This window comes from Fistularia commersonii, chromosome 3, assembly GCF_037954325.1.
Source record: "Fistularia commersonii isolate RoL2024-O1a breed Wild chromosome 3, RoL_Fcom_v1.0, whole genome shotgun sequence".
In the NCBI taxonomy this organism is placed as follows: Eukaryota; Metazoa; Chordata; class Actinopteri; order Syngnathiformes; family Fistulariidae; genus Fistularia; species Fistularia commersonii.
In genome coordinates this window covers 22,189,521-22,260,909 of record NC_141286.1, presented here as the reverse complement: position 1 = coordinate 22,260,909, position 71,389 = coordinate 22,189,521, and the positions used below count along the sequence as shown (strand labels likewise).

At 50.1% G+C, this 71,389-nt stretch overlaps 1 protein-coding gene across 4 annotated transcripts; it reads left to right on the top strand.

Moving 5' to 3' along the window:
* Positions 1–14,060: 14,060 nt before the first annotated feature.
* Positions 14,061–40,019, top strand: tle3b (TLE family member 3, transcriptional corepressor b). 4 transcript variants are annotated; one of them, XM_086144177.1, is made up of 21 exons: positions 14,061–14,384; positions 14,895–15,206; positions 15,548–15,648; positions 15,724–15,787; positions 17,261–17,305; positions 23,738–23,800; positions 24,947–25,021; positions 29,681–29,885; positions 30,518–30,534; positions 32,748–32,870; positions 33,118–33,168; positions 33,418–33,579; positions 34,721–34,856; positions 35,364–35,539; positions 36,055–36,131; positions 36,228–36,477; positions 36,919–37,166; positions 37,284–37,431; positions 37,516–37,666; positions 38,862–38,938; positions 39,133–40,019. In XM_086144177.1, the coding sequence occupies exons 2-21, from the start codon at positions 15,183–15,185 to the stop codon at positions 39,238–39,240; spliced, it is 2,301 nt and encodes a 766-aa protein (XP_086000303.1). In that variant the 5' UTR covers positions 14,061–14,384; positions 14,895–15,182; the 3' UTR covers positions 39,241–40,019. The 4 variants fall into 4 exon arrangements, with proteins under 4 accessions (XP_086000303.1, XP_086000302.1, XP_086000301.1 ...); XM_086144176.1 differs by having other exon boundaries at positions 36,046–36,131; XM_086144175.1 differs by having other exon boundaries at positions 24,947–25,051.
* Positions 40,020–71,389: the final 31,370 nt, after the last annotated feature.

Sequence of the window (71,389 nt, the reverse complement as noted above, 5' to 3'; positions counted from 1 at the left end):
TCTCCGCAAGGTAAGGGCTTCGTACGCGTTACGTAAATCGGGACGGGCGATAGATTCATGCGAACGCCGACATCCGGGCGCGGAATGGATTCCGCTCGTCCTTTTTTTTTTTCCGTCACGCGAGGCCGAACGTACGGCTGTCGGTCGCGTTCGTTCGGCTCGTGTGTTTTCAGGGTCGAAGCCGAGGAGCGTTTGGCAGGCGGACAAATGATACCCGCGGTCACCGGTGGAAGAAATACGGGGGGTCGCATCCTGCGCAAACAACCGCTTTGTCTCGGAGGGATCGGAATCACACGCCGACACCTCGGGGTTTGGCAATTTCACGCTGAGAGGTTCATACGGAACAAAAAGGCAAAATGGTTAGCGCTAGCGCCTCCTGGTTGGAAGGGACTGGTTGCGTGTCTCCATATGATGGGTGAATAGTTGTACGTCTCAGTGTGACCTGTGAATGGCTGCATGTCTATGTGACACACTAATGAATGAGTGAATGGTTGTACATCTATACGATGAATGAGTGAATGGTCACATGTATGTATATGACATGAATGAATGACTTTTATGGATATATGATGTATGAATGGGTGAATTTTGTGTCTATATATTGATGTATTAATGAGTGAATGGTTGAACATCTGTACAATGAATGAGTGAATGGTCACATGTATGTATATGACATGAATGAATGACTTATGGATATATGATGTATGAATGAGTGACTTGTGTGTCTATATATTGATGTATTAATGAGTGAATGGTTGTATGTGCATATATGATGTATGAATGAGTGAATGGATGTATGTCCATATTCGATGTGTGCATGAGTGAGTGAATGGTAGTTTGTGACAGCACTCACGGCCCTGAGTGCAGGACAAACCGTACAGAAAATGAATGAATGAATGAAAGAGTTTCAAACAGTGAAACGTCACCATTGATTCAAGATTCAAAGCGCTTACTGTCACTACACGTGTTTAAAAACGTGTTTCCCTGTACAGTGAAATTCCTACTTTGCTGCCCGCAGTGAATTTGGATATGGGGTGATATGGAATAATGATAGTTAACATTATTATAAATATGAACAGTGTTGGCCGTGCAATAAGACATTTGCGTGCAGCTCGGTGTGAAACTCACAAAGTGCACGTGTAAGGATGAGTGCAGTTTAAATGGGCAGTGGTTACATGTGCAGATGTTTGCAGCACTGGCAAAACAGAAGAATAAGTGTCCGGAGTGTCACAGGATTGCATATTTCTGCTGACCCCCCCCCCCCCCCCCCCATGCTGACCGTCAGGTCAAATTTAGCCTCCAGCCCTGGGGCCGATTAGGTTTCAGCCGGGAGTGAAATACACTTCCCGTCTGTCGTCGTAAATCCGATGTAAAGCATCGTAAATACCAGGTGAGGGAGGGGAGAGGGAAGTTCTAAGGTCCCGACAGTTGCGTAGAGATGCAGATCCTCCCCGATCTGATTCATTATCCTTCTAGCGCCTTCCGGCTGCGCTTCTGCTCCGCAAAGGCATCCAGGTTGCCGGTTGGGAAATGGGCGGAGGAGAAGCCCCGGGCTACAAGACCGTCTGTTCCATCATTCTCATATTTCTTTCTTTTACCCCCCTCCCCACACACACACACACCTCCTTCTTCATTATATTCAAATCAGAGCTTTCCAATCGGGGTTTTCTGTCACGGCGCCGCCCGTGTGGCTCGCCGCCTCTGAAATTCATCACCCACTCGAAGCGGGAGGACAAGGCGCCGGGCGGCTCCGTCACCTCAGAGCAGAAGAAGGGAGGAGATTGAAAAGCCGCCTCTCCAACCTCCTTTTTACCCCCCCCTACCCCCAGTATTCCCCGCCATAAAATGACCCATGTGTTGGAAAGCTAATTCTCCTGTTAGCGCCTCAGAGCCGGGCGCCACCGCCGCCGACGTTTTCTTCCAGGAGGAGGTCACATGTGGAAGGCTCTCCATCTTTAATTCAAAAAAAAAAAAAGAAGAGGCCCTTCAGCTGGAAATGAGTTGCCGCCGTCTGAACCAGTGGGAAGTCGTCGTGGCGATGGGAGGGAAGGGTGAGGGAGGAGGCATCACAACCGCATCGCAGCTGGAGCTTTGGAACACAATCTGTGAACCCCGGTACTAATAACAATAATAATAATAATAATGATAATGTCGGGTTTTGGTAGAATGGTGTTAACCGCAAGGATTGTGTTTGAAATGCAGACATTCAGGAATGATCTGAATCGACGGTATGGACCGGCCGTGGGGTGGAGAGGTTGGAGATGTTGGTGACTGGGTGAGGGATGGCGGTTGGAGAGGTTGCAGGACTGGAGTTGGTGAGCTGGAGGACCGGGATGGAGAGGTCGGAGACGTTAGCGAAGATGCGAGGGACTGGGGTTGGAGAATGTGAAGGAGAAGTACGAGATGGGGATAAAGAGTTGGGAGACTGGCGGCCATTTTGTGTCCTGTCGGAGCCGCACGGAGGACAGTTTCACCGATGAGACGTGATGTATCCATCCACTGTGTAATGCGCGTTGCGATTGGACAATCTTCCAAAACACCGGAAGCTGTTTTCTTCCCTCACAGCGTGGCGGCCGGCGCTCTGGCTGTTCAGGAAAGAAGCGTTTTGTGTATTTTCTTAGGTACTTGGACAAAGTGTCCCACACCTATTAGCATAATATTGTGGAGGAGGCTGCGGAAGAACACGTCTCTGCATGAATAATGGAGGGAGGGAGCCGTCGCCTTCCACGTTACTGCCCCACAAATCGAGACGCTCTTCCTCCCCGAAGAAGACGTCGCTCCTAAAAGCCTTCGGGGGGGGGAGGCGGCGGGGTGTTCGACGTGGACGGCGGAGCAGAACAAAAGGTTATTTTGTCGCGAGAGAGGCAGAGCGCTGGCAAATTATGAACAAGTCATTACACCGAGGTGGCGCTCCGAGGAAGGATCGTTTGACGGCGCTAAAAACCCTCCGCCGACGACAAAACAAATAACGTTAGATTTCCCCCGAGACGGAGAACTCATTAATCCTTCAGCGCCGTTTTCTTTTCGGAGGTCCTGCGATTACTTCTGCTCCGTCGGATGCAGCCGCAGCACGACTCGGGGAAAAACAAAACATGGAAGGAGTGTTGAGAGTGAGCGTCTCTGCATGTGATTGACAGGCGACGGGCCGATGCTAAGCCCCGCCTCTCGCGCCGACGACACCTCCTTGTTTGGTACGCGGGAATACATCTGCAAAATACTCATCAATGTAGGTTCAGGGCACTGAAAAGATGTCGCCGTCAGCTGTCAATCATCAGAAAACATCGCCTCTTAGCTGTCAATCATTGCTAGAGTGCCGAAATACCGTCATTTATGGACTATTGCGCACACCTGAATATAAGAATAAATAAATAAGTTTATTTGTACATATATAGGCTGTGTAAATACATGATATTTACACAGAATTTTTTTTTTTAACTTTTAGTTAAAGACATCCACAAATACGTGCTGGAAATGCTCTTTTTTCCGAACAGTGCCTGTAACACGGCCGATGAAAAAGATTCATTATAAATAACACAAGGAAAAGTCAGTCCGTCCATCCATTTTCCATCCCCGCTTCGTCCCACTCCGGCTGATCGCTTATCATCTTCTTCCTTCCGCGCACTAAAACCATGAAAGTCGTCTTCTTCGCTGTCGGAATTGAAAGGCCTCGGCATTTCACTGTAATTTCATCGGTCCGATGTGACGTTGCTAATGTTTTGGCGGCGTGAAGCTCGTTAGCCCCTCCAAAAAATCCATAAATTATCCGCATCATTGTTTAAGCCGCAGTGTTCAAAGCGTGTGAAAAAAGTAGTCCGAAAATGATGGTAGTTGTGCACTATCATGAGTGTGTATGAGTGTGTGTGTGTATGTGTGTGTGGGGGGTGGGGGGGTCAAGTCATGCCACCTTGATCTCATCCGTGACGTGAGGCACCCGAATGGAACTCATTTTGTGACGTCCGATGTGAACCGATGTGTCCGATGTGGGGGCAAAGGTCAAAGGTCATAGGTCAACGGTACCGTCGTCCCGACGAAATGCAGACAGATCCCGGATTATGAGCGTGATCCGCGGGCGGGGGGTTTGAGCGTTTAACCGTGAGGTTACGGTCGTGCTATAACCTTCACACACACACACACACACACACACACACACACACACACCAATAGAGTTATCAGCTGTGTGGAGGCGATGGTGTTAAGGAGGTCCGCTCCGTCAGCCAGCACATGCTCCTCCGCTGGCGTCAGCAAATCCTGGCGGCTGGACGCCCCACTTTACTGAATATCCCTTGTCAACAAGTGCTTCGGGTTCCACCGGTGTTCTAATCACTCACTGTTGTGGGCCAAGCACGCACGCACACACACACACACACACACACGGGAGGGGGGGGGGGGCAGCTGCCGGGCATTTGGGGCTGTGTTTGGATCCCGGCCCGCATTGCGGCGGGCTGCCAGCGCAGGGCCAGGACACACTCCGACACGCAGACCTGCACGTTTTAGCGGCGGGAGACGTGGACAGCGCGGCGCTCCTCCGCCTTCCTCCGCCCGTCATCCCGGAGGAACGGATTACTTCTGTCTTTTTAGAGAAAGCAACCGCGCTCGCTTTCGGCCCGGCGATAATTCTGGGGTTCTCAGGCACATTAGGGTTTCCGCCACATGAGTGACGGAGCATCTCGGGCGGGGGCCGCCGCCGGAGATCGGAGTTGGGCGGCGGGCGGCGTGCCAGTCGCCGGTGATAAGTGGACTGCTGTAGGGCTGTGGGTGTGGAGAAACCTGATAGCGGCACTCAGAGAGTGTGTGTGTGTGTGTGTGTGTGTGGGGAGAGAGAGGTTAACACTGACAACAGCATTACTTGAAAGTGGACGGCTTGAAGATATTAACACAAGATGCTGCCTTCTTGTGTGTGTGTGTGTGTTCACAACACTTAGAGCGCAAGCGGTCGGCACAATCGGCGCTCCAAATAGCCCAGCGGAGTGTGTCAGGAAAACCCCCGTTTGTTCGTTACCAGTTTATAAACCATTAATTACAGTCTTCCAATCGACAGGTCGCTCCACCCTTATGGCTATTTGAAGATGCGGTCGGGGCGGCGGGGCAGGGAGAGACTGCTTGTTGTTTACAGCTTTTTAATGAATATTCTGGCTGAGGAAGATGATGTTGATTCTGATGGTGGGTGACTTTTTCTGATCGATCGATAAGAAATTGCTCGGCCCGTCGTTCTCTTTTTCCTCTTATTGATTAGGCCGAGTCTCCGCAGCAACGCGGTTCACATTGTACCATGGGGATGCTACACCGAGGAGGGGAATTCTGCGATTTATCGAGTACTGAACACACGCACACACACACAGGCAGAGCTGGTAAAAGCGTGATCGGTTCTGAATTGATGGCGAGGGGAGGAGCGGGCTAATTAAAGTTATTGATCGGTCTAACTGAGCGCCCCCGACCGTCGCTGCGAGGCCCGCGTTCCGTTTCGCCCGGCGGGCCTCGGGGATCGATGACCCGTCCGCGGATCGATGGCCCAGGTGATCCGTCTTCCTGGTTCCGCGGTCGCCGGGTCGACCCACTCAGCAGCTGTCAGACGCGGAAAAAAGGCCCCGCCGTTGCGTAACCCTCCGGAAGAATCCGACAAATGCTTCGAACCACCTCCCCCCCCCTTTGCTCTCCGCCGCCGCCGCCGGGAGCGCACACAAGTGTGAACGCCCGGCCCCGCCGACGGTCTGAAGGGCCCTGTTCCCTTGGAAACCGTATTTTTCTTCCTCCGCCTGGAAATGAGCTCCGTTGTGCGCTCGCCTGCTGGGCGACTGATGAAAAAAGATCATTACGCCGGGGGAACATTTGAAATGTCACCGAGATGTCAGGCTGCTCCCGAGCACTTCGGAGGATTTCTTCTTCGTCTTTCCTCCTCCTCGTTTCGCTCGGAGGATCTGCACGGACCATTTCCGCTCGGAACGAGGAAGGAGCGCGGCGGCGTTGGCGGCGGCGATGACCCTCTGGACGCAAACACGGCTCCTCCCTTTCAACCCCGCATTGTGCGCGTGTAATTTTCATCTTCATTTTTTTCCAAGATCAGATTACCTCGGCAGTGATTTTAACCATCTGGTTAAAATTTTTAAATGAATTATTTAATTTTATTTATTATTTTTCATTTAATTACATTTTTTTTTTTTTTTTTCAATTTTCTTTTTTTTTTTCTTATCTGGTTGACCTTTAGCATCAGGCAAACACTGACATTCCTCTCGTTCCAATAACTAGAGATAATAACGGGTTATTAGACAAATTCCACTTATCATTTTTGCGCCGTTTCCCCTTTAAAACATTTCATTTTCACACTTAGGTGAAGCAACATAACAGAGGATCCAAAGGAATTTGGGAGTTGGCAAGATGATAATTAACGTTAGCACGGTCGGGACGTGTAATAACGTGTAACTAACACGTTATTAATGAAACCTAAGACGTACATTTTTTGTTTTGTCACTAAACGACACAAACATCAGCGAGAATGTGCAAAAAGCACGGGCAATTTAACATGTGTGTCGCAAACAAGTCTTGTATTGATTTCATATTTAAAACAAACGGGTGAGTTTTAAGAAAAACATCAAAACTAAATTCTACAGTGGGTTAGAAAACATTTACAGCCGCTTGAAACTTGCGGTTGATAGAATTAATAATAGAACTAAAAGAATTAAAGTAATGTTCTATTCTATTGTACGTTCTCAAAAACTTGACTTTGTTATTAACACTTTGAAAAAAACGCCATAATATGTAATAAGCATCTCTGTGTGCTTTATTACAGCTTTATGACATAGTAAGGCTTACAGGAACCTTGGCTTCACTGCGGTAACGTCGGAATTATTATATTGTGATTAATAAATACGAAAATCAAATCAAAGCTGTGTCTACGCCCCCCTCCCTTCTCCCTTCAGGTGAAAAGGTTGTTGTGTTCAACCCGTCGCTCGGACGGTAATCGCCAAAAATGAGTCAGGCCGCGCGATGAGCCTCAGACGGAGCCGGCCCCGCCGACCCGGACACGGCGAGCGGCGGCTAAATGAGCTATTAATCACCGGCGGCGGCGGCGGGGAGGAGAGCCGCGCTGTTCATTAGAACTAGCTTTGTCAAGGGATGAAAAAAAAACAACAACTCGGTCATATTTTGGAGCAATAATAACTGCGCGCACACACTCACACACACGGTGACGCAGGGAGAGTCGTCCACAGGCTAAAACAACAAGTATTAAGCAGCTGTTAGCTTTAGCTCAGTGCCCCTGTGTTTGGAATCCGGCTCCGACGTGCTGCTAATGACTGAATTACCACTGTGAGGATGTTTTCATGCAGCCCTCCCCACACACACACACACACACACACACACAGGCTTTGCGAACGCTCCCCTCCATGCCGTATTTACACACTGGCTAAGGAGAAGAAAGGGAACTTTCTTTTTGTCGGGACGGGGTTCACTCCTGTGTTTGTCTCTGACGATAAGGCCCCTTTCATCCTGTTTGCATTGATCCGACGGCTCGCGGTGATGGACTCTTCGGGGGAGTCGGGGCGGAGGGGGGGCATTTTCAGCCCCCCAACGCCCACTCGCTGCACTCCACCCCCCCCCATCCCCACTCTGCACACACTGCTTACCTCTATTGTGGCAAGGAATGTCTCCTTTCAGGGCCCGAGCCGGGCCGTGACAGCCCGTCGATAATCCCAGTGGGTGGGTGGGTGTCAGGGTGGGGGGGCGGCAGCTTCACCACAGCTGGGTGGTGACCCCCCCCTCCCACACACACACACACACACATATGCACCAACATTCCCCACCCCTCCCCCAGCGCTCACCCTGTGAGTTCGAATGACAAGGGCGGGGATATATCGGGGGCGACACTTGTATGCTTTGCCAAAAAGTCCTGTTTAAATTTAAATTTAGATTTCAAAAAAAGGATCGTGTTTGTACATCTCCTGGGATTTAAAGGAAAAATATCCAGATTTTTCCTACTTTTTAAAAAAAAAAAAAGAAAAAAAAAAACCTGAAGTCATTTTCCAGACCAGTTTTGGAGTCACTTGGGCCAAATCACCAGATGTTCTTCTGGTTAAGGTCGCTGCCGACACCAGCTGCGCCTCGCGATATGAACGCGGTGCGCGGATTAATCAAGTCATTAATCCGATTCACACAGATAAAACCTGCCGCCGCGCCCGGGCACGTTAAACCGCCAGCTATGGGACAACATCAGATATCTCCAGGAAGGCTTATTGCTTCACGCGGTGACCCCCGCTTGTTTTGGCGCCGCGGGCCTCTCGAAGGCGGAGGACCGTGGTTCTCCCGTCTCAGGAAGTATCAGGATCCCTGCGGACGGCGGGAGCCGGAACCCGTCCTGGTTTCGCTGTGGCTTCGGCGCTGAGGGTTTGTTTGGGTTGAGAACGTGATACCGTCGACGCAAGAAATGGGATTTGAGTCTTTAGTGGCCACTAAAGCCGTTGAAAATATACCCCGGTTTTATTTGTTTTGGGGTAAACGCCAGTCGGTGTGTGTGCGGTGACGGCGGGGAGGGGTTGAGGGGGTTGGAGGGGGGGGGGGCGAGGCTGAAAGAATCCATTGGCCGTGTTCTCGCAGGGACGGGGAGCGAAAGCGGCCAATCGCTGCTCTGCAAAGAATTAAAACCACCTCTGCAAATAGCTCCAATATTTGTGTAGTTCCGCGGAGTGGGGGGTTTCACAGCGTCTGGGTTTCCAGTGCAAATAAACAGTCCAGAGGTCTACAAGGGTGGAATGCCCCCCTCCCAACACCCCAACCACCACCCGACCCCCTCCCTCCTGCCCGGGGTGAAGCTCGCTCCTTTGTTACGGCCTAATCTAGGCCACTCTCCACTGAGTGGGGATGAAAAGTGGATCTGTGTTTGTGACCGCCGCCCCCCCTGCAGGAGATGCAAACCACACCATAATGTCTGTTTGCACGCGGTTCTTCTGTCGGAGGCTCGGACCCGGTGGGGGTCTGACCTCCACCTCCGCCTCCACCGCCGCTGCCGCGTGTTTGCCAGATAACCCACATCCCTTTACGACGCGAGTCCACGTACCGAAGCCGGGTTCGTCCTCGCTGAGCAAACTGGCAAACATCGGAACGGGCGAATGGCAATTCCGCTGGAAAACAGGAAGGGGTGGAGGACGGGGGCCGCCGGCTGATTCAGGACATAGAAAAGAAATTCCTCGGATTAGATTGTTTTCCCCAGAAGCGCTAATTTCAGCCATTTCGCGTTTGATCGGATAGCTAATTTAGCTCAGGTGAGCGAGGCTAGTTTTGCTTTTCCAGGCTACATCCAGAGGTCGTCTCTGCGCGCTAGTCTGTACGCTCCGATCTTGTTTTCGATCGCTTCCTGGCCGGGCGATTTCGACTCGGAGCCACGGTCGGCCGAGCTATCGCTAACGCGAACAGCGTCAACAGCCGTAGCTCGCGCTTGTGTGTTGACAGGGCCTCAGCTCTTTGATAAAACAAACGTTAGCCTGTGAGATGACATCTTTACCCAAGGGATCCAACGTTTTTTTCTTTGTCTGTTTTTTCCAGAAATACCTTTTTGGACATTTCCCATGCACCAAATCAGTTTCACAAATGTGACGTTTTTATAACTGCTAAATTTTTTTTTTTTTTCCTTTTTCCCAATAGCAGGTCAATTAGCGACGCCAGGCTACATCTAGGGGTCGTCACTGCTCCCTCATCTCTTCGATCGCTTCCTGGCTGGACAATTAGGATTCGGTGTAGTTGTTGGTAGTAGTTGTCCGCCGAGCTAACGCTACTGTTTGCAATGTCAACAGCCTTAGCTCACGCTTGTGTGTTTACAAGGCCTCAGCTGTTTGACGATACAAATGTTAGCTATCCCATCAGCCTCTGTGATGGTAATTGCTGCCCAAAGGCTCCGACACTCCACTTCCCTTTTTTTTTTTCTTAAATCACCTTTTTTGACATTTCTCTCACACTGAGCCGGTTTCACAAATATGATGTTTTTGTAACTGCTAAAATTTTGTTTTTTTCCCCAAATAGCAGTTTGATAACTGACACTAGTCCTTTTCCAGGCTACAAATAGGGGTTGTCGCTGCTTCATCGCCTGTAAGCTCTGATCTCTTCTCCGATCGCTTCTTGGACAGACGATTTCGAATCAGAGTCACTGTTAGCATCTGCCGAGCTATCACTAGGGTTTGTAACGTCAACAGCCTTAGCTTAGCTTGTGATCGCATGTTTACAGGGCCTCAGCTGTTTGACAAAACAAATATTAGCTTTTTCACCAAGCTCTGCGATGATAATCTCTGCCTGGGGGATCCAATGCTCCTGTTTTCCTTTTTTTTTTCCAGAAACACCTTTTTGGGAATTTCCCTTGCACCCAACCGGTTTCACAAAGGTGATGTTTTTGTAACCGCCAAAGGTTTTGTTATTTTCGATGGTGGGTTGCCAAAGCTGCTTACACAACGGAGTTCCTTCAAGTTCTGAGTCAGTTCGAGTCGAAAGGATTTTGTGATTCATTGATGACAAAGAGCAGTTGAAGAGTGCGCGCTGAGGCCCTTTATTGTGAAATCACGGCAAGGACTTGATAAATAATGATAAATAATGATAAATACACTTTGAACATCATAAACAATGACACATGAGACGTTGCCTTGGCAAGGAAAGCTCCGCCGTTAGCGGCGAGAAGCGCCTCATATGAAATTTAAGCTTTATAAAAGGATGAATCGGTGCACGGTTAGCCGCGGTTCTCCTTGCCGTTGCGTTGGAGCTTCCATGCAAGGCAGCGACTTGGGGTTCAGGGGTTCGTCGCGGACGGGAGGAGCCAGGGAACAAACCGATAACCTTCCCATAGGTTTGCACCAGAGTATGGCGGTAAAGCGACTGAGGCGGAGGCAGTAGCGGCAAAAGGGGGGTCGTGTTGGTAGCTGAGACGCCACCGAGGCTCTTGTCCGGGTCCGCCGGTGCTCCGTCCATCCGGCCGCGGGTCTTTGGTTTGTCTTAATATGTCAACTACCAATAAACAGCGCACCCGTTAATTGCATTCAAGTCCATAAATCCCCAAACAAACCCATACACGCACACAATAAAAGCATTAAGTGCCGAGAAATGTGCGGCACGGCGCCCGAACCCGGCCTCCCGAGTGTCACGTTGAGGTATCGTGACATGAAACTAAGCAGGTTCTAAGAGGGCTTTGGTGAGTGACTTCCAAGAGTCACTCATAAAATATTTAGTCATTTGCTCCCAGTTCGTACTTGGCATCGTCCCATATTTGAGGTTTTTATGATTGCCTCTCTCCTCAAACCTTGTGGTTTATTCTGTTATTTTTACACGGAGGAGCCGGTCGTTACACATAAACACATTGACAGTTAATCATTTCAAGAGCCGCAGTAAAATACGGCAGGATGCAGCGCGCGGAGGGCCGCTTTCCTGCGACTCAGAAACACGCCATCATTTTACACCGACGGGGTTTTGCCCCCCCCGGAATTTTTTTTCCAGATCGCTTATTACTATGACTGCAAGGGGAGAGAGGTTTTGCCGGCGGGATTTCACTACAGGTGCTCGGGGGAAAGAAATAAACTTACGCCGACACGTGACTGGAAAGTGGTTTTGCGGGGGGTTTAGCCGCTACGAGCTAACCGTCTGTTACCTGACGTGCGACGTCGCGCTGCATTTTTCTGCGGGAACCCAAACTCGTCAGCCACCGAGATGTCGGCTCGCCGATACAGGAAGTCGGGGCTTATCCTGACACCGACCATCGGTGCGTCTTGGGCCGCGGGATAACGGCGTTATTTGTAACGCGCCTCCCCACATGTGACGCAGATGCGTTCACATTTTTTAGATTTGGAGTCAAAACAGCCACATCAAGAAAAACCCCTCCACACACACCCACACACACACATACACACACGGGAAGCTTTGATACCGAGAAGTGGATGAAGTTTATAAGTCGGTTCGGTTACGACTCGGCCGCTTGGATAATCTGTCAAGTGGAGACTTTTATGTGGAAAAAAAAAATCCATCTGTTTACTCTCCCAGCGAGACTATTAGCAACACGGCCTTCCTGCATGCGGTTCAGCCCCGGCTCACGTCCTGCATCCACCGGAAGGGAGGGGACGACTGGTGAAGAGCTTGCAGAGATTATAAACACAGCTCCGTGCTAGCTAGCTAGATAGCATGGAGCCGTGTTTACAATCTCAACATACCGCCTTATGGTCTTACATACCGGGCTAACTCGCTAGCATGTAGCTGTGTTTACAATTTCACATACCTCCTGCAAAAGTTATTTCCATGGAAGATGTGAAATGTTTTTCAAAGTGTCCTTGGTGATTTTTTTTTTTTTTTTGGTGCGGGTGTCCTGAGATTACCCCCTTTTAAACCAGCTTGATTCCAGAATAAAAGCTGCGTTATAAAAGGGAAATGTAAATCGTCCAACTCATTTGTTGGGATGGTTAAAAAAGAAAAAAAAAAACTGCAAACAAACCCCCTCCACCCTCAAAATGAAAAGCATCTTGTGGAGGGTAAAAGAAACTAAAACGCTGGTAAGAAAAAAACAAGATAAAAAAAGAAAAAAAAAGAAGAGCGGGGCAGGTTGTTTCCAGGAAACACAATTTTATATTTGAATGTGAAAGGAGTGGATGGGGAGTGGGGGTGAGATTGATAGCGATATGTATATATTTTGGTATATAAAAAAAAAATCCATACGAGGTAAAAAGCTTTGTTTTGCAGCTTTCATGGAGGACGGTGGGAGAAAGGAGTGTAGGGGTGGCGGTGGTGGTGGTGGATGATGGGGGGGGGGGGATCAAACTGATATTTAGCCCCTACTGGCTTTTTTTTTCTGCTTTTGTTTTATGCAAGGCTCTTTTTACCACATGGTAGTGACAGATTGTTTGAGCTGAAAGGAAAAGCCATTCGAAGCTAATTAAGCAGCCATTCCAGCCTCCATTCGCAGGCAGGAGGGAGCGGAGCGCAGGCATTTGTCAGCGCCGCCGCGGCCAACGTGGGTTTAATCGACATCCCGGGCTCATGACTGACAGCCCTCCCCGGTTCGGGCCAATCGGAACGCGCGGAGGAAGATCACCGCGCCGCCATTGGACGCGAGAGCCGGAGGGGCGGGGCGGGGAGGGAACCGCGATGCATACGCCCCCCTCCCGGTCCCCCCCACCCCACGTGGGGTTCGGGCACAGCGAGCGACACGTGATAGGCTGATAGCCTGACGCGCAGGCGCGTTGGGGAGGAAACCCGGAGATGCTCGAGGTCTCGTTAGAAATAGGTCGATCAATTTAAGTGACTTAAAGGACACTCCGCCTCAGATTAACACAAGATTCCAGTCTTCCGTACTTCCAGTTTCACCAACCTTCGTTTTATTTACTACAATCCAGCTAGGTTGGTGTTATTATTATTATGACTACTACTACTACTGCTGCTATTATTATTATTCCAGGCGTCGGATGTAGTCTTCCGGTTTTGGACGGGTGCTCCGCGTCTTCACACGCGGAGGTGCCCCGTGGTTTTTCGGTCAAATTAGGAGTCGCCCCCCCCGCTGTGTGCGGTCGTCGCCTCGAAATCAATCCCCGCCTCCCCTCGCTAATATCCGACGTGTCTGAAGCGGCGGCTGAAGTCGCCTGATATATAAATTATTGCCTTTGTTTTGAACAAGTTGTTGAACGCGCTGAATGTCACTTCAAATCTAAAATGGCGAACATGTGAGGTCACGTCCGCGCCGGACCAATGAGAGCGGCGGATTGGCAGCTCGGCCCCCACGTGGGGCTCACCACGCCGCGATTGGTCAGCCGGACGTGGAGGGAAGCGTCCAATTGGCTCGCACGGGGCTCCTCTCGCGGCAGTCAGGAACTCGTGTCAGTGCACAGTCTGTGTGTGGTACGAGCGCGCGGAGGAGCTGGGTGTGCTCGAGCGAGCTCGCGGTGTATTTCACATCTGTCGAAAAAAAAAAAAAGAAAAAGAAAAACGGAGGAAAAAAAAAATAAAAAACGGGAAAAAGTGGAGACGTTTTTTCGGTTCTCCGCCGCCGCCGTCCAGGAGTCCGCCGTCGGGAGTCGCCTTGAGCTTCCGCTCCCCCGCTACCGGATTCGACGACGTTTTTTTTTTTTTTTGTGAAGTTGCTATCCGTCAACAATTAGCCGACCGCAGCTAACCGGAGCGAACCGGAGGAGACGCGCTCCTTCACCGGGAACACCGGGGCTCTCAAACGGCGCTGAAGGAAAAAAAAATAAAAAGAAAAGCGGCGGAAATATTTTTTTCAAACGGTGGCTGACATTTTTTTTTTCTTCTCCTTCTTCATCCCCCCCCACGGTGACCGCGACAAGTGAAGGATACTAAGCGCTTCTCGCGCATGGATATTAAAATTTAACCTGCGCGGAGGAACACAGGGACAAGAGGAAGAAAAACCAGAGGAGACAAAGGTAAAGAGAGAAAAGAGAGAGAGAGAGAGAAGGGGGCGACATGAGGAGAACCGCTAACAAGGCGGGTGGAGGAAGAGGAGGAGGAGGTGGCGGCGGCTTCATGGCAGCCGACTTTGAAAGCAGCGGCTCCTTGTTGTTGTCGCTCCTTCCGGACCGAGCCATGTCCTCGGTCCGCGGGGGGGCGGCGGCGGTGGTGGTGGTGGGGGTTCGTGGAAATTAAAAAAAATGAATAAATGAAGGTGTGGGTGGGGGTCGAACCCACGCGTTGTGTCCGACGAAAGCTATCGAAACTTCGGCGGTTCATGTGACACATCCGCCAGGTTATCCTTTTTTTATGATTTTATTCTAATTGACCCCCCCCCCCCATCCACCCTTCATTCCGCCGCCCCCCTCGATATCGCGATATTACCCGTTGCGTTCAAAGTAAACTAAAACACGTTCTATATCTTTATTTTTGAAGTATCGGCTCCCTCTTTCTTCTTTTTCCTTTCCTCCCCCCTGTTTGTTTAGGTGCGGCGGGGGGAGGCGGTCGCCCCGATGCCCGGGCTCTGAGTGCCGCCTCGCAGCCGCGAACACGCCGCTTTGTCCGCCGCCGTCGACCAGCGGAGAGGAAGAGGAGGAGGGTGGTGGTGGAGGCGGCGGGGGAGGAGGTGGAGGAGGGGGGACGGCGGTGATTTACCGCGCCTTCGCGGGGGAATCGTGAAACCAGCGCAGGGAGGGAGGAGGAGAAAAAGAAACACACACACCTAACCTCCCCCCTCCACTCCCCCACACACCCCCCGGCTCCGGGAGCTCGACATGTATCCGCAAGGCCGGCATCCGGTGAGTAGTTGCGTTCGTCACGTCCGTAAATGGATGCAGATGCGCCGCCTCCCGCCTAATTAGCCCGTCCGACAGGAGCTCCTTGTGCGCACCTTACTATTTATGGTGAATGTTTGTCTCCCTCTCTCTCTCTCACACACACACACACGCACACACACCTTATCGTAGGCAGAGATCAGCCCGCATTCATATCACCTTTAGTTGTTTTTGCACAGAGAGGGGAAAAAAAAATCACTGGCAGCCTTCCCTTCTCTGCACCATCCGCCACTTCAAACCCAGAGGTGGTTTAGCTGTTTACACCTGTGGCTTGTCCCTTCTCCGCACGCCCCCTCCTCCTGCAGGCGCCCCACCAGCCGGGCCAGCCGGGCTTCAAGTTCACGGTAGCCGAGTCCTGTGACCGCATCAAAGACGAGTTCCAGTTCCTGCAGGCCCAGTATCACAGGTACGGCCCTGGGGCCCGGGCTCCGGAAAACGTGTTGCTCCACTAAGTAAAATCTTATCGTCTTCCCTCCCGCAGTCTTAAAGTGGAGTACGACAAGCTGGCCAACGAGAAGACAGAGATGCAGCGCCACTACGTCATGGTAAGAGGAATCACCTTAAAGCTGTCGTCTTGGTTTACCCCCCCCCCCCCCCCCAGCTTCTCGCCTCAGGTGAACAGTCACAGGTGGTGCAGCCGGGCCTCGCTCAGCCCCCGCCGTGTTATTAGTGTTTGCACCCCCTTGCTATTGTTGACTCACGTTTGTGTTTTCATTGGATAAGAGGGGTCGGGGGTGGAGGGGCAGCTGAGCCCATTGCAGAGGTCAAATGTCCAACTATTGATTGTGAGTTGTGATGTGCCCGTTCCCCTGCCGCCCATGGCTCCAGGGTCCTCTTTATGACCCACTATGACCCCTCCCCTCCCTAACACCCCCAGCGTGACCCGAGGGTCGGGGGGCTGGTGAGGGGGGGGGGTTAATGACCAGGCCGCTGGCTTTGTGCAGGAATCAAAGGCTTTCCTGTGTTTTTTTTCTTTTTTCTTCGTCTTAACTGTCCCAAGGTGACGCTCCTGACACACCCAACGCTTTCTCAGATACCAGGGTTGAGTTTCCTCAAGCTCAGAGATAATGGATGCCCTGGGGCGGGGGGAGGGCGGGCAGGCGGGGGGTGCAAAGGGGTTGGAAATCTCCTACGCAGAGGGGGGAGTTTCTGCTGAACAACCCAAATTTTAAAATGGAACCGGCAGAGAAGTTACCCACGCGTTTGTAATCAAGTTACGAACATTGGACCAAAAAAAAAAAAGAAAATCAAATATTTGCCAAATCCCACTTCTCAAATATCTCTGGGGGGATGAGAAAGAAGAAATCTATCTGAAGGCCACCATAGGCTGCAGGGGGCGCAGCGGCAAGTTTGGCTCTGTTTTTTCTCTTCCACACACAATAAAAGACTCCTAATCTTCAGCGGTTTATGGAGATAAATAACCCTCAGCTTTGGGTTTCGTGCAAATCTGCCTTTTCAGCTCTCTTTATCACGGAACCCTGCGCCGCTCCAAGCCGTTAGGTACTCGCATCCAACCTGTTTTCGCTTTTTCTTTGTTTTTGTCACGTCCGTGAACTCCTCACGTTTTTGCCTCGTGTAAAGAAACAAAATCCATCCCTCTTCGGCGTGAACCGAAGGAACCTCCTTGATGAAGAAACATGGCTGGATAACATTTTTCTTTTCGTCAAGGGACGTAGAAATGGCGGGGGGAGAGACACACGTCAGCCGCTTGCTTCAGACAAATGGGATCGGTCGGTTTCTGTCGCCAGCCTGCCTGCGCTCACTGGGACGCAGCAAGGAAGTTAGCTTAGCTTTCAGTATCACTTCACATTCCTCCTGATTTTTACCCGAGAGCTGTTGTGAAGTGGCAGGGAACGACCGAGAAATCCAAAACAAAAAAAGAGACCCCGTCGGGCTCCGCCCATGCCCTAGAACGCCAACAGCCCAAAATACCCGTCGCTCAGTGTCTCGATTGCCTTGTGGTGTTTCCCTGCGCCTTCTACATTTCTAAGTGTCCTTATCTCCTCTTCTCTCCCCAGTACTACGAGATGTCCTACGGCCTCAACATCGAGATGCACAAGCAGGTATGTAGCCCTATCAGGGGCGGCCAGCGTGAAGTCAAAACAACAGTGTTGTTTTTCCACCCGCGCCTGAGGAAGACACACACACACCAAACCATACCTGACCTTAGCTTCCACCCTCATCTCTAAATACCTCAAGGAAGAATACACGCTCTGACTTCCTGTAGTGGGGAGGGGGGATGCTGACAGGCTAAACAACGCAGAGGGCAGGCAGCCTGATGGGGACGGTTTGATAAGATTAAAGTGAAGTATTTGGCAGACAGTCTGAGAGGATGTGTGTGCGTGGCGGTGGGGGGTGTTCTGCTTCCCCCGTGCCAGCTGCACTGAAAGCTCATTAGATCAGCTGCCACCCAGCACCGGGCTCGGTGCTTCGGCGGCGGCGGGGTCGAGTGGGGGTCCGGATGAACCGGGCGGGGGGAGCTCGGCAGTTTCGTAAACGCCACCCAAGGCGCCGTTTGGGTGGAATGGAGATGTGGAGCAGAGATAGAGCCCGACTTATCAGGCTCATCTAAATAATACCAACATTTCATTTCTATCTGAGGTTGTTTTTCCACTCAGGAAGCTTTTTTTTTTCGGGCTCTGCTTTGCTGATTGCTTTGTTTTCAGCGAGTTTGGTTGGTGGGTGGAGTGGAGGAGGAGTGAGGGGCGTGAATAAAACAGCACGTCCCCTCTTTAAATATAAAGATTGAGTCCTTCTCCATGTTGTGGAGCGTCACGAAGGCTTCCTGTTGAATCATCCCAACCCGTGACGACAAAGGCTTCTCTGGTTTTCGCCAAACGGGATTAAGTTTATTTTTATTTTTATTTTTCCAGCCCCCCCCAGTTGTGTGTGCCTTCCCTCTCCAGGGTGGGATAGCTACTTCCTTTGCAACCCCGTTTTTGCAGCAGGCTCAAACAGTCCCATCGCTGTCAAGAAATAATGAATGTAATGACGGATGAACTGACCGAGACTCTTTACTGGGCCTAAACCTGAAATTTGCCGCAGTGCCTTGAGTTGTCTAGCGTTCACACTTGCAAGTGTAACCAGGTGTGTGCTGGCATTGCACCTCGAATGCACCTCTGCTCCAGCTTTGGCGCCTCCACGGCGAGACCTTTGTTTTATTCTCTCCAGATATTTATTCCCGGTGCTGTCTAGCCGCCGATTGGAGGCCGAGGAAGGATCTTTGTAAAATGTGTGTAAAAACCGGCGATGCGCCGACCGCGCCAGTGTAGGTGGGAGGTGTCGCCTGAACTGTCGTAAAATCAGCAAAGTCCACTCGAGGAGGCGGGTCCCATACGGCCCTCCACTCCATGACGTTTTCTCAAGACTCAGTTTCTGCTCCGTCCTCCTTCCCCATTTTCTCAGTTCCATGCGGCCATCTATGAGCGACCCCTGTCGCCCCGCCCCCACCTTTGTCCGCCCCGCCGCCCCGGTGATGCGACGTGAATGATGGCCCTCGTGTCATTAGCTGCGCAATTTGATGTATGAGGGGGGAGTTGGTGGGGGGAAGGGAGGGGTGTCTTCACAGCCCCCGGATCTGGAAGGTTAATGGCGTCGGTGGGAGGGTGGCCCGCTCGGAACAGCAGTGCAATTCATCAGCCGTAATATTCTCCGTGCGTGCGCGCTTCTGTGCGTACGTGCCCGCCATACTGGAGAGTTTTCTGTCAGACACTCATTACCACCGAGGAGGGTCGGAACGAGTGGGGGGCTCGGCCAAAAACGAGTGGGGGAAAAAAAACCAAGGGGGTGGGTAGAGACAGGATAGGAGTGCTAGGCCACGGGGTAAATGGGTTAATCGACTGGTCCTCTCCTGTGCGTCTCCTTTGTTTATCAATAAGCCTGGTGGAGTCGGCGGAGCAGCCTGAATAATGCATGACCTCACCCCCCCCCTCTATTTCCCTGATCCCATCAATGATGAGGCTGTGTTTGTGATGACATCAGCGTGGGGTAAACACTCAGCTCCTGTGTGTGTGTGTGTGTGTGTCGGGGGGGGCTATCGCTCGGCTGGTGTCGGACTATTTATTTCAGTGTGTGGTGGCGAAAAAGAAGAGGGGAGGAAAAAAAAAAGACACAAAGTCACTTTGTTGTTATCGACACAAAGCCGGATTGAGAAGCGGGGCGGCGAAATGCGCACGCGCGCACCCGTGCACGTATGAATAAACATTCTTATCCCTTACATGGTGATACCAGCTGCGTGTGTTCACGCACACACACAGCACCTCGGCCTCTCCTGCCTCCGAGCGGTTGCTAGCAGAGGGGCCTTCCGGGGACGGCGAGGGGAGGGGGGTCATTTGTTTTGACAGAGTCTCTCACGGCAGCTCCGGGCGCCGGGGGGAGGTAATCACCCGCACTCGCTGTCAATAAGTGATTTTAATTAGCGCAGCTCATTAGGCTGCCTCAGCGACAGGCCCTTCTGCTGACTGTACCGTTCAGCCTGCTCCGTGACCTCCCCCCACCCCACTCCACCTTCATTGTGTTTCCACGCTTATCAATCTCTCATCGTCGATAGACTGAACAATCAATTCATAAGAGCTAGCATCAAGCTTCACGCGTGGATTATCACTTGTGGTGCACCTCAGGTAACCTTTTGCTGTGTGTATGTGTGTGCGCAGGCGCGCGTGTGTTTATCCATTCTGTTAATTGTTGAGTGAAACAAGTGGAAGGAAATACAGAGTGTGTGTTAATCCAGAGACCTGTCTGATCCCTGGATGGGGGAGGAAGAGGGAGAGGGGATGTGGAGGAGGGGGTGCTTGTGCAAATGAATAATTTATACTGGATTCCTGGAATTGTTTGCCAAGGTGATGATGGCCGACCTGTCTCTAAGCCAAAACAAACGGACCATGAGAACACACACACACACACACACACACACACACACACACACACTCTCTCTCTCTCATGGGAGGTTGATGAGGTTACCAGAGGCGCGGAGACGTGCTTTATTTTGATAGCCTGGCAGGAGGGGCTGTCCGGACAGTTGTTACACAATGAGCATTTGGGTGTGTGTGTGTGTGTGTGTGTGTGCGTGTGTGTGTGCGTGTGTGTGTGCGTGTGTGTGTGCGTGTGTGTGTGCGTGTGCGTGTGCGCGTGCGCGTGCGTGCGCGCACAAACACATTGAGCTGATGATTGGTTTCAGTGTTGACATGGTGAGATGAAAGTTGGTTTATTTTCTGTTTGTGTGTGTGTGTGAGACAGTTGGTTGGGATCGAGTGCTCGGGAATACTGCCGTCGACACACCAATTCCAGCTCTAACAGAATAATGTGTTGGAAAAGAGCCCATTTCCATTTCCGCCCCCCGGAGGAAAGGATGTCACTCTGGTTTTGTGTGTGTGAACTTAAAAATAGAACGACACGCACATGCAAAACACCGCTCATGCATTTGTAATGAACAAGATACCTCTAAGTGCCTCTTTCTTCGTCAGCTCTGGCTGAGAAGATAATTCCCAAACATCCCGTATCTGCCCCCCCCAACGCCCCTCCACACACACACACACACACACACACACACACACACTACCACCACCGCCCCAATCATATGCAACTTGTTTTCCTCGCCAATTGAATTCTCGTCAGAGACTGCGCTCTCCACTCGTGGGCTAATGCCTGCAGCGACAAACAGCCAAATGGCTTTCAACGCACCATTGACGGAGGGAGGCGATGGAGGGGGAGAGAGAGAGCGAGCCTCTCCAAGCCCTGGTGGCGCTAAAAATCCCTGAGTGTCTGTAATTGTGGAGCCATAGTGAAAAAGCCTTCGCCGGCTCAAAGGCTTCTGTTTTCAGTGGCTTTAAGTGACAATAAACTCCTTTCAGTCCACGTCTCCGCTGCTAAAAGCACGGAAGAGAAGGAGGGAGGGAGGGAGGGAGGGAGAGCCTCCAAGTAAAGTGGCGGCCTTTTATGAGAACTGTGAGTCATCAGATGTGATATTCCTGCTTCTCCTGACAACGCCGACGCGCTGAGAGTCAAAATAAGTCACGTGAGGGGTTTTCATTGACAGAGTGCCATGTCAGATTCAGGAGGAACCTTCTCTTTTGGAGGGCTGGGGTGTTAAATCCGACGTTCAAAAAACATTTGTGCCTCTACAGCAGCCCAGGATGGGCTTTATTTAGGTGACATGACAGAGCAGCCCCTGCGCCACAGATCTGTAGAAGTGGTGTATCTAGATGGAGAGGAGGAACCCATCTTGCCTGGAGTCTGTCCGGAGCCGAGCGTGTGTGAGCAATCCAGTTCTCTCATTAACACCCTTGTAAATGACAAGTGTGTGCGTGCGTGCGCATGTGTGTGTGTGTGTGTGTGTCTCTCCCCTACGGTCAATTGGTCACTCCTATTCATCAGGTGTTGCAGTTAGTCAGGAAAAATCCCTGCTGACGTAAGTCGGGGGAGAAAGGGCGGTGCGTTAGCGTATTTGTATGGGATGTAGCAAACAACGGCACCATGTTAGAACCCTTGCCAGGGGTGTTAGGGTTGGAAACCCCCTGCTGGCCCCCCCATGCAGGAAGAAAGGGCTCTTTCTAACACGCTGAGTCCCAAATGATAATGAAAAAATGAACCAAGGACCTTTTTTTTTTTTTTTTTTTAATCTGAGTTTTGACGATGTGAGCAGAGCGGCGTGCGCAATAACTGCCCGGTTGCAGGCTGACTCATGCTCGCCGCTGTTGAGAGGAAGAAGGAGAAAAAAGCAAAATAAGCAGCGTTTGGGGGGGGGGTTAAGGGATAATTGGGCCAAGCGAGGAAAAACATGAACGAATGCAGGGGAAGTCTGTTCCATTGTTCCATGTTCCGGCTCCCGAATCAACACATCGTCCCACGGGTACATTTCTGTGGAAGCGAGAAGGTTCAGGAAAAACCTGGCGGTGATGGGGGGTGGGTTCTTGAAGCACCTGGCGTTCCGAGCCACCGCTCGGTGTTTTCAAGCCCAAATGGCGCCGGAGCAGCTCCCTGCCGCCAAATGGTGTCTTTGTTCTGACGATTTGCTATGAACTCTAATGGATGGCTTTTCTGGAAGGGGGGGGGGGGCTGTAATGTTACTCTAAAGGTCAAGTGTATCTCCGCACTACCGTGCTCCCCACAGCCATTTCCAGAGGAGGGGTATGATATTGAACCGCTCTAATCTTGCTACTTGTCATTGTATCCAGCCCCAGCTAATGATGATGGTTTATGAGTCTCCGAAGAGCCCCCCCCTCCCTCCCTTCCAACCCTAACCCCGCCGCCCCCTAACGCGCTCCCTTTCTGTGTCAGCCCCCCCATCCCCTTCCTCCCCGCCAACCCACTCGCAGTTATCCCTCATTAATTTCCCGTGCCGATCAGATCGACAGGCCGAAAATTCAATTTAATGACCTGCCTCTGTGCTGCACCTAATATGATTTTACAGGCTGTTCTGGTCGGGGCCCCGGCCCAATTTACATAACGATCAGCCCTGCCAGATAGCGTTGCCTCGGCAACAGCGGAGCAGGAGGGGGGGAGCGAAGGGGTGGAGTGTGTGCAGAGTAGTGGAGATGCACACGAAGGAAGAGGGGAGACAACAGAGGGTCAGATCGGGCTGGGAGATAATTCCGCGTCCTGGCCCCCCCTTTCCTGCCCCCAACCCGGACGGAAGGGGTGACAGTTGTGTAAAACCCAAGTCGCTCACCCACCCCCTCCCCGTCCTTTCACAGTCAAACAAGGTTAAGAGAGAAAATGAGTGGAATGTGGTGGCGGCGTCTAAACCGGCGGGAAGGACTTTGTCACCCTCCCACCACACACACAAAAACACACACACACACACCTGCCGGGCCTCCACCCCTAATCTCTCAGAATCAATTAGTTCACCTCCCCCGCTCCAGTCAAACCACATTACCTGAGTGTCAAATCAGTGTTTTAGTGCACCATTCATCACCCCCAACACACACACACACACACACACACACACACTCGCTGCAGCCCATCACCTAAATTCTACTTTTCGCCCTCCTCTTTTTTTTTTTTCTTCAAATAAGGGGGCGGAGCAGGCAGCCGTGGCCGTCCATTGGTCTCGGTGCAGGGCCGTAAAGTGCTCTCCCCGCCGGATCCTCTTATCCTCCCGGGCTAATATTCCTCGGTCGATACCAAAGATGCCGCTGATAGATAGGGGCCGAGACTCGACTCGACTCAACTGCCCCACCCGGCCCAGCTATCCCCTCCCCCCACGGGCCATAATTATGAATTATGGGCCTCATTAGGGTCCAGCCAGATGGTATTAGCATATTTCAGCCTCCTAATGAAATAAGGCCAAAGTCTAATGGAGGCAGGAGAGAGTGGGAAGTAAATTTGTTTTAAGGCAGACCCAATTTCGTTACGGGGGTACATGGTCTTTTTAGCCGGAGGGTGGTGCACACGCCGAGATGCATGCTTTCTCCATTTGGTTTTACAGCTCCCACTGACAGTTATTCTCCTCTTCCATCTCTCTTGTTGTGTTTTCTGTCTCTCTCTCTCTTCGGCAGACTGAGATCGCCAAACGCCTGAATGCCATCCTGGCTCAGATCATGCCGTTCTTGTCACAAGAGGTGAGTGGAACACCTACATGGCACGGCTCCTCTTTAATTTTGCTAAACAATCTGGCCCTACTGCTGTAAAAAAATTGACTAAGCATGAGGTGATACAAACTTCCCCGCGACGTCCGTGAATCTGGATTGGCCGGCGCCCCCGGCAACAGGCTCCAACCTGTTTTTTTCCTTTTAAAATCAACGGGTATCCACACCTGAATACAAAAGACGAAGATATTTGAATGAGGTGCGGATGAAAACAAAGCCGCTTTGTGTCGTCAGTCGCCGGAGGGGTGAAATATGATCCAAGACAAATAAACGTTATGTATTCAGCAAATATCCCAATTAGGCGTCGGTTCATAAGACCAAATGTAGCGTAATTGCGACAGGATACTGATTCCTGATTGGACACGAGCAATTTTTTGCTCGAGAGGTGGTGCTGCCGGATGCCCTCTGGGAAGCCATCCCGGCCGTTTGCCAGTACCAACCGAGCCGGCGTGGCCTCTGCAGAGCGAGTTGAACAGGAACCGTCCCCTGCGGTGGCCACATCAAACCGTTGCAGCTGGAGGAAAGGGATATAAGTAGTGTGCTTGTTGCAAAATAAATCACTCGGGCGTCTACGTTGCACTTCGTTACTGCTGGTTACGGTCGGAGTTTGGGGGCAAAGCACCGTGACCGGGCAAACACATGCGGGGAAAACATGGCTCGCGTTACAGGCCACCACAATGCTGAGAATTAGGTTTTGAAAGCCGTCAAGCGGCGTCCTGTTCCGCGCCATGTTTGCTCAGCTGCCTGTAAACTCCCACCACGCTGGAAGGTAGAAATCCCACAAATTGAAAAAAAGAAATTAATATCCGGTTGTTGAGGCGGTTTCTTGGTGACGTCCCTGAAGGCGACGCGTCGGCAACCACCTGCACCAACGACCCGGGGAACAACGGTGGAGTGCCTTCTGAGCACAGGTCCAAACCTGTGTTTTTTAAGCATCAAGTGCATCAAGGCCTATTTTTCTAACCTGTGTGTGTGTGTGTGTGTGTGTGTGTGTGTGTGTGTGTGTGTGTGTGTGTGTGTGTGTGTGTGTGTGTGTGTGTGTGTGTGTGTGTGTGTGTGTGTGTGTGTGTGTGTGTGTGTGTGTGTGTGTGTGTGTGTGTGTGTGTGTGTCCTGCACAGCATCAACAGCAGGTGGCTCAGGCTGTTGAGCGCGCCAAGCAGGTGACCATGACCGAGCTGAATGCTATCATCGGGGTACGTGGACTTCCCAATCTGCCTCTGACTGTGTGTATACCCCCTCTTTTTTTTCCTCATTCGACCAGAGGCCGGGGGAGGGGGGCGAGGCAAGCCTGCCGGTGCCGAGGACACGGGTCACTAAGGGGTTAATTCTGTGCGTTTCAGCCAGAGTGCTGAGCAGAGCCCTGGGAATGGGACTCGGGTGGAAAGAGGGTAAAGGTGGGCTCAATTAATCAGCAATTATTTTCCGCCCCCCGTCGGGTGGCGTATAATGGTACAGTCCTCTTCACGTGCGCAGGCTTGCCTCCCCCTCCCTTCTGTCTCCAGTGGTTTGTTATGTTTTAATTTGAGTTTGCACTGTTTGCACTGTTCTGTTGAGACGACGTTGACTCGGTTAACCATCAACGCGCTCCGCTTCCTCCCAGCAGCCCTTCTGACACACACACACACACACACACACACACACGTGGGCTTGTTGGATTATTAACCCCCGACGTTCTTCATGAAATCAAATGTTCTTCCCCCCCGCTGCTCGAAGCCGCTGAGGGAAAATCCGAAGGTGGCTGGTTCAGGTCGGACGTCACGGCGGTCGTTTGACCATTTTGAATTCAAGATTTATGTCAGGGCACCGGGCCGTGCTAAGCCTCAAACTTGTTTTACTGTTTTGTAACCCTGTAATTACACCCCCCCACCCCCCACCCCAGAATAATTAGACTGAGAGCACTGGCTGCAGGGTTCGCTTCACAGCAAGTACTTAAAAAAAAAAAAAAAATCAGTAATTGACCATTTAATTTTATCCAAAACCCCTAAATAAACAGATTCAGCTCCGGTCAAGTAGACCCTTCGCTGATTCAGCCTCCCATCTGCTTTGCGTTACAGCGCCGGAGCTGCTCTCCAGCAGCAAGCGCCGACCCAGATGTAGAACCGACCCTTTTGATTAGCCGGGGTTAGTCAGCGGTTAGCCTGTCCCGGTCGCGGGGGGCGGGGGGAGTCTAATGAGAGGTGGCTATCGAAATTCGATTAAAGGAAACGAGCCACCAGCACAACCCCGGTTTTCAAGATAATTACTTCCTATTTCCCCTTCCATAAAAAAAAAAAAAAAAAAAAGAAAAGTCTGCGGTGGGAGTGACCTTGCTTTTCACACAGGGACAGATGGAGTGGGGGGTGGGGAGAACAAAAGAACAAAAGAACCTGATCATTTGAGCACAGACGCGGCCGATAATCAATGGTGTCGCGGTGGAGGCAGATGTTAAGAGGCTCCGCTGAGGAGCCGAGGAGCCCGCCGCTTTTTCAGAAAGTCCAGTTTGAGTTGCTTGCATGCCCGCGGCGTCGGAGGTCAGCAAACCCCCGGCGGCGGTCACAATGTGCAGCTACTTCAACGCCATTTTAAGTAATCTGGTTTTAATGAAGCGGCTGATCAGATTTACCCGTGTGAGATTTCCTGGCTTTCCTGGGTCGTCCGCAGTCAGAATCATGGGAAGGAGGCAGGTGAAGGCGGCGCCCCAGACCCAGCGCCCCCCCCCCCCCGGTTTTGACTTATCGGCAGCGGTATATCATGAAAATGATTCCAAGCGGGCCTGAGGTCAGCGGCGGGGCGGCAGGCGATCCCATCTGTTACACGTTAGCTTTCTTTTTTATTTGGCCACGTGAGGGAGTTTGATCAGGGGGAGGCGGAGGCGGCGGCGGCTCCCCTCCGCGTTTTCTCTCCGTCTTTCCCCGGATTTATGGGGACGTAAATCTCGCTCTGTGGAAACTTTGTTGTTCCTGCCGCGGCTCTGGTTCAGGCCGGGCGCCGCCCGCGCCTCAGAACTCCCCGGAGTCACCCAACTCCACCATGGCTCTAATTCCATCCGTCTTTGTCATCGCTTTTTAAGTTTCCTCGCTCGTCTCCTCTGTCCTGACCGGGTCTCCTCTTCCCATTTCTCCTCTGGCTGAGCAGCAGCAGCAGCAACAGCCGCCGCCGCCTCCACCTCCACACAGCATCCATCCCACGTTCATGGTTAGACGTTGCATCCGGTCTTTTGTGTTGTCGTGTTGGGCAGCTTGCTAACCAGCTCTGACTCTTCTTTCTTTCTGTGCGTGTCTGGTTTTCCCTGCATCTTGTCCTCCGTCTGTTCCTTCAACCGTTTCACTCGAGGAAGCCTCAACAAGGGCTTTTTTTTTTTTTTTCATTTTATTTTTCTGAAGCCGCTCCGCCCGATTCACCCGTCGCCTCTGTTCTCGATGCCGGCCTGACGGCGGCGTTCTGCACAGGGCGAGCGTCGCCCAGTTAACTTTAATTGCCGGCTTCCCGTGGAAGTTGCCTGAACTGCGGCGCCGTTTACACATAATGAAAAAAGATAAGTGTGAATGGAAGCCAGCCCCTTTATCCATGAATATTGAATTGGAAGCAATTTATTTTTTGAACCCCCACCCCCCCAGCCCCAGCCCACCCCCGCTCCTCTCCTCAGCCGACACTCGCTAATGAGACTTCTTGATAACGATCCCCTGCACGCTTTTCCTCATTAGGCAGACTGAATAGGGGCGTCCCCGCCTCAATCCCTCGCTCGCTCTTTTCGTTCTCTTGTTATTTTCCGAATCCCCCTGTCCTCTCGTTTTCTTGTACCGGCTGCTCCCCCCCCACCCCCGCCTCGCTCCCTTTTTGCTCGTTTTTTCCTACAACAGACAGGTTTCTCTGCACTCCGGTGCCATATTGATTAACGCCGCCGCCGTCGCCCCTCGGCAGCTTCTATCGACTGCACGCCTCTCGGCCCAGTTCCAACGAGCGACACGCCGCTGTGGATGATGTGAACAACACAAACGAACACTTTTTTTTTCATCCTCATTACATTTGTAAATCTCGAATACCTACGTCAAGATACACCGCCCTTCCTTTTTTCAGGATGGCGGGCGACAACGAAATGTAACATCATAGCTTGGTCGGTCGCTCAAGTTTAGCAAGTGCTCTGTTTTTCATTATCGAGGTGGAGAATTCGGGTGTGGAAGCTACTTCCTCGTGTGACTTGGAACAGATGTTCATCCTCCGACTGCTCCTGCACTTGTAACCAGTTTGCTAATGAGCAGCATTTGTGTGTGTGTTTACCGTTCAGCCCTTATATAATGTTAGATCTAATATGACACCCGTTTACAATCTAACCAGTCAGCGTGCTCCAGCCTCCTAAATGCAAAAGAATATCTTTATGGAGAAATATATCACAAAATATCTTTTCAAGGGGAAAATCACTTGAGTAAAGTTCCAGTAGTACTTGCGTCGGCATCGCTCTGATCCTTGGCTGCGAGCCGTTGAGAAATTGGCCATTGTTCCAGCTCGCAAACACTTCTTTTGAGCGCGATCTGAATCAAATCACATCGTCAGCATATTGTCACATTCCCTCATCACCGGATCGGCCTCGTTGAAACACGAGTCCCGGGTCCACCCAGATGGTGGCCGAGTCACGTTCTCCGTTTGTTATCCCAACACGCTGGGGGCTGTAAATACCCAGTCAGTCCTCTAAACCTGCTGAGCTGCCGCATATACCCTGGTCCAGTTTCTCTCCCCCGTCGTGGTGCCTTCACTGAGAGCAGGACATTTCAGTTCTATTAAGCAAGCAGAGAAAAGAAATCTTTTTTTTTTTTTTTTTTTTTTTCCCCTCTCATTTTTAAAGAGGCAGTTGATGGACACGCTAAGTGTTATTTAACCTTGTTCCAAAGCGCTCGCTTCCCTCTCGCCCAAGTGGCTGTTTAACTCCTGTCTATCTGCTCACTTCTGGCTGCCTCTGTCTCGCTGTCTCCCTCTGTCTCTCTGGCTTCCTGTGTGTGTGTGTGTGTGTTTGTGAGTGTGCGTGTGCGTGCGCCGAGGTGTTTGGGTGACGGGGTTGGCGCTCACTCGGCGTTGAGGTTTTCAAGTGGGGAGCCTATTGATTTTTAGCTGTCCCCCCACTGTAATTGCATCACAGTGGTTTGGTAGAGAGAGAAAAGAGGAAGAGAAAGAAGTAAGAAAAATAAATAACCCACCGTGGGTCTATGCAGAGTTGAAGTTTTCCTGAGCCGACTGACAAATAGTTGAAAAAGACAAAGGAGACTGTCCTGTAGTCCGAGCAGCTGTGGCACACGGATCATTCGGAATTCAGTGACGATCGGAGTTGCAGGGAAACTGTTTTCCTCGGATTGGTCGTGCCGCTGATTGGACGGAGGGCGGGGGAACCTCGCGGTCATGTGATCATTCTTCCATCGCAGAATGGGCTACCAGGCTTCAACTCAATGTGCACAAATCTCTACTTTTGCTTTTAAACATTTGCACACGCACGCACTCACACAAAAATCCTCCGTCGGCACTGTTTTACATAGCGGGTAACCATTTTGTTGAATCTCTAATGTTTAAATTGCCTCTGCTATGCACATCTGGGCGACGAAGGCTCTGGGGATGATGTCGGATGGATATTTTTTATGAATCCCTCCAGCCGGATACGGGGCCTTAGAGAGCAGGATGACTTTTTTCCCCCACCCTCAGACAGACAGTGAATGAGCTGGACCGGCACGCTGGCAGTGGCTGTCAGCTCGCTGTTTATGCAGAAATGCTTTGGCCCCGGGCCGGACGGCGCCGCGAGCCGGCCCGGCGGCGCCCGGTCGATCATGGCTTCTTTTCCCAGCCGACCCACTTGCCCTCTGTCTCCCCCACCCGCCTCCTTGTGCTTGCAGCAGCAGCAGCTCCAGGCCCAGCACCTCTCCCACGCCGCCCACGGCCCCCCCGTGCAGCTGCCCCCGCACCCCTCAGGCCTGCAACCGCCCGGCATCCCCCCGGTGACCGGCGCCGGCTCGGGGCTCCTGGCGCTGGGCGCCCTCGGCAGCCAGGCCCACCTGCCGGTGAAGGACGAGAAGAATCACCATGACCTGGAGCACCGAGGTGAGGAAACGCCAGAGACACAAACGGCCCGGAAGGAATTCGGAAGTATCTTTATTATTCCAATTTTTAGAATTCATTTATTTGTCTGCTTCTGTTCTCGGGCCGCACAACTGACGCGGTTTCTGCTCGCTGTTCCCCGGACGTGCTGTGTGACTGCTAGCCTGCTAGCCTGCTAGGATATAACAACTTTTCTTTGCTTCCTTTTATTTTTTTTACATTTATTTTTATTCGTGAAAAATAGAAACTCCACTTGTGAATCTCATCTGTGGTTGTCGGTCAGTTAACCAGCCGATAAACTCCAGGCGGACGTACCGCCACGCAGCCGATCTGCAGGGAATCTTGTCAACGGTGTTATTAACCAGTAATAAAGTGATTTGTTACAACCTGTGGCCCTTTTATGAAGGGTGCCTTATTAGAGTGCGATGCTTGAATACATTATGCCAAGCTGTGCGCACACACACACACACACACACACACACACACACACCAGCTTAATCTTTTAGCTGAATAATGTATTACTGTTATCTAATAAGAGTGCCGAGCCGTGCTGACACCCATACTAATTTGTGTTTTTGCTTTTCTCTCCCCCGGCCCTCGTCTCTTCCCTGCGCCCCCGGCTCCTCCCCTGAAAGAACGAGAGTCGAGCACGGTACGTTTCCCCCTCACCCTCCCCCCCGGCCCCCCTCCGTCCCTCCTGTGTGTTTCCTGCTGTGTGTTTGGCCACACGGTGTACCTTACAGGGACTTTTAAGCTCTTTGTTCTGTAGAAATTCATGCTCTCCCTGTAAGAACACACACACACACCCCTGGGACACGCATGCACGCACACACACACACACACACACACACACACACACACCGACAGGCACGCATTGACTGAAATCGAATAATGAAGTCTGGCCAAAATAAGCCGGTGCCATCTAATCCAGGTGGAAAATGACTCCAATCGCGAGGCGAGGATTAGCAGGCCGCTCGCTCCTTTAATTTCAGCACAATTAAAAGCGACTTTGACTGTCCTTCTTCAGCAGCCCCCCACCCCACGCCCGCATTATCACCCCCCCTCCCCCACTACCACCACAACCACCATCAGGGGATTTTCTCTTGCAACTGTCAAATACTTGATTCCTTTTTCTCTCCTTTGTCCCTTATCCACCCTCCCCTCCTCCTGTAGCTTCATTTATATCACTTATTTGCTCACCCCCCTCCATGTAAAGGCTTTTGCCGGGGAGGGATGGAGGTTCTCTTCCATCACGCTCTGCTGCATCTCCTCGGTCAGATTGCATTTCCGTTGACTGGCCATCCTGAATGACAGACCCTTCTCCCCGCCGTGTTTGACGGGAACCCAACCTCGCTGCCTCACCTGACCCCCCCTCCCCCGGTAGCGCACACTCGGGCACGTCATCTGATATGAGCGCCGGGAGGCGAGCAAAAGGGTTATCGAGTCTAAGCGGTTCTTTTAAAAGGCCGGAGACGGGGAGATAGGGACCGGCCGCAAAACTCTCTGGAGACGTCCGTCCTGTCAGTCAGCCCCCTCCCTCACCCCCGCCCCCACCTGCAATGCGCATTTCCATATTTTCACCAAAGGTCGCGGTAAATGGCAGGAAGCCGCTGGTCTGGCAGAAACAGGAAGTCTGATGCTTGATTTGTCAGCCAAGGTGGAGACGGAGGTGTTGGTTGTGACAGCGTCAGCTGCTTTTTTAAATTTTTTTTTTTTATACCCCTTCCTCGGTCAGATTTCCCCTTTTTGACCCCTTTTTGAAGAATATTTTCAGTTTCTGGCACAGACGTGGATTTGTTCTGCTGCTTGCCAGTGTGAGAACCCCCCCCCCCCCCCACACACGCAGTGCCCAGGCTACAAACCCCCCCCTGTTTGCGGGCTCTGAGAGTGAGCCAGCTTGTCCGGGCATTCCCACTCGCGGGGAGAGCTCATTGCCACACTGCTCTGCTCTCATTACTCGCCAAGTTCCTTTCCTGTTTTGCTCTCTTCACCCCCCCCCCCCCCAATTCCCCCCCACCCGCTCTCTCTCTGCTTTTTCACGGCCCCTCTCCCGGCTGGAAACACCCTTTTTGTGCCTTCAAATGGCTCCCTCTCTTGTCCCGACTCCCCCTCAAAGGGCCCTCTTCTCTCCCTTTAGTTCTTTTATTCAAACCAGCTGATTTTCATGAACCTTCCCGTCAAGTTGCTTTGTCTCCGCCCCCTCCAACCCTAACCCCCCTACAGGGCACGTACACGCCCGCTGTCACGCAGCATCATCATCATCATCCCCCACGTTGGTTTTAATGTGTGCGGAGAGGCTCTGGTCCCTGCAGGACTCAGACCTATCAAGCTGAAACTCACAATATTAGCCCCCTCTACCCCCAGATGGTCTGGTCTGCCCCCAGGGTGCAGTCAGTCCACCTTAAAAATATCATCTAGCAACTTATTTTTAATTTAATTTCTTTAGCACCAGCCCCTCAGGAACTCACACAGCCATCTTTGTAGAAACCACAGCGCGTGCGCGCGTGCGCGCGTGCGCGCGTGCGTGCGTGCGTGCGTGCGTGTGTGTGTGTGTGCTCATCCCTGCTGCATCTGGGGTGCGTGCTCATGTACTGCTGTGCCCAAATGGCAGTGGATGACAGAACACTCGTGTGCGGAACCCACTTCCTGTTGCGGTTGTCTACATGATAAATATACACAAATGCTAAAATAGCAAGTACCCTTACCTAGGCTAAATATAGCCTCATATTTATTTTTCCAGCCCCCCAAATGGAAGGTGATATGAATGTGACCTCATCTAACCCATTTATTGTCTGCAAACTGTTTCCATTCAACAACGCGACCCTTAAAATGGCGATTGACACGCTCGCCTTCTGTCGTCCGCAGAACAACTCGGTGTCGCCTTCTGACAGCCTGCGTGCAGCGAGCGAGAAGCACCGCGGCTCGTCGGACTACGGACTCGACCCCAAGAAACGCAAAGTGGAGGACAAGGATAGCATGAGCAGATATGTGAGTGGGGTTGTTTTTGGTTTGGGTTTATTTTTTTAGCATTTGCTAAAACTTTGCTCAAGCATTTGCACTTTAGCATTTGGCATTTTTGCAAAAAGTGGGCGCGTGCAATGAAGCCAGCTAAAAGACTTCTGGGGTCTTAAAGAAAAATAGAACTGCGCCGTAAACATACAACCCAGTATCTCAGTGAGACTGCAGTACAAGTACTGCGTGCAAAGTCTCATGTCCTCCCTTCCCTCGGCTGCAGGACAGCGACGGGGACAAAAGTGACGACCTGGTGGTGGACGTTTCCAACGAGGTAAGAAGCACTGAACGAGTGACAGATGAACGTGAAGTGATTGTCTCTGTGGGTGTGTGTGTGTGTAAGAGAGAGAGAGCGTGAGCACACACACACACACACACACAGAGCATATATATTATCTGTGTTTGCACATGAGGCCCCTGGTTTGTTTGACCTACATGTAGGTGTCGGGCGCTTTCGTGCAGCCCTGTTTGCTCAGTCTCTGCCGCCGCCTCATCTCTCTCTCTCTCTCCCCAAACGCCACAGGATCCTGCCACGCCGCGTGCGAGCCCGGCCCACTCCCCCCCGGAGAACGGCCTGGACAAGTCCCGCGTCCTGAAGAAGGATGCCGCCCCAAACAGCCCCGCCTCGGTGGCCTCCTCCGGCAGCACGCCGTCCTCCAAAGCCAAGGACCACGCCCATATGAGTGTGAGGCACACACCGGAGCGCTATCATGGGGGGGTCGGCTGACTGGCTAACAGGGCATTTGTCAAGCGGCGGGGCGGGTGGGGGTGAAGACCTAACGTGCAGGAGGCTTAGCAGTTCGCCGTTATGAGGAGCCGGATGGCGCGGGAGGCGGACACTCTCTCTGGAAATCAAACCCCGCGGCTTACTTCTCTCAAATCTCCTTTATGGCTTATCCAATAAATGGTCATCTCTCTCGCTGGTCGGAGGCTGTAAATAACCGGGAGACGCAGCGGCATGGAAGACCGTCCGGCCCTCTCGCACTTCAGCTTCGGCTAACCAGGCTAAAACAGTCCTTATACATCGCTTTTGACACGAGCCATTCCATCAAGGATTAAGATAGGGTCACAGTCCACCCCCCCACCCCCACCCCCGCGACATAGACACCCACACACACACACACTGACTTCGCCATGTCCCCTCATTAATGTGTGTCGCCAGTCTGACTCCCCCTTCATGTCCTTGATCTGCTGGGGGGAAGAAAGCGATTAATTATGGGTGGAGTGTTTGGGCCGCCATCTTGCTTGTCTAGCCAGTCTTAACAAGCTTGACTTCTAAGCAAAGGTTTATGCCCCTGCCCTGAGACACACACACACACACACACACACACACACACACACACACACGGTATCTGTAATGAAGTGTCAGTGTTAGATTGGATTACCTTGAGCCGTCCACTCAGATTGTCACTCTGGATTTCCATGTCAGTGAGGGTATTTTCGACTCGCTGGGGGATTTTTATTTTTTTTTTAGCTCTGTCAGACATTACCCGAGCACACAGCTGTCTGCCTCTCCATGGCATCCCATCAGCCCTGTTTAACACGGAACACGCCGCAGACTCAGGCGGTCACCGCGTCCGTGTCGCTCCGGTCAGCGGAAAATCCAGAGGCGCCCTCGTTTTTGTTGGTTTATTTATTTTTTTACAAACCGCGTCTATTTTCACCCCCCAGACAGGAAATCCCATAAATCTGTTGGTTTTCAAAATAAAAGCCTCCCCTCATCGAGCGTCTTTTCATTACGATAACCCCTGCCGCTGCACTTCGATTGATCCTCCCGGAAACTGTTGAACAAAAATCACAGCGGTTCAACGCTGTCTCCGTTTCAGAACGACAAGTCGTCGACGCCGAGCTTGAAGTCCAACACGCCCACGCCCAGGAACGAGGCGCCCACACCGGGGACCAGCACCACTCCGGGGCTGCGGCCTTTGACCATGGGGAAACCACCTGGCATTGATGCGCTGGGTACTGACACACACACACACACACATACACACACACACATGTCAATCTCAAGTCACAGCAGAGTGATGGCAGTTCCACTAGCATATTTGCAAAATAAACAAATCCGCGCTGGTGGCGGCAGAAGCAGCGGCGTGCAAACACGCCGGCGCGCTGATGAAATGTCCATCATTTCCAGCGTCTTATTTTAGAGCGCCGGCGTGCTTATCTTTAGAAATGGCGCGGCTGAATGAAATGTCAGGGGATCAACAGCTATTAGAGCCCCGGTGAGGGGGAAGACGGGGGGCGCACCGCGTGTCGCTGGCCCGGCTGGAATATCACACTTTTTTTTTTTTCGCCGCTTTGGAAGTTGCACGGCGGTAAAGCCGAAAGCCGACACACACCGGTCTCAGAGGCTGTTTTTTTTTTTTTTTTTTTGCCCCCCCTTCTCCCAAAGAAAAATAATCCGCTTGTCTGAAATGAATATTCCCTTGAGTGAACCTTTACAACCCCACCCCCTCCTTCTTGTAGCCGCTCCGGCCCTGCGCACGCCGCTTTCCATCACCGGCACCTACACCACCCCCTTCGCCATGATGGGCCACCACGAGATGAACGGCTCCCTGACCAGCCCGGGCGTTTACCCCGGCCTCATTTCACCCCAGATGAGCGCCGCCGCCGCCGCCGCTGCTTACGGACGCTCGCCCATTGTAAGTATCTCAGCTGCCGCGTCCCTTCACGCGTTTCCTTGCACGCTCGTTGCCCGCGGTGACTTTGAGAAAGTTCGACATTTGCCCGCCTTTTCCGAAAACTCATTGTGAGTGTTTCTGCTTGGTCGGCGGCGGCTTGTTGTGTGTATATAATGAGAGTGAGAAGAAAGACCGCCTGGCGCCTTCACTTTGATGTCACTTAGTTAGCATTCTGCAGGCTTTAGAGAGGCTCATCCCCAAAATGAGTCTCCGTGTTTGAAAATCTCTCAGGCTTTCATTAGCATTAGCGTGCAGGATGTTGTAGCCGTGCGTAAAGCTCCTCCGTGCGCGGCGAAGCCCCGGTCTCTGCCTTCTAGGGGATTTGCCCGGAACAATCCGAGGGAGAGGCGTGGTTTTCTCCGGGTGCTAGCCGACGGTGCGAAATCATAATTTTCAATTTGCGTACGCGATGAGTCCCGCTTGTCTTTGCAGACCGTCCATTGTCATTTAACTCTTTGTCCCTCCTGTTGGTGCAGGCGGGGTTCGACCCCCACCCCCACATGCGGGCGCCGGGGCTGCCGGCCAGCCTCACCTCCATCTCCGGAGGGAAACCGTGAGTGTTTAAGCCAAGACGTCGGGACGACCAGGAGGCGGCTCTCACTCAAGGAGCAGCGATTGAACTTTGAGCTTTTTTCCGTCTCCCCTACAGGGCTTATTCCTTTCACGTGAGCGCTGACGGCCAGATGCAGCCCGTGCCCTTCCCCCCGGACGCCCTGATCGGCCCCGGCATCCCGCGCCACGCCCGCCAGATCAACACGCTGAGCCACGGGGAAGTGGTGTGCGCTGTCACCATCAGCAATCCCACGCGCCACGTCTACACCGGAGGCAAGGGCTGCGTGAAGATCTGGGACATCAGCCAGCCGGGCAGCAAGAGCCCCGTCTCCCAGCTGGACTGCCTGGTAACCAGTCGCCAGAGACCTCCCCCGTCCCCCCGTCCGGAGCGTTCTCAGGCATAAAATGTAGCCTGATACCGGCGCGTCAGCGAGTCCAATGAGCGTTCTGGCTTTTCTCGCCAAAAATAATCCTCTCTGTCTCACCGGCGCTCTGATTTGCCGGCCCTGTTGGCCGTTATCCGGCTCATTACTTCCTGCCAACTGCCCGCCCGTTTCTCATCTTGACCCCACGGCTCTTATGACCTCCCACACCCTTAAAGTGCACCCAAACTTTCAATTGGTCTGGTCCTCCACACCCCATCCCCGCATTTCTCTTTAAAGCTGACATGAAGTCAGACAGTCGTGTTTGGTTTAGCGCGTTGCTAATCGTCGTCTCAGTTCCTTGACAGCCTGGATTTTCCTGCGTTCGCTACCGTCGAGACACGAGCACTCCTCTCTCCTCTCCAGAACAGGGACAATTACATCCGCTCCTGCAAGCTGCTGCCCGACGGCCGCACCTTGATCGTTGGCGGCGAGGCCAGCACGCTGACCATCTGGGACCTGGCGTCGCAGACGCCCCGCATCAAGGCGGAGCTCACTTCCTCAGCGCCGGCGTGCTACGCGCTGGCCATCAGCCCGGACGCCAAGGTCTGCTTCTCCTGCTGCTCGGACGGAAACATCGCGGTTTGGGATCTCCATAACCAGACCCTGGTTAGGTGGGTCCAAGCCGACACCCACCCGGCTTTATTCGCTCCCTTCACTCGTAGCCCTCGACACACATCCCGTAAAGATGGCGCTTACGCGTGCTGTTTTGTTGTGGTTGTCGAATACAGGCAGTTCCAGGGTCACACGGACGGCGCCAGCTGCATCGACATCTCCCATGACGGGACCAAGCTGTGGACCGGCGGCCTGGACAACACCGTCCGCTCGTGGGATCTGAGGGAGGGGCGGCAGCTCCAGCAGCACGACTTCACCTCTCAGGTAAGACCCCCCGCCCCCAACGATGTTCGCCTCACGTTCCGACCGTCACCGCAAGCGTGACGCCTGACTGATTCCTCATGGCAGATCTTCTCCCTGGGCTACTGCCCCACCGGGGAGTGGCTGGCCGTGGGCATGGAGAGCAGTAACGTGGAGGTGCTGCACCACACCAAACCCGACAAATACCAGCTGCACCTGCATGAGAGCTGCGTGCTGTCACTCAAGTTCGCCTACTGCGGTAAGCACTGTTATTAGCATTAAGATCAGATAGACTTCATTGATCCCATGAGGGAAATACAGTCTTCACAGTAGAATGATGGGGTAGAAAATTGTGCCAATAATAATAGTACAAAGAATATGCAAGTGAAGTATATAGATACAAATAAACTACGTACACTGTATTCAATAGAATACAAAAATCGAAAAAGAAATGCCTTGTGAGGGTAATGGTTACAGAGGGAGATGTGGCAAGTAAAAATGTAATGTGTACTGGAGAATGTATAAATATTATGTAAATATAAATATCACACGGATGAAAGTGGTAGGTATAGGTGGAGGCAGTGGGCTTGTGGGACACAAAGAAATGTTTGTGTATTTTATGATGTCTGTGGTGTTGTGTAGTCTGACAGCGGACGGAATGAAGCTTTCGCGTTATCATTATCTCTTAACATGCGGATGGATGGAGGCCGCGCCGCGTTTCTGTCAATAAATCCAAATTTCGAGCGTTCTCTGACAGCGGCGGCGTTTCGCCCGGTCTCCTCCGGACCCCCTATTGGATTTGAGGCTCATCACGCCCGCCGTTTTCCCCAGAATTACACCACCGCCGACTCCCGTCGGGTCGGGCCCAGGTCTCCAGGTCTCCGGGCCGCTAGCTTCACCTTCATCTCACAGCCCCTCCGTGGGCTGGGACCACCCTGACTCTCCCGCGGGCCGAGCGTCTTGTCTGCAGCTTTAAGCCGCTGATAAATGAGGATTAACTATCCCCGAACACTTCTGTTCCCCCCCCTCCCAAAAATGTCAGTATTCATTTCCGTAGCAAACCCCCCACCCTGACTTAATGCGAGAGATGCTCACTTCTTCAGCGCTCCCATTAATTAAATCATTAGCCCGCTAGTCAGTCGGGTAATTAATCAGAGGCCGATTTAAATAATTATGGCAGTGGAAATGGCGTGGGTCTCCATTATGGGAGTTTTATGATCGTTTATGTGACGCTGTTTTTTTTTTTTTTTTTTTCCCTGACGCCAAATTAGCTCTTTAAGACCCGCTGATGGATCAAGTCATTTCACGGTGCCGGATATTGTTGCCGGATTCCGACATTTTCTTCCTTTTAAAAAAAAAAAAAAGGAAAGGGGCCCCCAGGGAAAGACGGCGTCCGGATCAGCACGCACGCCATGCTCACTGTCTGTGTTGGTGTGCGTGCGTTCTGTCTGCAGGTAAATGGTTCGTGAGCACCGGGAAGGATAACCTGCTCAACGCCTGGAGGACTCCCTACGGCGCCAGCATATTCCAGGTAGGTGGAGGCACCGCGGCCCCTCCCGGGTGCGTGTCAACCCCCGGCCGTGCCCGATTGGCTCACTAGCCAACGGGCGCCGTTTGAATCAGTGGTTTAACATCCGCGTCAGGGTTATAAACGTGTTTATAACACCAGTCCGGCCGGAAAATGTACGCCAACTGACGGTTGTGTCCCCCTCCCTCACCCTGCAGTCGAAGGAGTCGTCCTCCGTCCTGAGCTGCGACATCTCCGCCGACGACAAGTACATCGTGACGGGCTCCGGCGACAAGAAGGCCACCGTCTACGAGGTCATCTACTAGACAGGGGGAGGGGGTTTGGCGGCGGCGGAGACTCCCGTTCCGCTTCGGCACTTCTACTGAGATGACGTCGGTCCCGGCCGACCCCCCCGCGGACCGGGACCCCCACCCGGAGGGCCCGGTCGGTCCGAGAAGACGCGGGGAACGTTGAGCGGTCGCAGCGCCGACAACCCGAGGGGATCACGCAGCCGCCCGCCACGGAGACGGCTCTGTTTTCCTTTTCTTTTCTGGAGGGATTCTTCTTCTTCTTCTTCTTCTACTCCTTCGTCCTCCTCTTTTTTTTTAAGGGAGGAGGGTGGTTGCATATTTTGTGATTTTTATTATTAATATTTTTTTTTTTGGTCTCCTGGTGTTTTTTTTTTTTTTTTTTGTCTTTGGGAGAATACCGGGGCGGAACCCAAGCGAAGCAGCGCTTCACTCCGGAGAACCTCGGCCCCCCAGACGTCTTGTGAAAAGTGTACATATCAGATTAAATAAAAGACATTTTATATATATTATCAAAAATATATATATATTTTCATGTCCTGGGTGTACTTGTGGTGGTTTTGTTTTGGACCCGTCTAACAGGGCGGGGGGAGCGTAGTGTAGAACCCGTTTTTGACCTTCGGGGTTTTCTTGAAGCACATTCTCCGGGCGGACCTTTTTCTCCAGGCGGAGGCATACTGAAGCAGGACGCTTTCTGAAACTTTTAAAATGGCCTTTTTCTTTTTTTTTTTTTTTTTTTTTTCCTCACAGTGCTCTTACCTGAGGAGCGGGGGGGTTTGGACGTGACCCCCCCCCCCTGCTCAGGCAGGAGCACCGGTTGGGTCGGACCACTGTGAGACAGAACGGGAGGGGACGCTCTTGATCCAGGACGAGACATGGATGTAAATTTAATTCACCTATATGAAAATACTTTTTCTTTTTTTTTTTTTTTCCCCCCTCTCTCCCAGAGTGTACTCTTCTGTCCGTTCTCTCTCCCTAAGGGTATTTTTTTTTCCCTAAGATAAAGGGGAAAGAGGGAATGTTGGACGTGTGCTTAGCCTCACCCGTGGACCTCGGCTGCAGCGGTAGGCACAATCCGAAATGACTTCTTTTGGCTAACTTCACAGAACAGGAATGTTGGATTGCGCCATTGGTTCCCTGGCGAGAGACTAATCTCCTCGCGGGCCGCGCTACTTGAGACTTTCTGCCCCCCCCCAAACCTTATCCGTATTCCAGGATTTAAAAAAGAAATCAATGTTTTTGGTGGTGACTGGGGGGAGGGGGCTAGAGGATTCGGAGTAAATCAACCCTCCCCGCCGCACAATATCGAGACTTCGGCCTGCTTTCCACACACTGAGCTCCGCGTCTGTGTTTTTTTTTTTTTTTTTTTCATGCCGAAAAAGCAAACGGGGACATAAGGGGGGAAAAACGTGCGAGTCCCACTGAATCACACCAAAGTATGTAGCAAAAACGCTGTCAGCACTGAGAAGAAATGTACAGTTGTTAATAAATCAATAAACCTGTTTTTGTAGAACGGCCCTCCCCTCTTCTCCTGATTGGCCCCCGATCCGCCCTCACAAACAGCGGCGGTCGCTAAGGGTTGCTGAGATTCCAGCAAAGCGGCGAGGAACGGACGCTTTTGGAGATTATTCATGTGTTAGTCTGTGTTTTAGCATGTTTGTTCGCCATGCTAGCTATTTGTTTGGAAACTGAAAAGACAGCGACATGTGGAGCTCAGTCTTATTTGCAGTCGTATTTTGGTGCAACATTCTCAGAAACGTTCATTCTGTGGCAGCTAAGACATAATCTGGTTGTGTAGTCAGATGCTGCGACTGTTTGGCGCTGGAATCGCCAAACGTCTATCTACGGCGAGCGATCTAGAAGCGAGCTCCGTTGAAAACCCTTCCATCTACATAGAGACAGGGAAAACGCTTTAAAAACGTCCGTGTGCGGAAAGGTTGAGGTCTCGCATGGGCGAATTTACCGTCATTGTTGATATTTACTCTCGCTGTGGCGCAGACGTTTGTTATCGCGCCTCGGGCAGGAAGTGACTTCACCTATGCCACAAAACAAACGACCAGCCTTGTGCGTGCATTTCTGCTGTGTGCACGGAGATCGTTTGCAAAGCATTGCATGTGGAACTGGTTGAAGACGTACGTTGGAGCAGAGCGCAACACTGCTAGCTTGTTTGCCGGCGCACCGTTCACAACCTTGTATCTGAACAGACGTGTGTGGAGCTGCTTCTGCTCCAATCATAGCCACCGTGGGCTACTGATACGAAGTAATCAAATGGTTAGCATAGCTAACAAATTGCTATCTCAGAGCCACAGGACTATAATTAGGTAGCCCTGCTAAATATGGATGCTGTGTGTCATGGGTGAGTTAATGACCGATGGGAATGTTACCGTTCCTTGTGTTAATTGCTTTTGTTTATAGTCTTTAAAAGTAGGCTAAGCTGTACTGCACACACACCTCTTACAGCGTGTGAACGTTCTTTGACACGGTGCATTCCCAGCTCAGGCACGCCAAACCATCACAACCGGCCCCTAAACCTGAATCGAGCCGCCTCTACCCTTTGAAACTTGCAGGGAAAACACTTTTTCTGAGATGACACAGGCACACGCAACGGCATCTCACACACTCCCACACACCACCTCAGGGCCCGAGCGGCTCCGTGTTAGTTGAAACGGCTCCGGCTGCCCCACCTAGAAGTTGCCCGGGTTACGCTGCTCTCGGCCCCGCGGCCGCCGTCGTGTCATCCTGGCAACATTGTCGACCTGCGTTCTGCGCGGCGCCTGGGCGGGGCCCGGGACTGGTGGGAAATGAGAACAGTAACACAGCAGTCAGCGAAACAAAAACTGGAAAAGCTACATCCCTAATAACAACTGGATTTAATGTCAACGTTAGTTATGAACTGACACTCGGCGATGAGGAAGCAGCAGCCATCGGGTTTAGGGCGGCCATTGATGCACGGTCGAGCCTCCGCTCCCTGAAATCGGCCTATGTAAGTGTGTGTGGGGCTGGGGGAGGGGAGCTCACACACACACTCAAACCTTGGATTATTTTGTTTTCACACATGTGTTTCATATAGTGCTGCTCTGTAGTCATTCACACATGCTGTTTTTGATGGAGTCTGTCTGCTTGCTGGCTGACCCACGACTGTTAGCATGAAGAACCCCCTGAAACATCTGTGTGTGTACACACACACACATCCGTGCACTTGCAAACAATTGTGTGTGTGTGTGTGTGTGTGACTTCCCTGTTTTTACCCGGTTCTTACATACGTGAGCTCCGATTCTCCGGGATCTTTTGCGGACGCGTGCAGAGATTCCCAGACAAACCGGCGAGTCTCGATGGGCCCGGTTCCTCCTCCCGGAACCCGACAGGTGTTCCGCGTCTGGGTGGAGGAGGGGAGGAACGGGAGGGGGACGCGGGACGTAGATTAAAATAAAAAGAAAGCGAAGAGCATCTCTGGATAAACATAAAGTGCGTGCAGAGATGAAAGGCCCTGCAGAGGTAATTTGGCTCCCTTTGATTCCATTCAGGACGCCGCTTCGTTCAGCATCCGTCGCCGCCGCTTTCATCAGCCGGACGGCGAGGCCCACTCAGACTGCGGCGGCGGCGCGTGCACGTCACCTTCTCCTCGCTACCCGGGCGTAATTTGATGCTCTTCTTCCTGCCATCAAGCCGCCTCCTTTTATCTCCGATGGAGGCGGCGGGGGGGCCGGGGGACACGCGCCAGGGTTTGAGGGTTAATCCTGATTTGAAATGCAGTAGAGCCTCGCCTCACGAACGCCGCTAATCACGAAAAAGATCGACCGACGGACAGAGTTTTCGATGAGATATTGAATCGAGACGCGAACGGTTCTCTTCACGGCGCCGGTCGTACGTGCTAGTTCTGCGTTGTTGTCGTCGTCACCTGATTTAATGCCATTTTGTGCTTTTTTTTGTGCTAATTTTTCCGATGAGTTAGCTTTCAGAATGGCTCCCAACAGTGTTAGCGGTGATAGTGGTGTTAAGAATCACTTAAGAATCACAGTCCAACTGAATAAGGAAATAACAGCTAAATATGAGAGTGGTGTTCGCGTTGCCGATCTTGCCGAGCGCTGCGACACGGCTAACTCAACTATTTGTGCGATCCTGAAGAACACAGATGCGCTAAAGGTGGCTAATGTGGCTAAAGGGGTGACTACGTTCGTGGAGCAAAGGTCAGAAGTCCGAGAAGAAGTAGAAAAGTGGTTGTTACTTTGGATCAATGAAAGACAGCTTGCTGGAGATATTGTTATATAGATAAAGCGTTAGCGAGGGCATCATATGAGAAAAGGTTTAACTTTTAGTGAACGAAATGGCAAGTACAAGAGCTGTCAAGAAGAAACACAGTAAGAATTATAGTTTTCTTTAATTCCTTTCTGTATTTTTGCAGGATGGTTATTTGGAGCTGGAGAACAGATCAATGGCATTGGCAGTGATTTCAATGGGAAACAATGATTCAGTTGGTGAACAGTCAAAGGATGAATTAAATTCAGAAGCTGAAGTTCTACTTTATTTAGAAGAAGAAAAGCAAAAGCGATGGTGTTGAATATTCCACTTTGGGATCCTGGTCATTTCAGCTTTCACACTTTGCTTCTACCTAAATATTCCCACTGAACCAGATTGAAAACTTAAAGTCAGAATACTTTTTTCCTAACAGTGCCTGTCACACGGCTGATAAAAAAGATTAATGATAAATAACACAAGGAAAAGTCCATCCATCCCTCTATTTTCTACCACCGCTTTGTCCTTCTCCAGCTGATCGCTATCTTCGTCTTCCTTCTGCGCACTAAAACAATTAAGGTCGTCTTCTTCAATGTTGGAATTGAACGGCCTTGGAATTTCTTGGTAATTTCATTGGTCCGATGTGACGAGGCTAAATGTTTTGGCAGCATGAACCTCTTTAGCCCCCCAAAAATCCATAAATTAGCCGCATCATTGTTTAAGCCGCAGGGTTCAAAGCTTGTGAAAAAGGTAGCGCCTTATTGTCCGGAAATTACAGTATAAAGTGGTAATCTGAGCTCTTTTAGATCTGAGTCTTGAGCTCGCTTCTTCTTTGTCTTCCCCTTTCGGCTTTTCCCTTCAGGGGTCGCCACGGCGAATCAACTTTCTCCATCTAACCCTATTCTCTGTATCCTCCTCTCTCACACCATCTACCCTCATATCCTCTCTCACGACGTCCATAAATCTTCTCGTTGGTCTTCCTCGAGAACTCCAATTCCAGCATCCGTCTACCAATATATTCACTATCTCTTCTCTGTACATGACCGAACCATCTCAGTCTGGCTTCTCTGACCTTCTCTCCAAAACATCTAACATGTGCTGTTCCTCTGATGGACTCATTCCTGATCCTATCCATCCTGGTCACTCCCAAAGAGAACCTCAACATCTTCATCTCTGCAACCTCTAGTTCTGCCTCCTGTCTTTTGGTCATTGTAACAGTTTCTAGTCCATACAGCATCGCTGGTCTCACCACTGTCTTGTACACCTTTCCTTTCATTCTTGCCGATAGTCTTCTATCACATAGTACCACTGACACTTTTCTCCATCCATTCCAACCTGCTTGAACCCTTTTCTTTACCTCTTTTCCACACTCTCCATTGCTCTGGACTGTTGACTAAGTACTTGAAATCCCCCAACTTCTTGATCTCCAGTCCCTGTAGCCTCACCGTTCCACCAGAGTTCCTCTAATTCACACACATATACTCTGCACATATCTTGCTGCTCATAACTGTCATTCCTCTCCTTTCCAGGGCATACCTCCACCTCTCTAAGATTTTCCTCAACCTGTTCTCTGCTCTCACTACAGATCACAATGTCATCTGCAAACATCATGGTCCATGGAGATTCCTGTCTAACCTCATCTGTCAGCCTGTTCATCACCACTGCGAACAAGAAGGGGCTCAGAGCTGATCCTTGATGTTACCCCTACAGCACACCAGACCACTGTCTCACAGCTAGCATACATGTCCTGCACCTGTCCAGCATACTTCTCTGCCACTCCAGATTTCCTTATACAATACCAGAGCTCCTCTCTTGGTACTCTGTCATATGCATTTTCTAGACCCAGAAAAACACAATAATGCACCCTCTGACCTTCTCTGTACTTTTCTATTAGCATTCTCAAAGCAAATACTGCATCAGTAGTACTCTTTCTAGACATGAAGCCATACTGCTGTTCACAAATGCTGACTTCTGCTCTCAGTCTAGTTTCCACTACTCTTTCCCATAACTTCATTGTATGGCTCATCAACTTTATCCCTCTATAGTTGCCACAATTCTGCACATCCCCTTTATTCTTAAAAATAGGCACCATCACACTTCGTCTCCATTCTTCAAGAATGTTCTCGCTCTCTCAGATCCTGCTGAATAATCGAGTCAGAAAATCCACCACTGCCTCTCCTCGACACTTCCACACCTCCACAGGTTTATCATCAGGACCGACTGCTATTCCACTCTTCCTCCTCTTCAATGCCTTCTCTTCACTTTTACTTATCTCTGTTAGTTTGTGGTCTACAATAGTCACCTCTTCTACCCTTGCCTCTCTTTCATTTTCCCCACTCATCATCTCTTCAAAGTAGTCTCTCCATCTTCCCATCACTCTTCTAACATCTGTCAATACATTTCCCTCTCTATCCTTAATCACCTGGACATGTTGTACATCCTTTCCATCTTTATTTCTCTGTTTTGCCAACCTTTATAGATCATTCTCACCCTCCTTACTATACAACCGAGCATACAAGTCATTGTACGCCCTTTGTTTTGCCTTCGCTACCTCTATCTTTACCTTACGTTGTATCTCCCTGTACTCCTGTCTGTTCACTTCAGTCCTCTCAGTATCCCACTTCCTCTTTGCTGACCGCTTTCTCTGTATATACCCCTGCACTTCCTCCAATGGACCAATGGCAGTCGTTGTTAACCCGGGCCTTAAGCCATCCGGTATGAGATTATTAGGTTTGATTCGGATGTTTGGTTTTGATGTTTGCCAAAAGTTTTACGCCGGATGCCCTTCCTGACACAATCCTCTGCATTTATCCCGCCTTGGGACCGGCTCGTGGAGACACCGGCCCCGGGCCCCCTGAGACGCTCAAGACGTTTTCCAAATGTGCTTCGTATTATCACAAGTCTTTCAGTCTTTACGGTGACATAACACAATCGACAGCCAATAGATGAGCTCTTACAAAACAGGAAACCTGGTAGACAAACAATCACCAGAGCGGTATTGGCAGCAGAGATGTAATTGTCGGCCGCATGGATGAACGAGTCTGGCGAAAGACGTCCCAATCAATACGGAGCGGATGGTGGAGCCGGGCAGAACAGCCCGGCTTGTACGATGTCAACTCCCTGACCTATCACGACTGAGCGGAGAAGGAAAAGCGGTGGAGTGAAATAGCAGAGGCTCTGCAAATACCCGGTGAAAACATGGCGCAGTGGGAAAAAATACCGCTTTCGAAAGAATCTAGTCGTAGTCTTGTAAATAGTAACCTTGTAAGAGTCACCGTATGTAAAATCTCAGTACGTACGGGTAGCTTGAGAAGGTCTATAGCACAAGTCATACTCAAGGCCCGCGAGCTAAAGTTGGCCTGCCACGTCATTTTATGTGTCGTGCGAGAACATCTTAAAAGGTGTGATAGTATTAAAATAAATGAGTCAAAGTCTAAAGTACATTTCCCGCAATTATTCATTTATTTATCTTTTTTATTGCACACAAATAGCATAAACAAATACACATATGTACAAATAAACATGGCAAGGTAGACTTGAATGTCAATGAAACAACCGGGGATGAGGAAGCAAAGGACATAAGGACGTACGTTCTGTATGCAATCGGAAGTTAACATTATTAAAGGTTTGTGAGAAATGTTTAATGGTAGATGAAAACGAAAATAAAAGAAAATAATTAAATAAATAAACAGATTTTTTTTAAAAAAGTGCAAGGGGAATATAACATGTATTAACATGTTTTGGTTTTTTTTTGTTTTTTTTTTTTCTTTTTTTGCTTGGCTTTTTTTTTAAAATTATTTTATTGAACACAAGTAGCTAAAACAAATATACATATGTACAAATAAACATGGCAAGGTAGAATCGAATGTCAAACATTTCGCGCGATTCGTGTTGCCTGCGAAGTGACGGCCTCCCGCCATTGGACCACAGTGTATGAATGAGTGAGTGAAGGGTCACATGTCTCCCTGTGTGGCTCTGTGATTGGCTGGCAACCCAGCCTCTCAGCCAATCACAGATGAGGTTCTGCGACCCTGAGTGCAGGGCAAGCGGTATAGACAATGAATGAATGAATGATGGAAAATTGTTCAGGGGCATTTTTGGTCCACCGCTTCCAATTTCCGCCTTCTCCATTGGGTCTATTGGGATGTGCGACTTCACGGCAACCGCAAATACAAATAGCTTTTTCTTCTGTTTGGACACCTGCACGGCCTTCAAGCCAAAAAAAAAAAAAAACAAAAAAAAAAAACACAAAAGCTCTAACTATGGATGGAAGAATGAAGGATACAAGAAAATCACCCGATCCCCCTCGGTAGAAAGGGAGCGGGTGGGTGGGAACACTAAACTCGCAGCGGTAGCTTTAACGGCCAAGGTGAGCGTCGGGGTTAACGAGCCCAACAAAGCAAATAATTGGTACAAATAAGCCATTAGCTCGCCGGAGGGGCCCGGATGAAACGCGCAGGAGAACTAATTGAACACGATTATAAACCGCTGCTCCTGCTGATGGTGGCGGGAAGGTCCGCCGCCGTAATTAGGATCACTAGTGCCGCTCCCGCAGCACTCGGAGGGGGGCGGTAGGTGCGCGATGCTTCATTTTAACACCTGGAATACTCAGATTCGTTTTTTTTTTTTTTTTTTTTTTTTTAATATTATTTCCACAAATGGAAATGGATTATTTCGGTCGTGCGGGGAAGGGGTTAACGCCTCCTCTGAAACGGAGAGCAGGATCACCGCAGACCCTCAACGTCGCTCGGTGTGAAAGGTCAGCGGCTCCGTGATCGACAGGCGACCTTGTCCTCTTCTGCCCGACGACGGCGACGGGATTGGCCGAAACCGTGCAGGGAATCACGCTTCCTTCCGTGACTTGGATTCGAGTCACGCTTTGATGACATCATTCTCAACCCGCCAAAAAAAAAAAATATATATATATATAAGAAAATAAAAAAAATAAATAAATAAAATAAGAAAAAAACAGTGAAACGCTCACTCATCTCCCCGGAGGCTCCGGAGTTATTACGCTCCGAAAAGTATAAGCCTATCAGCTTAATCCCTCTGATTAAAAAAAAAAAAAAACATAAATCCACCGTCAGGGAAGGAATCCAGGTTGAAACCGCTTCTGCGTGAAGATCCGCACGTCACGTCACGCCTGCTACTCGAAGGCATACCAAAGGTGGAGGTCACCCTGGGTCACCCGGGGTCAGGGGCTTAGAGGAAGCGGCTGTCATCGCCGTAGCGACGCTAAAACGCCGTTGCGCCCTCAAAAGAAACAGCCCTGTGATTGACAGGTGCATGTTAAACCCCGCCTCCGGTCAATCGTCGGCTGGGATCGATGCTTCACCTGCAGCCTGATGGAGGTCATTTACGTTACCGGGCAACGTCTTTTGCAGGCCTATTAATTAAAAAAAAAAAAAAAAGGTAATAAAATATTTAAAGTATTTTTACAGGACAGACGGGCAAGATCAGGTGGGTGGAGTTTAGTGTGGGCTACAAAAAGAAGGTTATATAACCGTTAGAGTGAAAGAGGAGGAAAGAAAGGTCATGGGAGGTCAGAGAATTGACATGGAGCCGGAACAGGGTTTTTTTTTTTGGGTGGGGGTGAACAGGTCATTTGTGGAGTCGGGTCACGGTGGCGGAGGAGCCGCAGAAAAGAGGTGCCCGGGAGGGTGACGGGCAAATGGGGCCGAATCGCTGGCGTTTCTATGGGCTTAATGCAAAGGGAAGGGGCCGGGGGGGCTGTCAGTGCACGGCGGGGGGGCGGGAGAGGGAGGGAGGGGCGTCAGCGCCGCCTCGGAAAGGAGCCTTTCGGTCTGCGGGACTATTCACGTTTTCGGGAAGTGATGATTAATCTCCGCAGAGGTTTACCGAAGATCGTGTGTGTGTTTGTGTGTGTGTGTGTTTGTGTGTGTTTATGTGTGCTCATTCCGCCTCCGCGCTCCGCTTCCTCCATCCCGGAATAAACGTCTGAAAGTCGGTGTGGCGCCGCTTCCTGTTCGCACTGACTTTAACCCCTTTGCGTCCAGCTGTTGACGAATTTCTATTTTCTGTCTGACGTTTCGATGGACTTTAGCTAGGCTAAGCTAAGCTAAGTGCCAATGCGCTATGTATTTCAAAATATGCCTGGAGGGATTATATTTATATTTATCAATAGAGAGAAATATTCAGAAATGCCATGTCCATTAATGACGATTAATCGGTCGATTAATCGGTCGATTAACCGTCTCCAAATGCCTTCGGGTCACTCCCTCCCGGGTTCCGATTTCGATGGATCGTCGCACTTATGTTGTTTGCCGCCCGGGCACGGGCGTGAAAATGTAAACACGAGCGTGAACCTGCACGGACACACAAACACGCGCTTTAACACACTCCCTCCGCCTTCGGAAAATTGCCGCAGCGGGTTATCTTACAAACATGGCCGTTATTACCGGTAATTTCCAGAAGTGCCCCTCTCTTCATCTTCTTTCTTGCTGGGCGGTTCTTTCTTGCCTCCCTCCCTCCCTCCCTCGCTCGCTCGACCTGTCTCACACACCATTACCTCTGTGAGGCGAGGAGACAACCCCAGCCAGGGGAGGGATGGGGGGAGGATGGCGGCGGCGGCGGCGGCGGGCAGGCTGCATCATGGGTAATGTCGGTAGACACATGTCAAAAGTACAGCCTGTGTCCTAAAAAAGCTGTGAGTGGTGTGACAGCGGTCCGCCTGCCCCCCCCCCACCAACACCACCTCCACCTCCACCCCCTCGCCCTCCTTCCGACGCCGTCCTAGCCAGACACAAAAGCTTCCTGTGTTTGGCCCGGGGGGAGTAAGGGAGCGGGAGCGAGCCAGCAGGGAGGGTCATCAGCACGACTCCGCTGGGATAAATGCTTTCCCTCTCGCGGTCTCACCTCACTGCACAGCTATTGTCCTCCGAAGGAGTGTGTCTGTGTACGCCAAAGGAGAGCGCAGCTGTGTGTGTGTGTGTGTGTGTGTGTGTGTGTGGACAGACATAACATCCAGTGAACAGGGTTGCTTACCGTTCAAAATGTCACGTTTGACAACCCCGCCAGCGCCTCCACCTCCGGCACGACGCGGCTGCTAGAAAAACCGGGGACGATAACGAGGGCGATGTGATTGCGGGCGAACGTGGAAATCGGAGAAGCTGACGATCCGACGGTTTTCCGACCGACGCTCCGTCACTGAACCGGTGCATTCATCAAACATACATGAACGAGTGTAAACATCAGTGACGTGAAGCACTGACTTCATCACAATCAGATTTGTAAACATATGAATCCCACAGAGTAGCTTATTCTTTTGCTGTCGCTGTATTCTGCAGCCGAGGAGTCACAAGAAGAATCCCTGTAAACACTAGCGCCCCCTTCCTTGAGGCAGGAGAACAGCGTGCCTCACTTAGTGGCTCTTTGCAGCCTTTTAATGATCGCTCAGCACAAGAAACTAGTTGTTGACTTAAAACACAGTGCATTGGCAAAAGAGTTTAAACATTTTAATAGCGACATACAGAGACAGCGATACGTCTGCCGTCATCGTGCAATCTATGCTGAGGCTCAATGGTCGCCGCATGTCTCAGTCTTTGAACAGTAAATGTAAAAACCAAGCCATTTTGAATTGAAAAAAAAAAAAATCTAAAACTGGCGAAGTTAAATGAATAATACCTTTAGTGCAAAGCATTGACGAATATAACCTTTTAATTATTTTTTTTTCATTTTACATTTTTCTTTCCATGATTGGCAAGTGAGGCACGGCCTCTCCTTGTCATACTAAGTCAACCATCTGTACAACCCTGAAGAACGAAGACGCGCTAAGACGGCTAAATGGGAGGCTATGTTAACAAAGCAAAGGTCTCAAGTCTGAGAAGAAGTAGAAATAGTGATTGTTAGTCTGTATTCATGCAGTACAGCTAGCTGGAGATAGCGTTCGCCAAGGTCTCAATGTGTAAAGGCTTTATTTTTGTTGATTTGGTGAAGAAAATGTAGAGTACAAGTGCTGGCAAGAAGAGACAGAACACCAGAAACAGTACAAACAAAGATTTTCTTTAGTTCCTTTTCGCCACAAATAGACCCATAAAAAAGTTTCGATCGAATAGGGGATGTTTTTGGAGCTGGAGAACGGATCACTGGGATTTACATCGATCCGGGTCGCAAACAGAATCAAAGAAGTAAATATATTTGTTCGCCGAGGTTCTACCGCACCGTCCAGCATGAGTGGATTCTTTATAAAGTTTGACACGTTGGAAAAATACACTAAAATACACCATTCAAATATATGATATCAGATAGGTATTTATGCTGTGTATTTCTACATCCATGTGACCGTCATGCACGGTGATCAGACCTGCAGGCAGCTTCTTGCTTGGTTGGGTTCCCCCACCGCCGCCTCCCCCGCCACCCGGAAAGATGGCGGCCAGGGGTCGAGGTCACGCTTTTTTTTTTTTTTTTTTAAGACCTGTCAATCACCACGACTTAGCGCGATAACGGCGTCTTTATGCTCGTGCCCTGTCATTTCCCGGGAAGCCCCAGATCCTCCCCCCGTCCGAGGGTGTCGCCGCGGGAAGCAGCGGTGGGACGTTTATCTGGACCAAATACCACAAACGGTCACGGTGGAAACGGAAACATTATTTCTGACGGTTCAACGCTGAATAACAGCTATCACATTCAAGAAAACGTCCATTTAAAGTGTCTCTGCAGAGACGGAGTCGACTGGAAATTTGTTTTGTCTTCTGAACACCTGGTTTTATGAGGAAAACAGGGCTAGTTCTCAAATGATGATGATGATAGAAAAAACATTCAAATAAAATAAAATAAAATAAAATAAAATAAAATAAAATAAAATAAAATAAAATAAAATGGATAAATGGTAGATAATGAATACCTGAATGGTTGAAAATAAAACAAAATGAAATAACAAGTAAATAAATAAATAAATAAAATGAATTGAATTGAATTGAATTACATATGACATTAATGGCATTAAATGAGATACAATAGAGTAAATTAATTTTAAAGAAATAGCATTTAGCAAATTGAAATGAAATGGAATTGCATTGAACTAAATTTAGTTAAATCAAGTAAAATTAAATTACATGAAATTGAATTAAAAATGTCACCAAAGGCATTAAATGAGATAATACAACATATAATTCAATAAATAAAAGAACAATAAAACAATAAGAAGAAGAATACTTAATTAAATTTAATTAAATTCAAATATGACATAAATGGCATTAAATCACATAAAATAGAATAAAATAAGATTTAATTGAATAAACTTATAATTAAATTAAATTTTAAAAATGGCATCAAATTAAATTAGATGAAATACATTAAAAATCAGATTGCACAAGACAAAATAAAATTAGATAGTAAAATAATGATGTCAATAAAGTGAAACAAAAACATGACATGAAATGGTAAAATAAAAATTAGATTATATGAGACAATATTAGAATGGGATTACATGAATTAAAATAAAATAAAATGACTATTGGTTCTCCCTGGTTTTTTAACATTTTGTTACAAAAAAATTTTTTTTGTAGTTGTTGAATGAATTTCGGATCAATCTCTGTCACCCGAGAGGCATCACTCAACAATCCTTCATTAATTAATCAGTAAATATAACTTCAGACATGAAGTACGGCATTTGCGCACGCACACACACACGCACACACAGTCATACACACACAAACACACACATTAATTTGTAGAGAAAACCTTTAAAATGACTTGGATGAGATTTGACATTGAATCACTCCTGCCCTTTCAGACAGAATCTGTTGAATGTCATCGGTGTGTGTGTATTTATGTGTGTGTTTATCCCTGGCCTCTCCTACGCACACTCGTAATTACTCACACACACACACGCGCGCAATGCAAATGACCTCATATCTGCCACTCAGCGCTAATTAAGAGGCTAAATGGGAAACGGCAACAAACTCAGACGCTTTAATGACTCCGTGCTCCGGGTTTCACAATAACGCCTCAGCCTCTTTTGATCGTGCACACACACACACACACACACACACACACACATTCATTGCCTATACAGCCTTTCAAGCTGACATTGAGGCGAGGTTTAACCTGGATGGGTCACCTGTCAATCAAGTGCCTCATAGAAACACGCCAACCCCCTCATCCCTTTATTTCACCTCCTGCCTGCTTCAGTCTCATGCGTTCATATATTTACACAAATTCATCCATGTTTTCATGAACTAATCAAAAAATGGGGTCCAGAATATGAACTTCTTAAATCTGGTAAACATGCACAGCGGCGACAGGGAGAAGAAAGCGCTCGATTGTTCACAGGCGGTTCGCGATTAAAACTATCCTGAGGCGAGGATGACCTTCAACCGCCCACCTCCATCTTTTCTCCTGCGTCGTCGACAAAAGCTCGGCTTTTTTTTTTTTTCTCCCATGGCGCCGTGAAAACGCTCTCCGTTTGGGAAGACAGGCCGTGAAGAGTGCTAGGTAATTGGCCTCCATTCTGCCGCGGACAGAAACCCGGGTTCTGCCTGCTCTTAAGTAATAGGTAGAGAGCCGGAGGAGGATCTCCAAGGCCGTTAGGGGTCGGGGGATAGGTTATTATGGGATGGTTGAATAGAAAATCACAGATGAAAAACAAAGTAGAATTGAGATATATTGATGGGAAAATAGTCTGTTTCACACCAAGGGTTTTATTTTGAAGATGGACCTCATCGGGAGATTTTTTAGAATTTTTTAAATTTTTGTTCTACTTTAAGTCATTTGAATGTCAGATTTTTATTTTGTTATCGCGTGGATGCTTTTATTTTGGAGGGGAGACATTTGTATGGGAAGGGGGAAGAAAAAGGAAGAACACCGGAAGTGACGTTTTATCCCGCGCAGATTGAAAAACACGGACGAACAACGCGATCGGGGCCTGAAACGGGCGGCGTCTGTGGACGGATCGTGGAAGGAAGGTGAGCGACGTGGAAATGGGAAAGTGGGAGAAGATGGAAGGGGCGTGCATGTGCCTGTGCGCGGAGGTGCAGTAAAATGCCACTTTGCGGGGGATCCAGAGTGGAGTGGGTTCTACTTCCGGTTTGAATCCCGGGAGGGAAGGAGGGAGGCGCGGAACGAACACGGGAGAGGATCGAAAGAGTGGGGGGGAAGGAAAGAAAGAAAGAAAAATATATATACAAAGAAAGTAAAAAAAAAACAAAACAATAATTTAAAGACCCAGCAGTGTCAAGTTGACACTTCTTCAAACTACTTCCGGTGATTTGCAAGTGTATTTGCAGTCCCTATGTCCTCTATTGTAAGTCGCTTTGGATAAAAGCGTCTGCCAAATGCAATGTAATGTGATGTAATGATTTCTTGAATCTGATCTGAGTCGCTGAAAAAATAAAATAAAATCTGCTTTACCTCCATATATATTTAAATCATAAGTCTTGTTTCATTTAATCACAAAGCCAACACACACACACACACACACAGGCAAAATGCTGAGAGAATGTAAAGATGTTTTCTTCCAGTATTGTATTTATTTATAACCCCCCCAACACCTACACACACACACACACACACACACACACTGGCCCTCGACCCTCTCGACTCCATGAAGGTCAGCATATTATTAAGGCAAGTGACCAGAACAAAAATTGATCTTTTCACTGTTGAGAGATAGCTGCTCTTTAAACAATAGACATTTTATATATTTATATATATATATATATATGTATACTCTGCTCAAAAAAAAACAAAGAAAACACTAAAAAAAACACATCCTAGCTCTGAATGAATAAAATATTTTTATTAAATACTTTGTTTTTTACACAGTTGAATGTGCTGACAACAAAATCACAAAAAAATGATCAGTGGAAATCAAACGTATGAACCCACAGAGGTCTGGATTTTGAGTCACACTCCAAATTAAAGTGGAAAAACAAACTACAGGCTGATCCAACGTTGACGAAAAGTCCTTAAAACAAGTCCAAATGAATCACTGCCGCACTAAGTGGACAGTTTCATAGAAGTGTGATTGACTTGTTTATTTTTTTTGAGCAGTATATATATCACTTTTACTGTCGTTTTTTTTTTTTGTTTTTTTTTCCTAAACGGCCTTTAACCTCTCCCACCCAGGTGGAGGATGGCGGCGGCTGCCGAGGGACGCTCCGGATTTGGAGTCAAGGTAGACGGTCATTTATCTTTTCATTGAAAAGAATTCACTTTATTCCATGCTGTTGACCCGAACCCCGTCTTCTTTTTAATTCCCGCTTTGACGCATCGGAAGTTAAGCGTTTATTCGCCGCAATTTCATCGGCCGCGATGAACCGAAGCGCGGCGGCGCCTTCGACACCTCCGGGACTAAACAGTTGTCGGTTCGTTCATGGCCGACTCGTACTGCGAGCTGTGCAAACGTATTGATCGCCTTGTGTCTACGGTCCGCGCCCACACACACACACACACACACTCTGCTCTCTCTTAATGAGTTGATGATCTTCATTCTGTCAGTCCTGCTATTCACACACTCCCATCCGGCGTCTCCGCCGACCGAGGCGTCCATTTTGGTTCTTCTGCCAGACCCTCATGTCGGGCGGTCGTGCACGAGAGCGCGAGGCCGAGGTCGTGGCAGATTGCACGGCCGTTCCTAGAGTGGCCAGTGCGTTTCAGGAATAAAGAGGGTATTATTTGGTGATTTAGGCCTCGATGAGCGGGCTGCCAAGGACACACACACACACACACATACACACACACATCAGGCTGTGTCCCAATCAAACACACAGAGTAAATCCTTCCGTGCATCGCTGCCGGAGTCAAAGCCTCTCGCCGCACTGGACGCCGGTACCCCGGGACGCCATCTGGTCCTCGGCCCCCGGCGGGACGGGAGGTCTCGGAGAAAAAAACAAAAAAAAATAAATAAAAGGGCCGCGAAGCCGAAAAGTCTGAAATTGGACAATCGAGAGGAGGGAAGTGCCCCCCCCTCCATCATGAGACAATAACAACCCCCCCCTCTCCGAAACGGGATGTCCATTAATGCGCGGCAAAGCGTCCGGGGAGAGCCGACCCCGGACCCCGGTCGGGAATTTGCATGTGAAAAGCTTCGGCCCCCAGAATGTCTCATCCACTGGGTGGGTGGGTGGGGGGGCGGCGGGGGTTCTGGCTCTGATTTCAAGGGATATTTAGCCCCCTATTCAGCCGTCAACAAAGGCCGGGCATTCAGACGGGGCGAGGAGGGAGGCCGTGCTCGCCGAGCTGTCACAGAGCTCATTTGTTCTCTTCTGTTTACTTAAGCCACCCCGGACCCGCAGCACCCCCTCCTCCCTCCGGAGGCTTCAAGCATGGGTGAGTGGGTGATTGGGGAGCCCCCCCCCCCCCCCCCGCTTCCCGCCACCTCCCTGGTCGGGGGGAGCTGAGCGGCGCTCGGAGGAGCCGCTTCGGTTCTTGTGCAAAAGCCGGCGCCGGTCGCGATCCCTCCCGTGCGTGATTGTCCGAGAGCGTACCTGGAGGCGCCGGAGCATACAAGTCCGTCCGAAGGGAGCAGGATTTGTAGTTCCTCGGGTGGATTAAGGCGGAGTCTCCAGGGGCTCGTGGCTTTGTTTGGGGAGGAGGAGGCGGGTCAAGTCTCTCTGCTCGTCCTCCAGGTGCTCACGGCTGAAGTGTGTGAATCCCCCCCCCCCCGATCGGAGGATCACACAGGGGTGATGGAGAGGCGAGGCGGTGAAAAGAAGGCGTTTCAGAGACAAGAGCTTCATTCTGAAACCTGATAAATGGTGGTTCTGCGGGGCGTTGTTAATTCTGTATTTACATTTCTTTTTTTCTTTTTTTTTCTCCTCGACGCCTGCGAACGTGTTCCTCAGATAACGCGAGTTAACTCGTTAGCTGGCCGGAGCTAATGCAGCCTCTGTAATTTGTGTGTGTGTGTGTGGGGGGCACTACTTATATTGTCATTTAGTTTTAGTTGTCTATTTTCACCCCTACCGTTCCATTCTGATGTTGTTGTTGTTGTTCTCCCTGTTGTCTATGTATCAGTGAATGTCGTTGATATTTTCTGATTTCTAACCCTCTATTTATATTTATATTCATATTAATTTTACTTTACTATAACCGTTACGCTGCTAGGGCAAAAGAATTTCTCCTATGGGGATCAATAAATAAGTTTATCTTATCTTAAATAACGGCTCTGCAGGGCATTGTAATTCTGTATTTAAATTTCTTACTTCTTTTCTTTTTCTCCCCAACGCCTGCAAACGTGTCCCTCAGATCACATGACTTAACTTGCTAGGTAGCCGGAGCTAACGTAGCCCCTTTCCTTTAAGGCCCCCCTCAACACACACACACACACACACACACACACACACACACACACACACGTGTCCACTCAGGCCTCTCCGAGTTACACAGATATTATCTCCGAACGACCCTTGATGACGGAAAGAAGTTTGTCAAACTCACCATACAACTTGTAAGTCCCAGCAACCCCTTTCCGCTGCCATCAGATCGAGTTGCCATGACAACCGAGCAGGGGATAAGATAAACTTTATTGATCCCCACTGGGGAAATTCTTTTGGAGAGGCTAGCTCCACTTGTTTTGTCATAACTGCTTAATTACACATTAATTACTAAATGTCACACACACACACACGGTCAGCTGTAAACGGTCGCTGGTCGTGCGACCTTCTGTCCCGACTCTTGCTCCTGATTGGCTGTCGCGTTTGGATAGGCGACCGGTGCGCGCCGGGCGAGATGGTCTGCAGTCAAGCCTCTTGTCTCGATGGCTCAATCTCTTTATCCCTGGACTCAGCCGGGCCTGTTCCCAGGGTGTGTGTGTGTGTGTGTGTGTGTGTGTGTGTGTGTGTCACCAGCGGGGAGTAATCTGGGGGTAAAGGGCTCACGACTGTTTTTACATAAACAAAGACTTTGGGGATGAAGTGGAGAGTTCGCCGGTGCCAAATCCCGGCGCCGGGCGACGGGCCACCGCGCAGATTACACCTCCGGCCACATCGTGTAACGACACGGCGCCGATTTTTACCGGGCGCCGTTGGGAAACCCGCGCCGCTCGATCCCAGGGGCGGTGGATTTTGCTCGAAAATCGAGCGGGACGTCCCGAGGAATGTTTTAATGGTTGCATGGCAACCGGGGTCGTGGCATCACTTCCTGTCCCGCCCCTGTTGGAACGTTAAAACTCGACATGGCAGAAGGAAATGTATATTTCTGTGATTAAAAACATGCTTTCACGGTAGTCGTGGCAACAAGCAGGGGAGCAGAGGACGGTAGAGGGACTGTTATCTGGAGTTATCGGTGTGTGTGTGTGTGTGTGTAGACATATAGATGTGTATATATATATATATATATATATATATATATAAATAAAAGATAAGATAAGAACAACTTTATTTATCCCGAAGGAAATTGTTGTGCCAGAGTTTCAAGCATAAAAAGTAGGATAAAAGTAGGAAGGCGGGAGAATAAAAATACAATAAGATACAATAAAATAATAAAATAAAATACAATAAAATATAAAGTGTCAAATCTAAATATATTTATTTATTTATTTTTTTACTTATTTGTTTCTATTTTCATCGTTTCTTTTAATTTTTTTTTTTAAATATTTCTGGATGGTGTTATTGAGTGTCAATTTAGACGCCCTAAATAAAATTATTAATAATAATAATAATAATGATAATAATGATAACAATGATAATAATCATAATAATAATAATAATAACAACAACAATAATAATATCAATATAATAATAATAATAATAATAACTATTATTATTATCATTATTATTGTCATTTGCACATACTTAGTCACTTTCTGCTGGTGTGTGTGTGTGTGTGTGTGTGTGTGTGTGAAATGTTTATTACCAAACCTGTCCACTCACGCTCAGACACACAAACACACATATACAAACACACACCTTTAGTGGCTGTCGGTGTGAAAATCCTCCAGCAGCCATCTTTCAACTGCTATCTATGCAAATAGACGGCCAGCCGCACCTTTTCTTTTTTTTTTTATTCTACCCTCCTTTATACCGCATTCAAAGCACCGTGTTTGCATTTGGCCCGCTGTGTGAAACTAGCATGACCAGATAACAGGACGTTTTATACACACACACACACACACACACACACACAGTCGGCTATTTTTTTCCCCCATTACTTCTGGAGGACGTTGACTCCGAGGAAATCCGTGGGACGTGAGAAAAGTAGGATAAGCGCGTCCTTATTCCCCCTCATAAAACCTTTCAAACAAAAAAACACGTGTGTGTGTTTGTTTAGTTTAACGTCTCCACTGGTTTGATACGGGTGTAAACGAAGAAAGGTGTATTTCATAGACTTAACCTGAGTGTAGATGAATGAATGAATGTTAGACAGGTGGCAAAGCCTCCGACTCCTCTCTTTCTCCACGTGTGTTCATGGAAAGAGCGTCGAGGGTGATAAGATAAGCCCACGCAGGACGCTATCTTTATGACCTGATCTAATTTCCCTGCTCACAGGTGTGTGTGTGTGTGTGTGTGTGTGTGTCGACAGGAGGACGCCGGGGGCCGGATCCGAGCGCCGTTATTCACCCGCCGGTATTCTCCTTATAAAAAAAAAAAAAAAAAGTCCAGCGCTTTTTTACTGCCCTCCGTGTCCGGAGCGTGTCCTCCTCTCTCCTGTCGTCAGTTAGCGTTTCCATGGCAACACCTCCAATCAGGCTTTCATTTCCCCCCCTTTGTGATTTGCCCGCCATCTTTTATTGGCGAGGCCAGTATCGACTAAACGCGGGCGGGGTTGGGCTGGTTTATAACCGTCTGATATGGTGTGGCCCGGCGTATTTCGCCGAAGTTTAGTCCAGGCAAATATCTTGTAATAACAAAGTGATAATGATGTAATAACTCTGTAATAATGCTTGCACCAGGCACCGTTTATTCTGCCATTACCTTTATGTATTGTGTCGTACATAATAAGCAAAATTACATATTCAGGTAGATTTATTGTATTATATATATTATTTTAAATATTATTTTTTACTGCTTTTAAATGTCATGATCATTATATAATATATGCAACATCCCTGTTTTATACACATAAATACTACATGTAATCATGTACTTGTAAATACATGTGTACATAGGTTACAGGTTTTTTTTACGTACCTTTAACTTTATTTTTATTTATTTATTTGGATCTTTGCTTTTTTTATTTTATCTTTATTATACGCTATTTTATTCTTTGTTTTTATATGGAATTCTATTTTGATTCTTCCCTTTATTCTGAGCAGGAGCTGCTTTCAACGAAAAAAAAAGACTCCCCCCCCCCCCCCAAGTGATCAATAAAATATTTTAATTGAGATTCTGATATATTTATTTATTATTTATTTTTTTTAATTTTTATTTTTTTAAAGTTTTAGACAAATAATATGTGTGATTTATGTATTATATGTATACAATTCGGTTTCCATTACTGTGGCTTTTCCCACTCATGTCAAAAGTTTTTTCCCCCTGAGGCTCTCCTTAAGTTTTTTTTTATTTTTTTATTTTTAAATAGTGCTGTTAAAAACAAAAGTATTTGAAAGAAGTAACTTCACACATTAGCAGGAAAATGTATGTTTGTACACGTGTACGTGTACTCCGGACGCCATGTTGACATTGTGAGTTACTTCCTGTTTTATTTTGAAAGCCCCTCCTCCTGTGCTAGACTTCCTGTTAGCCGCTCGCTCTTGCCTGCCCGTGTGTGTGTGTGTGTGTGTGTGTGTGTGTGTGTGTGTGTGTGTGTGTGTGAGGCGAGGCTCGAGCTTGGATTCAGGACAGTAAGTCAGCGTGTGATGTTGTAAACCCAAAGGTGGCCCTTCCAATGTGAGCCTCCGTCCTCCAAGGTGATGGCGGCGTCCCATGAACGCCCCTTGGAGCCGCCGCCGCCGCTTCCACCCTCCGCACCTCTCGCTTTTCGGACACAAAAAGAAAAAGAATCACGTTCAATTTGACTTTCATTCATCAGGCAGCATTCCTCCGGTCTCGGGTCAGAACGCGCCTCTCTCATCCCCTCCACCTTTTTTTTTTTTCCTTCACTGATCTCGTTAAATTGAATATGATGGCTCGGTGCGAGTGCCGGGCGTTTTCGTAAAAAGGCGAAGAATTGAACTGTCACTCAGCCTCCTCCTCCTCCTCGTCGCGGCAGGCTGCCTCTGTGTGTGTGTGTGTGTGTGTGTGTGTGTGTGTGTGTGTGTGTGATGCTGCTGATTCACTGGAGGGCCTGCGGCGGCGGCGGGGGTGGATGGCGGGACGCAGGCGCTTCTCCGGAGTTCGCAGAAACGAGCAGGGCGCTGTAAGTGATGACCAGCTGACCTGACGTCTTTAAACAAAGGCTGGACACACACACACTCTCTCTCTCACACACACACACACACACACACATATAGGAATTACACTGTGAATCCTCTGGGAACGGCTCGCTGACAGGCTTTGTGCGCGGTGGCGCCCCCTGCAGGCCAAAGGTGGTACTGACAGGATCTGTGTCATGTGACCTGGCGGTGGGGGTCAGGGGTCAGGGGTCAGGGGTCGGGTTGGTCCTTCATGTAGGTCAAAACGCGCGTGTGCGTTTGTCCTGAGGCATCATGAGACCCGGCGTGTTTCCATGACGACAGGGGCTTAAATTTGGGAGAATACAAGCTAGTTAAGGAAAGTGGGTCAGTGGCGTGAAGGCAGGGTCGGATTTTGGACCTCCTCATGTCCGCACGCTGACGGGCCAACACACCAAACCCGCCACCTTCTTTTTTTTTTTTACCTTCTTTTTTTTTTTTTTTATAGTACTTTATTAATCCTTTGCGGGAAATTCCTTTCTGCATTGAACTCATGAGCCGTTGGCAGCCATCGAGCGGCGCCGGGGGAGCAGTTTAGGGTTCGGCATCTTGCTCAACAGCTTCGACACACTCTGAGGAGCCTGGAATCGAACCAGGAATGTTCGGTTCCGAGGACGCTTGTTTTTGTGTGCCGGTATCAACTAAATATAATATTGTGGTTCGCGACGTATTCAAATTTAAATTTTAGTCAAAGCGCCTTGTAATAACAATGTAATTATGATGTAATAAAGACGTAATAACAATATAAAGATGGAATGCGCTTTGAAACTGCAAAAGCAAGTTGAAACCATTAGTAATATGTGTAAGAACCACCAAACTAGTCACTCAAGTGCCAGTTTTCATGACCTCGCTATAAAAAATGAGGTAATAAACCAGTTATTCATCATGTGCGACGGTGCGGTTTGTTTGTTTATTTTTTTCTTTCCAAAGTCAAACTTTGAAAACAAAGATATGCGCGAAACCAGGGGTTATAGTCCGTGTGTGTGTGTGAGTGTGTGTGTGTGAAACCATCCCTCATAGACGAACCCCCATCCCCACCCAATATGCATATTTCCTCCTTCATCAGGCAAGACGTGAGCAGATTTGTACTCCTTGAATCCCTTAATCTGGTGACGGGGGGTGGGTTGGAGGAATAATCTGTCTCAGAATGTTATAATTCACATGGTATGTCTTTTGATTTGGATTAGAAGGCGCGCAATCCTCTTAGACCCAACTTGTGTCGGTGACGTCCATCCGTACGTTCATAGGTCGCCCGTTTCAGAGCGGCGGCGGCGGCGGCGGTGGGGGGGGGCAACAGGGTCGTCACATTTAATCCAGGTTAAATGCATGCAAGGAGAAAGCTAATAATCCCGGGTCAGACTTGCGCTGATAAGGAGGCTCGGATGTGGAGGGTAATTAATGCTGAGGAACGTTACGCGATCTGTCGGCCGTCGGATTTAGAGGACATTTGTGCGGTTATACATGTGTAATTACACGTCGTTTAAAGCGAAGTGGGTCAAGCAACGCCGCGGTTTGTGATGGGGTGGGGTGGGGGGGGGGTCGTCCGACGGTTTCCGATAATCCTAAAAGCAAAACGGCGCACTTCGGTTTGCCCCGCGTCGGACCTTTCGGCCGATCGGCGCATCTTCGGCGAAGTCGTCGCGGGGGAATCGGCGAATCGGAAACACTTTATACTTTAACGCGACCGCGGAAAAGGAAGGGCGACGTCAAAACAAAATCCGTCACCCGCCGCCATCTTTAAACATGATCCGGCGCTATCAAATAACTCACGCTAAGACGGGGTGGCGGTGGGGGCGACGGGGAGGAGGATATAACCCTGAGTCATTTAAATCCTCGACTCAGTTTTCTTTATCTTTATCCTTTAAGGTTCTTTATAATTTAATAAACAGGATTAGAGTCGTCGGGTAGAACGGCGCTCGGCGAGGGCCCCGCTCCACATCCTGTGTTTTAGCCCGCCGCCCCGGCGCTCCCGCTCTTATTAAGCCCTCGCAAGATTACAGGGCCCTAATCTCCGGGAACACATGTCGGGGAGAATAAAAGCAATTTTATTTGGGGAAACCGGAGTCCCAAGTTTAGCAGGAAATGAGCTTTCTCCGTAATCTCGTCTTTTTTTTTTTTTTTTTTTTTTTTTTGCCCCGCCCCCACCCCGAGTAAATGAAAAGCCCCCCCCGTTTCAAAACTGAGCTCTTTCAGTGTGTTGAGGAATTAACTGCATGTGTGTGTGTGTGTGTGTGTGTGTGTGTTCCCTCACTCGTTCATAAACACCGGGTTTTTACGACTTGATGTCGGTGGAATGTAAATCCACCTGTTTGTGAGCAGACGGGTGTATTTATTGCCCCCCCCATGCAGATTGCCGGGCCCGTACTTACTGCACTTTGCAGAAAAGCCCTGGCGAAGATGACGATAAGCCAAAGCTCTTAAATCCCGGACTTAGCTCTCTTATCGAGAGCGGCAGGAGCGAACGGAGCGTTTTAATAGAAGATTTGTGCTCGCCGCCGTGTGCGCGTGAGCGTTTCCCACGTCACGAATTCAAAAAGAAGGCATCGAAGCCTCCCCCGCACCGTTTCGTAAAAGCCTCGCGGGTCCGACGCAGGTCGAACCGGACGAACGGGAAGCGGTAGAGCGAGTCTTGATGGACGATGCTGGCGGCGCCGGCGGCGGCGGAATGTCAGACAAGACCAGCCGTGGGTTTTTTCTCGGGGACTTTGTGGATATTTTGGCTTCACGTGAGGCCGCGGAGATGAGTCAGCTTGCTGGCTCGAAGCCCGCGGGGGAGGGTGTGTGTGTGTGTGTGTGTGTGTGTGGGGGGGAACGGCAAAAGGGCGACCTGAGACGAACTCAGAAAATAAATAGTCCCGATTCGGAGCCGTCTTGTGTCTGAACATCTGGGCTCGTCAGTATTTTCCGCGGCTGGTGCTCTGGAAGGACCCGGAAGCTCGTCGTCCGAAGGGTTTATCGTCCGGCAGGAATTAAACGTGTCAAATGGCCCCCTAGTGGCGGGCGGGCGGTACTGCAGGTGCGCTAGCGGCGAGCGCTAGGCGGACTGAGTTTGGAGGAGGAATTAAAGATAAAAAATCCTGCGCTGATGAGATCTTATTCACTCCCAAATATATAAAGCGGAAAGAGGACGCTGGTGGAAATGATAAATGAGTCGTTCCTGCACACACACACACACACACACACACACAAACGCACACGTGTCTCTTAGCGCTAATAAACTGACTAGCCCTTCCCTCAACTTGCCCCCCCACCCCACCCCCCCGGTCACGTTCTGCAGCGAAGAAGCCCAACCTAATAAACAGAAGCTGGTAGTCGGAGCGACCGACACGGTCGCCATGGCAACGAGCAGTCGTCGGCGGCCGACTTTTAAGTCATCAGATAAGCTGCGTGAAGGACGGCGCAGGGTGACCCGGCAGATGCGCTTTTCTGCACGGTCGAGTTCCATCGCCGCTTATTTATTTATTGATTTATGTATTTATTTATCATTTTGGATGTATTACCAGGCTGAACCGGTTCCAGCACAGACGCCATCTTTAGCAGAGCGGGGCCTCCTGAACTCTCAGTATGATAATAGCGGCAACAAAGAAATGACCGGATCTTGTTAATGGTCGCTTAATTAAACGTTTATATGTCGGGCGCCGTCCCTTCTGACTGTCTTGATAAACGGCTCGGCTCAGCGAGGTGTTATCATTTTTCTGGACCGTCAGGCTGCAGGGTCAACGTCTGCTCGACGGCTCGAACCCTTTGCCCCGGCTTGTACATACGACCCCCCCCCCCCCCCCCACCCAATGCCTGTCCCGTGCACTCAGGTGCGTGCACGTCAGCCCGATGAAGTCGCCGGTTAGACTCAACCACTCCAGCGGCTCCTCCGAAGACAAAATGCCAAAACAAATCTTGTCATAATTAGGCATAATCCAGCTCATTACCATCTGCTTAATTATCCTATTAATAACACTTCCTAGGAGAGCTTGTTTGCGGCGGCGGCGGTGGTGGCGGCGGCGGCGGCGGCGGTGACGGCAGCGCTCGGGCAAATGTTTGTTCCTAAATGAGCAAACACAGCGAAGACAACAGCATTGTTCAAACAGGGGAGCTCTGACAAGAGGAAAACAAAAAAACAGGCCAGGATTAGCACCGCGGCGCAGGGCTGATCCTCCCCCCAACTCCACCTCCACCCCCAACCCCAGAGGCTAACCCCCCCCCCCCCCCGCCCCTGCCTTGGCAGGTAACTGGGCAGCAAAGTTGTCGGGGGTTACGGATTTATGAAATGCACAGGTTTTGAGCATAATTAGCTTAATTTGAAGCGGCACCAGGCCGGGGCTCCTGATTAAATTCAATGGAAAATGACCTTCGTACGCTTTTTTCGTATTCTGTGCCGCCGTCTCTCTTTAAGTGTCAAGGCTCCGTTTTTATTTTATAATGAAGCCGACGAGCGGGGAGAGGCGCTTCCGGTCATTCACGCTAACCCGCGTAAGAATATGAACGGTAGCTTTTCTACAATCGACGGGATAACGTCAGGTAGAACACAATTGGAAATATATCGTCGGGTCCTAAATCGAGGCGGGTTACGTGGCTTGGACCGTCACTTCAGCCTCTCTTGTGATGTTCCGCACAAATAAATCGGTCGGCCATCGACACAAACCGTGGGCTGACAGTAAACGGATAGCGGAGCCTTCTTTCCGACGTCTGCCTTCATTTCCTGTGTTGTTCTGTATGTTTTCAGGGGGCTAGCGTAAGTGTAGCATCATAGTAGTACCGTCAGAAGTCCCTTGGGGTGCAGTGTTTAGGAACAGGCAAGAACAAGACGACTAGAGGTCAAACGTGCTGCCTCTTCGTGTCTCTTTTCTGTTGTCGTAAACAGAGCTTGGAAAATTGCTCTGAACTCTGCAGCACTTAACAGCCACAGCAACATAAAGTGTGCACAGGAGTTACGTTGGCAGTGACAGCGTTTGTAACGGACGTAGCTTGTAAGCGTACCGTTAGCATCGGAGAGCCTTATAGATTCGATCCCGGGTTGAGGGGTTTGTGGGAGCTCATCACAGAAGCCAGATACACTGGAGATGCACTCGGGCCGTATCGTGATACAACCTGAAATGCCAAAATAGAAGGTCAACACCCTTATCAGAATTTCCAAAACCCCCAAATCTTGAAGCGGTTCCATAGAAAGCATTTTTTTTTTTGAATATGTGCAGGTGAGGTGTGCTGCTCTGGCTGACCGCAGCGAGTGAAGGGGTGATTGCTGCTCAAGAGCACGAGGAGATGCTATAAAAAAGCAAAACACATGCAGGTCATACCCGGATGTAGTTCAGGAGAACATTGCAGTACTCATTGTTGACTGGGTGTGTGCAGTTCATGTGTTTGTTCTTGAATTGCTTTCAGTGCGGATCGGCGTTTTGCGTGTTTTCACGCTTCCTTCATCATCCAAAAACAAAACTACGAGGAATATCAGGCTGTAAAGTTGATAGCGGTAGCGCTACTTCAAAGTACTCACTTGCAGTCAACCGCGATTGCGGGTTCTTTTGCAGTTGGAACGTTTTGTTGTTGTCGCGGTTTTTAGTTTTGGGTAAAAGCCCGCTGAAGCCTGGCACCGGGTTCCAGATCATGCTGCTCGATAAAATAAAAGAACGCAAAGGGTGTAGCACAAAACACTCCCGATCTTTTGGGGCTAGCGCACGTTAGCCCGCTAAGGAACAATGATAGCTGCAGGGTTCCCCAAGGGAAGGCTCGCCAGGTGTCGCTACAGTAAAGGGGCTGGGCGGGAGGGAGTCGGTGGGTCGCCTTTGCAAACAAGAGAGCGAGGCCGTTGTCGAACACCAGTGGAGCATCTCAAGATGGGCGCAGCTGGCGCGTCTTCAGTTCAGTGGCCAAGTCCTCGGGGAGGATGGGCGGGCAGCGGAGCGACGCCGGTGCAGCACAGACTCAGGTGGGGACGCTTTAAACGCCCCCGCACTCCGACGGCTGGCCGATCCGGGTGAAGTCGACGAGAAACAAGGGTTCTCTCAGAAGCATACCCGGTTGGAGTCGATTCCCCTTCGGCTCAAAAGAAAACCACCGCGCCAAACGCGGTCCAGTCGCCCCCAGATCAGTGCCAACGGTGACTCCTAGCTTGTGAGCTTGTGATTGACAGGTGTACCCTGGGAGTTGCTCCAGAACCCCGCCCCCTCCTGTGACCCAGATAAGGAGTATAGATAATTGATGAATGCATGAATCCTTTGAGGACGTGTTTCCCGTGACCGTCTGAAGAGTGACTGACAACTTTAAAAGAAAACGGAATTGGAAACGTAAGGCTCCCGCTGAAAGAAGCGTCCTCTGTTTTGGTTTTGTTGTTAGGCCGGGTCACCGGGGCGATGTGGGAAAACAGACACGAACCGGTCCTCGTCTTTTTTTCTGCAAACACAAAGCACCCGGCGCTCTCGGGCTGGCAAATTAGGGACACGCAATTAGTCATCATAACGCCGCAGCTCGGCGTGCAACAATAATAAATGTGGCCGTGAATGAGTTTACCGGAGTGGAGCCGGCAGCCACCGAGCGCTAATGATAGCAAGACAGAGCGCGTAATTACAAACTGTGCTCAGCCTTCGTAATGAGAGACGCGAGGGGAGGAGGAGGACGGCAGCGGTGGCGGCGGCGGCGGTGGCGGCCACGGGCAGGGGGCGGGGCCTCCGGTCCACCGAGGAGGAAACGTTGACAAGCTGAAGAGTTTAAGCGCTGCTTGCGCGGTTGGTCCTCGGTCGCACCTCCGACCGTTTCCCTTTTCTTTCCCCAGGCGTAACGTTCGTCCAAATGTAGTCGTGACCATTCGGGCGTCATATGTTGAAGTTCAGGGATTCCTTCCTGTGTCCTTCCGGCACTGCAGGAGCGGTTGGGAAGTGTCCACCTTCTCATGCAGCTTCACAAGCACAGCCGCCCCTCCCTGATCTCCAAGAAGGAGGCGGAGGTCATTGTCCTCCATCGTTGACAAAACCGTTGACCATTTCGATTTTAGTCTCCTCTCTGGAAAGCAGACGGGTTCGGCCCTGAAACCACCGGGTTCCCGGTTCGATCCCGACCCCGCGAAGCCCCCGTGTTCTCCAGCCTGGTCTCCAGAGGGTCAGTAGACTATGACTTGTCCATACATGTGAATGACAGACTGGATGGTTGGGTGATCCTGATTGACAGATGAGACCAGGTGGGATGGATGAATAAATGAACAGGTTCTTTGTTTTCCTAAATATCTAAATAATTCCGCACGTTGACGGTCCGGCAGCTTGCCGGGGAAACGTCACGAGCGAAGCTGGGCGGCGTTCAGACCCTTACCCACAATGCACCGGGCCTGGCGGGCAGGAAGCAGATGGGCTGGCCGGCCTATCGCGGGTAGCGAGCGGCCGACGGCGGGCGCCGGTTGTTGTTTTTGATGAGCTATGCGCATGAGAAACCCGCACATCTGGTCCGACCATGTGGCGCCGCCATTTGTCCAAGGCCCCTTGAAGCAGCCTTCACACACACACACACACACACATCTTCCCCTGCCAGCTGCATCCACGCAAATTTGAACTAAATCCAATGAATGATGCATGTTATTTTCGGCGTTTGGGGGGGTCGGGGAAGGTGTAGCGACTCCAGAGCCCCCTCGTGCTTCCTCCGCGACTTTGATTAAAAATCACCCCCACCTGAACGCCTCATGAATATTCGGCGGGGTAATGAGCCCGGGCTCCGAGCAACTGATTTGTCAATTGTCTGCATTTAATCAAGATTGAGAAACACCTCGAGGGTGCTATCATCGAAAGCCGTTAAAAAAAAAAAAAAAAGGAAGAGGGGAGGAAAGGGGCCTGTTCGCCACCAGATTGCCGCGTTATCTTAATCATTAGGCACTTCGGGAGTTTAATTAACGGGCCGACAAGAGCCGGGCAGAGAGTTCGGAGTTGATTGGCCGTCGGAGGAGTTGAGCGAGTCGAACCCGGGGAAGGAGGCGGGGTGGTGGTGGTGGTAGGGGGGGGGGCTGATTTCCCAAAAAAAAAAAAAAAAAAAAAATGTCGCCGCCATTAGACTGGTTTAATTAAGCATAATTAGAGATGTGATTACAATGACGGGTTTGATAACCGGCATTAAATCACTCATCCGTGAATGTTGTGTTAAAATAGATGGAGTGGGTGGTGGTGGGGGGGTTACAAGAGTGAAGGGGCGGGTTGGAGGCGGAGCGAGAGATGCATGTAATGGGAGAGAAAAACGAAAAGATAGATATGGAGCGAGGCGGAGGGGCGGAGGGGTGGAGGGGGGGGGGGTCTGGACGGCTGCCACCAATTAGTTGGATGTGCTCAATTGCAGGAATTCTCTGGTGTCATGACTCATGTTGACAGGTGTTCAGGGTGAATTATTTGTACTGGGAGACAGAGTGTACACACTAAACACAAACACACACACACACGCACACGCTGCTCATCCCATCACCTAGGCTCCCCCGATATAAATCCAGCATGTTTATTGCCCCAGTCGGCAGGAGAAAATGAGATTGGGCGCTCTCCGCTCCGACTCCTTCCTCGCCCCCCCCCCCCCTTTCCTCCGCCGACTGGCTGACTGGGTCGTTTTTAAATGCCTTGTAAATTTGTCAGCCATATTAAGTGCCCATTAAAGGGCACCGGGCTGGAGGAGGAAGCGGCGGGGGAGGGGCTCATATGGTAGTCCCTGACTGGCGGCGCTTCTACATCCATCCAGCTTAATAGTTCCTTCCCGCGGCGGCGCCGGGGGAGCTATAACTGTGATGGATCGTGGCTCCGGTGCACACGAGCAAGAAGTGGCTGATTAGATGCCGCCGGCCAGAAGGTTCCTGAGGTAAACTTGCTGGAATCGGCCTTTGCTCGGCGGCCGCCGCCGCCGCACGAACCGCGTCTGCTATCGTCAGGAGGGCCGTCTTTTTTGGTGCTTTGTCACCGTGCATACGCTAGGTCTGGTTTCTGGACGTTTCAAGGAACTGCGTTCATTTCCTGCACTTTTCTCTGCATCCTCTTGGAGCTTGTGGATGCGTAGCCAAATGGAGCAGTACAGCTGGAAGTCACGGTATGCTCAAGCGTGACCGGTGAAAGAAACCGAGAAGACAGTACGGTGTCGGTGTAGCGATGGAGAAGAATTCTCCGGGAAGTCGGGATGTCTCGTTTCAAGATGTTTGCATGAAATGCGTTCATTTCCTGAGCGGTGCTCTAGGTCCTCTGGGTCCTTGCGGAAGTATAGCCAAATGGAGCAGTACCGGCAGAAGTTGTCGAAGTGTGACCGGTGAAAGGAACAGAGAAGAGGACAGCATGGTGGCAGTGTAACCTTGGTGAAGAATTCTCCATCCACCTGCCACCGTGGAATCGGTATGATCAGTCGTAAGGTCTCGTTCCTTTGGAGGCTTGCAGATGCGTAGCCTAATGGAGCAGTAATGCTGGAAGTCACGGTATGCTCAAGCGTGACCAGTGAAAGAAACCGAGAAGACAGTGCGGTGTCGGTGTAACGATGGAGCGGAATTCTCCGGGAAGTCGTGAAGTCTCGTTTCAAGATGTTTGCATGAAAATGCGTTCATTTCCTGGGCGGTGCTCTAGGTCCTCTGGGTCCTTGCAGAAGTATAGCCAAAGTTGCGGAAGTGTGACCGGTGAAAGGAACAGAGAAGAAGACAGCATGGTGGCAGTGTAACAG

What these genes read in the sequence shown, in the direction of transcription:
- tle3b (XM_086144174.1), top strand. Translation starts at nt 15,183, where the DNA reads ATGTATCCGCAAGGCCGGCATCCG. An exon ending in TGCAGCGCCACTACGTCATG is followed by an intron (nt 15,788 to 17,260) that starts GTAAGAGGAATC and finishes TTCTCTCCCCAG; the next exon opens with TACTACGAGATGTCCTACGG. An exon ending in AGGACCACGCCCATATGAGT is followed by an intron (nt 33,580 to 34,720) that starts GTGAGGCACACA and finishes TCTCCGTTTCAG; the next exon opens with AACGACAAGTCGTCGACGCC.